Source organism: Heterocephalus glaber, unplaced genomic scaffold (assembly GCF_053883595.1).
Source record: "Heterocephalus glaber isolate CG9 unplaced genomic scaffold, H.glaber_assembly_v1.0 deba00000331, whole genome shotgun sequence".
Classification (NCBI taxonomy): Eukaryota; Metazoa; Chordata; class Mammalia; order Rodentia; family Bathyergidae; genus Heterocephalus; species Heterocephalus glaber.
In genome coordinates, this window is record NW_028258142.1 from 39,636,187 (window position 1) to 39,708,275 (window position 72,089).

A 72,089-nucleotide genomic window follows, 5' to 3' on the forward strand; every position below is an offset into this window, starting at 1 on the left:
TGTGGAGTAGGGGGATGGGATTGGTTTGGATGTTTGAACCGATTCCCCCTTGCTAGTTAAGAAATCACTGTGGCATAGCTGTTTGCCGCGGTATTTTTCACACTTTATCTAGCATCCCGTGTCTCTGTTGCCTGAGAACTGTATTTATATTTACACTGCGAAGCGTGAATATGCTGCTGTCCTTTGGGGAAAGGGATTCATCAAATAATCCTTTTGCTTGAGTATTATTAAGTGGACCATGGCACTTCCTCTGCTTGTTTTTGCTTGGAGCCCTTGGGACAATGTTAGGTGGCCTTGTCCACTTCAGTGGGTTTCAGCAGGGTGAGTCAGATTTAAAGAAACATAAATTCAGTTGAAAGAGAAGGTAACATGGCATAGCTGAATAATGGCCTTTAATAGGCAAACCAAATAGTTAAATGCAAGATGCTCACTGCATGGTAAAACTTAAGGAATGCATATTCAATGCAATGCATTATTAAATATAACATTGAGCATATGGGTACCCACAATTAATGTATATAAATAGCTGATAAAATTGCTCAGTATTAGAAAGCTAGCGGCAAAAATGACCTCATATGTCAAGCAGACAAGTAGGCAGCTACCATTTTCTTTGTACACCTTACAGATGATAAATTAGTTTTATGGTCTGCATGGGGCTCTTATCACACTACAGCACCAAGTGCATGATAAAGAAAAAAAATGCCTCAGCTCAAAAATCGAACTGGAATTTGGAGTCCCAGCGGAGCTCATTTTTTAAATGTAAAGAATTTTAGCCCGCTTCCTTTGGGGAAGATTTATTGAGACCAAGAGAAATGTAGATCTTGGTTATGTGTTTTGATTAAAACTTGATTTTTGTTTTTATTGACACTGGGTAGAACGTGAATCCGTCATAACTGGCTGCCTATTGATTGAGAGCATTTTGGCCCAATGGGCACAGGACAGGAAGAAGCAGAGGAGTCCTGGCTTTGATTTCTAGTTCTACTGCTAACAGGCAAAGCTGACCTTGGATGAAACTTTGTAACTCTCTGCTAGCTTTGCTTGCTCTATTTAATTCCTCTAGGGTGGTGAGAAAACACTTTGTCTTAACTTAGGTCCATAGGATATGGGAGAATAATCTAGCTCATATAGAAGTACATGAAAGGGACTAATTTGTCCTAGCATTTTATGGGGCAAGCATTACCTAGATAATGATCTTACTGTGTAGTGTGCATGTGTATGTGTCTGTGTGTGTGCACACATGCATGCAGCCGCTGATATCCATTTAAAAGTCCTCCATGGCAAGAAACCCAGAAAGATCCCAGGCTTTGTAGCTTGTTTTGCGTGTGGTTTCTCAGCCTTTGTAAGATTATCTGTTTTTCTTTTATAAGCATACAAATCCACATGCACTTCTTTCCCACACTTTGAAATTCAAAATAAGAAGTATTGTGACTAAACACAGTTATTGTAATGGGACAGAGGTGGCTTTGCTATCAAGAGGTGTGATAGCTGTCCTCACTGCTGTGCCCCCCAAGGGCCTCATTAGCATGATTTTCATACCAGACCATATCAAAGATTTATTGTTTCATATCCAAGTCATGCACATCAGTGATAGGTTACATCTCTCTGCTTCGGGTTATTCCTTGTTTTAGGACTAGCAGCATGATTCAGAGAGCTGTGGTGGGAGAAGTGGTTAGTTAAGAGGTACAAAGAGGACTAGATTGAAGAAGGGAATGAATCTTCTCCCTTTCTTTCTTATATTTTTCTACTCTTGTGTCTTTTTCTTCACTTCAAGACTCCTGGGGAGAATAGTATTTTCTTTTAAAACTCATTTTTAAAAACTTACTTGTTTTCTGCAGATATTTAGGTAGGATTTTGGTCTGTTTTAATTTCCCTTGTGCTAACCATAAAAGATCTTTGCTTATCCCTGAGCATGTGGCCTGGGAGTCACTAGGAGGAGCTTCACTCTGTGGTGTACTAAGCGCAAATCAGAGGCACAGCCTGTGGGCCCCGTTCCACTGGGCACTGACTCTAGGGCCAGCCAAACCTCGTTGTGCCCTTGGATGTCTGATTTCCACTGATTTCTTTGGTATAAACATACATTTTACTTCACAGGTTTTGTTTTCGTCCCTTTTTCAGGGTTATGGGAATAGTATGTGGAGGAACCGGTGATCTTATACTCTGGGCAAAGTACATTCCTTTCTGGTCTACATAATATTGCCAGGCTTCTGTATATTTCCTGATATTGTATTCATTGATGCACTTATTAATTCGACTTGTATTTGTTGAACAATCACTTTGTGCCAAGAGCCAGAAATGCAACATCCTTCGTGAACCCGCCTTCCAGCTTTCCAGACCCAGCTTCCTTCCTGCTCACCAGCTCCTTGTTTCTTTCTCTCCTATGGGAGCCTCTGCCATGATGTTTCTCTGCTAAAATCATCTTGACTTTCCTTTCCTTTCAACTTCCACTTGGTGATTCTTCGGTGTCCAGCTAATGGACAGGTTCTTCAGGAAGTCTTACCTAGATTACCTAGACCTTGAGACTAGGTTAGATATTCTTGTTATGCTTTACTGCTAGAGTTGTCCAGTTCATTTCCTCCAAAGAGAAGCTGTCATCACCAAATAGAGGCTGTCTCCCACCGTTCTGTCCCAGAACCTACAAACACCTTGGCACATAGAAGACACTAAAAAAATACTTTTAAATAAATGAGTGATACCTCAGTGGTCTCTATCTTACAATCTGAAGTTTTAAAATCTTAGAAAAGTAGGCTTTTACCCTCTCCTCACTCATGAAGCTTTGAAGTGCCTAGATGTGTTGTTAAGATGACAAAGAGACTCAGAGAACTAAGGAGCATGGTGAGGCTTTTAATTTACTGTTTAAAACACTGTTACTATTTCTAAAGTGCTTGCTGGAATTGATTCCAATGTATATTTATACCATACATAATTTTATGCCAATATCAGTTGCTATATAAATGATGTTCAACACAGGTTTGTTAGTTGATCCACACACTATGAAATTCCTGGAAATGATGATGAAAAAATTGTCTTGCTACTCTGTCCTTGAATTCAGGTCTGAGAAATGGAACATGACACCCCATAGGAGCTCTTATCTGTATTGTTTACATAACTGCCCATGTAGTTCCATATGGGAGTTGTTATTCCCCTTGGCTGGTGATAAACTTATTGTCACTTAGAACAAACTAATCTGGATAGGTAATGACAAGGATAAATAAAGTAATTTTGTAGATTTGCAAATGTAGTCATTAAAAATAAAGTAAAATCCTCCTCAGGAGGCTGCTGACCTTGCCAACTAGTTGTCATTTTTTAGATCAGAGGGTACTCAGGACTGTCTGATTGGAGAAAAAATAGCAGGATTTCCAAACAAATGCTCTTGCAATTTAGTTTGTTTGTTTTTGATTTTAAGCTTTACTTGAGTTCATTAGTAGGAGTGAAGCTGATTCAAAATGAAAATGAAGTGGTGCTCAAAAGTGGGGTCCAGCCAAGCAATTGTTCTCAGTATAGCATGGGACGATCATCAGATACAGGCACTGAGATGACCTTCAGCTCAGCTTAGCTCATGACTATCCTGCCCATACTCACCAAATATCTGGGTCTAGAGACCTAAAAAGGGACAAAATGCTTTGTCCTTTTTTGCTGCTAAAGTCACTCCAGAAAATACTACTGACAAAGGGTTAGGGATTGGTTTCTTTTCACAGAGATTCTAAATGAGTACATAGACACACATGCACAAAGAAGGATTTATTCCTCTGAATATGGCTTGCAAAGAGGGAGTAAACCTCCTGAATTTAGCAATCAAATTTGTTAAGGCTTCTCTAAAGCCTAAACTTCCAATTAACAAGCAAATCATCATCAGACAGCCAGTGAATGGCAAATTCATTCCATTCAACATCTTTTCAAAAGTGGATTTTGTGCACTTATCTCCATGAAAACCCAGCAGGAAGATTTTCCCTGGGAGTGCTCCTACATCTGCCTGTTTTTAATGATGGTAATGGCAAGCAATATTCTACAATTACTTTGGCGATCTCATTTCAAGCATGCAAATCATATTATTGAAGAGCCCAGCAAAACACATTTGTTCCTCGGAACCACCACATAAGTTTTGTGGGGTGAGCAACTGCTACTTAGAGAAGGCCAGGCCCCCGTCTCAGAACCTCGACTGCACATTGGTAGAATTTGCGAACAAGGTCACACAAGACAACCAGTATCTAGACAACCAAAGAGAAATGAAACAGAATTTCACTCCTTTCTCTTAGTTTCCTTCATGCAAGATTAGTTTTGTGATTCATTTACTAATTAGGAATAACATCATAAAAAGAAAATGAACATGCACACATACACACACACACACACACACAAACACACATGCACACGTGATATAATTTAGAAAGTTAAAGCTAAGGCCTGGTCAGGAGTGAGAACTTAGGAACCACAATAGTCCTAATGCCTTTTCCATTTTCCCTACTTAGATCTATCTTACTCATTTGAGCTATAATGTAGTCAGGAATCTCAGCTATATTATACATGTATTTAGAAGCAGTGTAAATGGTGTAATCCCATAGTTCTTCTCCATAAAAGCCTTTCTATCTGCTTGTTCGCACACTACCTACCTTACCTACATTACTTGTTCACATCCTGCATTTGCTAGACAGGATCCTGCTCAGATCCTCCTTCAAGAACAAAAGATTGTTGACCCTGGCTGGTGAGAGCAGTGCAGGAAGATAGTATTCAGTTGTCAGTCCCTGTTAGGATCCCCCGCCCTGCCTTTTTTGCATCAGTGACTAATCAGTGGGAGATATAAAGGCTAGCCTTTTTGCTCCAACTCACACCGGCCTCTGGGAGGCCATCTCACTTTCTGAACTCCCAGAAGGGTAGGCTGAAACTGTATCGAGACTTTGTCAAGAGTCAGTTTCTCTCTCCAGCCAAGTCTGCTTCTCATCTCTTTAGTCAGCGCCTCTCCCAAGGGGATTCTTTACTAAATCTCAGGCATATAGACACTTATCTCAGATCACCCCAACATGAGCTCTGGGGTGAGTCTGCCACTGCATCATTAACACTTTTTTCATTTACTGTAAGACATGTTCTGTTAAAATGCCATTATATGGTGCTGTTTGTAAGCCATTTATATTTTAGCGTAAATGAGTTTCAGATATTTTCTATGGCACATTTTCTGAATATGGAGAATAGGAAACCATAGACATAGGAGGCAGTGAACAAAGGCAAAGAAACAGAATCTGGCTATTCCATGAACAATCTCTAAAGCTTGTAGTTTTCTCCAGGAATTTGAGTCAAGTTGAGAGTGTAACAAATGAGGCCCTCTCTCAGGGATGGTGAGGAAATTCTGCCATGCTAAGCAGACTTTTGGGGGCTCAAAGGGATATGCAATTTCATATACATCCAAGAAAATCCACATAGGTAGCACCTTTCTGAGTTTGAAGCTTGTAGATAGTCATAGAAATTTACTAGCAGTATTCAGATTGCTATGTTATCGCTTTGTCCTTCATGTGATGCATGTAGGTCCTGTTTGTGTGATAGCTCTGTTCTCCTCTCACTATCAGTTGAGCTCACTTTTATAGCATCTGCTCTCCCAGTTTCTATTCTTTATAACTTCAACTTGTTCAAAACTTTACATGACCCTATTTTACTTTACAGATTCTCTAGGCAAACTTTCAGTTTGGATTTTGCCTGTTAAGTACTCAATTCTCTCTTCAGCAGCTTCTACAAACGAGACTCTAAACTCTGACTAAGGAATTCTTCTGTTGGTTACTGGTAAGATCATAAATTGATTCCTCTATGGTTTAGTTCTCATCCGAGAACAGCCAATTGTTTATAACTTAAGGGGTTGGGGAGTAGTGATGAATCACTTGATGTTAGATATACCAACTTCAGGTTATTTAATTCATGGGTTTAGGGGCTGAATTTCCCTTTAGGTAAGGCTACAGGTGAGGCAGGTACCACAGTCTGCCCATATAGTATATCATCACTGACATTGCCCTTGGAAATTTAGGCCAAAGGAAATGTTTCTTTTATAAACCTATAAGCTTTATTACCTTTGTGATGGGGTGACTTGCTTTAGGCTGCTCTATTTTGGCTCAAGCATTTCAGTAGAAATTCCAACAAATTAATCTAATGAGAACCCAACTGTTCTTAGCTGGATTGTTGCAAAAAAATCTTAAGTAATGGTTCTTGTTCCCAAAGATATTACATCTTTCTGGCGAAATTAAATATATATATATATTCTCAAAGAATATGATCAAAATGTAGTAGCAGCAGCTATAAGTGATAAAAGGCTTTTAATAAACATGTTATACAAGGTTTGGTGGAAGGGGAAAATATAAAACAACAAAGCCAACAGGGTGAATTCTTTTAACTGGTCCACAGTAGTAAGAGGAGAGATTGGCCCTTTAGGTTAGAATGACCGGGGAAGATATGTAAATGTAGGCACTGTGTACTCATGGGGAGGTATAATTTCAATGACCAATGAAGACTATAGGAAGATGTTCCTGAGGATCTTTGACCTAGACCACAGAGGAGTATAACTCAGTTTATTTTATTGACTTGATGAGGAATGTGGAGTGGAATAATGACAGAGAATTCTACAGACAAGAAATAAAAACTTGTGTTCTAGTCTGTTGTTTGTGTTGCCACATTCTGTAGGTAACCTTTTGCAGTAGGTGCTCCTATCTGCGTATCTTAGCTACAGTCCTAGGAAGCATCTTATTATTTCAGGTAGCTCCTTCCTCTTGAGAAAGTTCTTTAGGGAATTCCTAAGATTACACATAAATTAGCCTAAGACTAACAGAATATATACCATGATAATGTAAGCGCTCTTTCTCTCTTTGCAGTGCTGAAGATCAAACCCAGGGCCTTGCGTATATGAGGTAAATGCTTTTCTGTCGACCTACTCCTCATCTCTATATAGGAGCTCTCTTAATGTGCTATTTATTTAAGTAGGGAAAAATCACAATCTATGCATTGGATATAATGTGGCTCTGATATTCATTTCTTAGTACCTTTTCTAGAATGAATTAATGAAAAGCCTTAACCTATTGATGTAGATTCAGCCTTAATCTTTTAATATTCAATTTTGCTGATTCTTTTTCTGTGTCCTTTTCCCATGATAAAATTACACTGGGTATAAATTTCTTTATATTGAGGTCCTTGTTCCATAGACAAGAAATATCAATTGCAGAATATGGAAAAATTCTCAAAGTTGCCCTCAGGCAAAACAAAGCTTAGGGGGTTTTGGGTCTTTCATGGCATGCTCTACAAATGTTCAACACCATCGTTCGTCTCTTTTTGTTTTTGAGGTGCCACAGTTCACTGTTGATCCTGCTACTCTGAGTGCCCTGGATTCCCTAGGCATTCTCTCCTCTACCTGGTCTCTGTGTGCAAATGAAAGGGAAGGGGTTTGTGGTTTTCAAATTATGATAATAATAATAACTTCAAGATTGAGGTCTAAGCTGCTAACACATTGCAAGTGTGAACAGCATCTTCTTCTTGTGAAACTCTGCTAGAAACTTTCTTGACTGTTGCAACTCAAAACCATTTGTATTCAAATCTTTCCATCTCTCTTCCTTACACAAAAGAACCTTTCACTAAATGTTAATTTGAATGTGAATTTTCATCTAAGGAGTTGGAGAGTTTTCTGGAAGGCAATGGCAGGGTTGGTTAAGCATCTTGAGCTGTGTTTCATAAGGATTTATCTAGAAGCACCCAAATGAATGTGATGATGATGATGATGATGATGATGATGATGATGATGATGATGATGATGATAATAATAATATAGTTAACACTTAATAGCACTTACCATTTTCCAGGCCATATTCTGAACATTTTATCTTTATTATCTCATTTAAGGTACACCTTTTAATAGGCAAAGGACAGGATAGAAGCCATTAAAATAGTAATGATATGAGGTGATAATGGATCAAGTATTTTATTTTTCCTTGAGAGTTCACTTGTTTTGTAGCAAAATAGCCCAGTAATGGGTGGTGGAGACTTTGGTTTTAGGAGGCAGAAGCTGTTGGTATTATTATGTAAAGGCACCATGGTAGCATATTAACCTTGCTGATAACCTTGACACTATAGCTGTTCCCCTTGCACATTAGGATTGCTTACCAGATGTGTCTGCTTGGGCTTTGAACACTTCGCTTACATTCTGAGTGGTCATAAGAGAGTGAAAGAGGAAGTCCTTCAGTTATCACCCATAATTGAGCTGCTTCCATTTCTTAAGATGTGGGGCTCAAGAGGGTTCATTGATTCCATTCTCCTGAAAGCAAATTCAAACAACCCACTGGCTTTCCCTACCCTGCCCTTCCACCCCTTCTTCTGTGAATTCCCATGGCAATTTTCAAAAGTTTGTGATGATTAGGAATTAAAGAATTTGATCATAGAAGGAAAGAAAAGATGAAGATAAATCTTCTTGTTTCATGCTACTTTCTTCTCAAGACTTAGAACCCATAATACAAAACCTTTCTTTGAAGCTGTATTCCAGCAGAGAGGACCAGTGTGTCTGCAGTGCTAAGAACTATACAAAATTCTTTCTGTCTTAAGTGGGAGTCAATAAAACTTCTAAGTCAAAATGACAAAGGCAGACAATGAAGCAGGCTGATGCCCGTAGACACTCTTCATTGATTCAGGTATGGATTACCTGGCCATAGATCAAGTGAGGCAGAGGTGGGTGGCTGAGTGACCAAGTCCTAAGCACTAACTCAACAAATCTTCAGTAACCAGCTTTCAAGAGCTTTAAAAATAGGTTTTTTCTAACAGCTAGAGGTTCTTGGAAATCATTACATTGCTTGAATACTATCATCTCTACTTCTCACTCTGAATTTTTAGTGGCTTAACGTTGACTTTAATTTGACCATCTTGTGCCCTGTGCATATTAATTTTGCTCTTTTTCTTTATTCTAACACTACCTTTGTTTGTCGGGGGTGGTCAGGAGCTGACTTGGCATTTAGACTCCCTTAAGCAGGGAAATGATAGTTTCTTACCTGAAGCTATAAAAGATATGGAACACAGGGGAGGGAGAAGAGTAGAAAGTCAAGAAGGAAACAATTTCACTATCCCAGAGAAGAGAATTTGAACAAGCTCACAAACCAAGGAGGTAGAAATAGATATTGAGAGCCAGCTTATAGGGCTAAGAAGGCAAGTAACCTGAGAACAAACTTGGACAATAACAAGCAAATGGATTTCTGTCTACATCTGGCCCTTTTCTGAGTGCTGTGCAAGGAAGGAGATGAAATGGAGATGAAACGTGCTGGCGATTTTAAAGATAAGAAAAAGGTAACTATATTTGCCAACTGGTCTCCTCCCCTCATCTTACCTTGTGTGTGCATTCACTCGGCCTTTATTATTTACTATGTTGTTTGTAATTAGTTATCTTCTGTCTGAACACATCTCACTTCTCTAGTCTATTGTAAGCTCCGGGAGGGCAGGCTCTAGTCTGAATCATCTTTGGATTCTGTACAACTCATGAAGATTTTCTTGTCCATTTCAAGGTGAATGGCTGTGATAGATTGATTGAGACAGGTTATTAGCCTCACTGCTGTGAGCGTTCTCTTGCTGCAGTGAACAGATGGCAGTGGTTTTACCCGTTTCATGTAGACAACTTATGAGAACAGGAATTATCTCAGGCATGGCTATGAGGTGAGCCAGTGGCTCTTGGACTCTACTTTATGATCGCCTCAGACCATGTAGTCCATTCCCAAAAGGATCTGCATCTATTACTGGTGTAGTACTGAGACAACAGACTAATAAGAGACTAATTTTGCCCATTATCATTATAATACAGTGAAATACCTGCAAATTAAGCCTATTTAGGACATAGTGAGCCCATGACTATCCAAAATCTATTGGCAAATATTTCATTTTTCTGATCAAATCATCATCATAAAGTAGACAATTCAGGCCTAAAAATTTACTATTTAGAGTAAGTTTTTCACTTTATTTATTATTATGCTATTAATTAGATATCTGTTTTATGTCCATGGAGTTTTTGAGTTCCTTACTTAGTATTTCAGCTCACACTGATATCTTTGCTCTGATCTCATATAACTTATATTACTTAAACTTCTCTTTTTGGTATTCGATTTTATGTCTGTAGAAAATTTTTCTCTTATATATTATAGGAGCTAACAAGTACTATATTTTGTATCTATTTTATATATCCCAGAATCATGTAGCACAGATATTAAATATAGTAAATATCATATGTATAGTGTTTGGACTGAAATAAATTGTAAAGGTGGGGTGAGTTGCATGCATCTCTACATCTATTTTGAAGCCTATGCTAAATTCATTTCTTCCTCCTACTTAAAATTCCTCAAGGGCCTGCCATCTGTCAGAATATAGTTTTCCTTAATTCCAAAACAATGTTATATCATCCATGCATTGTTTATTTAATAAATATTCATGATTTTTTTACATGAGAAAGTTTGTGTAGGGATAGCACTTTGAATGATATAAGTAAACAAACAAATAAACAATCTCCTCCAAGTACGATATCTTTAGCTGATTGCTCTTTAACATTAACTAAAAAAAATGGCAGCTTCAATGCTTAGGAAAATGCAGTGGGTTAGGCAGAGCTTTTATCAGTTGGTTGTCAATTCACGAGTATCCAGTCATTACCTTCTTGAAATCACCATACTTCTCATTGTTTTTATGAATTAGACTTTATTAGAATTGGAAGAAATGGAGAAATGTCGATCGAAGGGTAAAAATTTCTAGTTACAAGACAATTCTGGGGATTGAATTTATATAACAAATTAATTAATTTGATTGTAATTACCATAACAAAATATATAACTAATCAGCATATTGTATTCCTTGGATATATTATAAATCTTTTTTCTAAAGACGCTAAATCTAATAACACAGTAAATCCCATGAAAGGAGTTTTATAGATCATTTCCATGTATCTTGAGTGGTTCTTGTCTGATATCAAATGGATTTTCTGTTTTTAAATAATAAAATTAGATTAATCTTCTAGTCTCTTAATACAATTTTTGGCATCTGTTTTAGCTCTCTGTCACTGTGATAAAATGCCTAAGAATAACAACTTAAAGAAAGTTTTATTTTTGTTCATGATTTCATGGGTTTTAATGCTTGTCACCTGCTTCATTGTTTCTGGGTCCAAGGCGAAGTATAGCATCACAGAAGAAGGGTGTGATACAGTCGAGATGCTAACTTCGCAGTTGCTCAGAAGAGGGAGTGGGAGGGACCCTGCCAAGGGAAAGGTGTGGCCTTCCAGGCTATTCACCCAGTTTCCCACTTCCTCCAACCAGATGCTACCTCTGTTAATAGCCTGTGTCAGTTAAATTTAATTGTCAACTGGACTGGAGAAAGAGGAGGCAATTGGATCATGGGCATACTATGCGCATTAGTAGATTCAGCCACTGGTGTTCACAGTTGAAGGTGGTGCTAGGAGGTGTGGTTATTGGCAGTGTGTGCCTGTGGAAGGTTTGTCACTCCCTGGCACTCTTCTCCTGTGCTCTGCTTCCCAGCTGCAGTTTTTCTCCTCCACCATGATGCTTCCACCTCATGGCAAGCCACACATGGACTGAAACCCTTGAAACTGTGAGCTGCAATTAAACCTCTCCTCCCTTAAGTTGTGGGTGTCAGATGTTTTATCCCAGTGAGGAGAAATCTGATCAGCACACAGTTCATTCTTCTATGAACTTAGCAATAGGTTAATCCATGGATGAGCTGAGCATCTTTATGATCTAATCACGTTCCAAAAAATCCTATCTCTGAACACATCAGCCTTAAGCAGATGTTTTAAATTCAACCCATATCAGAGCATAATAAAACAGTCATCAAAAACCAAAATAACAAGACAAAAATATTTCCCTTCTGATGGTTTCCCCAAGGACTAAAAATATTCTTGTCCAGCTCTTAGTTAGGGTGCTTGTATGAAAGGTGGGGATGGATTACACTGAAGCCATCTTTTAAAGCAACCCTTTAAATACCACTATCACATTGGTCAACATTGCTCTGAACTCAGCTTTTCTATGAAGATGTAACACAACTATATATGCCATACATTTCCTCCTATTGACAAGTTGTTGTTCAATTACATATGTGAAACCCTTGAGGAAAATCATTACTTAGGATGAAGTTTGTGCTCAATAAATGTTAATACCTTACTGATTGCTTTCACTATTATGGACTTTTTTCACCAGAGATCACTGGTGGTGTGTGAAAGAGTCAATAGAGAAACTGAATATTAATACAATTGAAACTCTTGTTTTAATTTTTTTACTTAGTTTTCTCAAGCAGTTGTAGATTCCTTGTCTAGTGTTCTCTCTCTCTCTCTCTCTCTCTCTCTCTCTCTCTCTCTCTCTCTCTCTCTCTGTTTTGAGGCAAATATAACACAAACAATTATTTTGGAATCCAAGCTTTTATACAACTAGAGGTGATGGTGTAAGGTTAGTTCTAGGGCATCAGAGTCCAGCTCTTCTTCCATACAACCATTGTGTCTCACTGTTTCCCTAGAGTGAGAACCTTCAACTTCTTAAAGCTGTCAACCTGATACTTTTAACAGCATTGATGAGAACCACCAAACAACAATGACAAGCCACTAAAATAGATTCACATGGTTTGTGGTGGCTAAGAGCTGGGTTTGCTAAAAATAAAGCTGCTTCTGCTCTCTCCATCATCTTTTTTTTTTTCTGCTTGACTATAATTAAGGTCCACATCTGAAATTCTTATCAAATAGAAAAGTCCCATGAGTGATTGGCATCTGGCATCCAAAAATATTCTCCAGAGAACAGTGTTCTCAGAGGCACATCTGACAGGCTTGGCTCGCTGTCAGTGCTCCTGGCAAACCAATGGATGAACAGGAAGACTGCCTCAGCCCAATATCAATCAATCAGTTCGTTCTCCCATCAATGACTCGGAGCAATTTCTTATGCCTACCCTCACTTAACCCTACACTGGCACACTAGAAGAGAAGAGTGATAAGGGAACAATCAGCCTCTCACTAATTGGAGTACCTTTTGCCTCTGCCAGTGCTAGGAAAGAAGGACCCAGCATGGTTGAGAAAATGTGGGTTCCCTGGTGAGATGGAGAATTGCACTTGTCTGCTGGTCCAGATAGCATTAGATTTTGCATAGAAATTTCACCCAATTAAAGGATTTTTATTTGAACCCTAGATTTGTGGTCTTCCTGGAATGGAGAGATTAATTTTAGAGAAGAGAAGAAATACTTTTTCCCATCATTTGTTTTTCATGGTTGTGTCATTTGCATGAGAACTAGGGAATGTGTGTTTGCACATGGGCTACTTCGCATAGGATCCTAAATAAGAATATATTGGACAATGAGAGGCACTTTTTCTTCTGAGCAGTCAAATAAACCTAATCATATGAATATACAATGAGATAAAAACACCAATCTTTCACCGAAAGGTTTTATGATTTTAAGTAGATTTGTGCTAAACTCTTATCATAATTGTAATTAGAAAGAGCAGGCCAGTTTCCTGCTGCTCATGCTCACATTTGACATGTGAACAGTATGAGGTTAGATGCCTGAGCTGAATTCTTGATTTGCATTAGGTTACAGTTGCTGTGTGTTTTGTGGTAAAAAGAGGTCCTATAAATGTATGGTAATGCTATTAAAACAAGTATATGATCTTTCAGTAATTGCTAGAGGCAGTGAGCATTTCAACTTTGTATGGCATAAAACTGCTACTATATATTATATTAAATAATAAAATGGCATAACAAAGGAGACACAAGTATATAAGAATAATAAACAAGATACAGGTGATGATACCATCTTTTGATATAGATATGATTCATCTCATGGGCGGGGGCTGATGGCTTGAACTTCTGCAACTGATTAAACCCATTGCCCAGATCTTGCTTTACCATGGCGTGTCAGAGGGGGAAGAAACAGAATGACAGTTCTGATGGGGAATGAAGTGTGAAGATGATTGCAGATGGGAACAGAGAGAAGAATGCTACTTTGAGATGTTTTCTGGATAAGGGGCTGATGAGTGAATTCATATTGACACCTTATCCTTCAATTAACTCTTTTGGAGAGTTTCAAATATTTTTGAATATATTATAGATGGCAAAGACAGTTACTTGCCTGCTATGTCAAAGTCTGTTTCTCCATCTTTATACTACTGGAAAGATGAACACTAGACCTGGAAGAGCATCTCCGATATGTTGTGGTCCTTTTTGCTCGATGGAGAAGTTTTGATCAAAGAATATTCGGGGTGAAAATAAAGTTCCATAGCTAATTATAGAAGATCCAGACTAGAATTTTGGAGCATAAAACACGATTCAAGTAGATTTCCTGAGTTGCTTATGCCTCAGAAATCTTTGTTTGATTGGACTATGACCAATGAGGCAAAACTTTCCTTACTCAAGATTAGCATCATGAGTTAGCAACATAGATTCAATTGAGGTTAGTAATGTGTGATTTTAATCAGTAGGTTTCAGGCTAGTTTCTGTTTTAGAAACTTATGAAAGGCAACTAGTAAATTTTTAGGAATGTTATCTGGTTCATGTCCTGTGGAAAGCTCGAAATCAGCCAAAGTGGAAAAATTATAAGTAATTATGAATGATGCATGGGATGAAAAGTGCAGTGTTTGCTTGTGGAAGTGTACAAGGGTAATACTATATGCCAAATGCTAGTTCACAAGGAAAGAAACAATCAGTGAATTCCACTTTAATGCATCCTCCTAAAAATGGCACCATCTACTAGGGACCTAACAGAAAAATGTCAGTGTTGGAGAAATGCGCTCTTTCTGGAGATAAAGAAAGATGATTTCTGTTCTTCATGCTGAAGGAGGAATGGGCTAGTCACAGAGCAACCCAGGAAGAAATTCTAGAGACAGATTTCCTAAAGTGGAAAGTTCAAATCCATCTCTAGATGGCTCTCGGTTTCTCTGTCAATTACAATGATATTTACAGAAGGAATCTATTTTAAGACTGCCTGGAGATACAAGATCATAAGGTATCCAAAATCCGAGAAAATAGCCGTATTAAAGATAGAATGGTATTGAGCAGAGAGCTGGGCTTCATATGACTGACAGAAGAGATTGAATATGCACATTTCTTCCCAACTTTGAACCTTACTATATCAGTTCTGAAGCTTGAAATTAGCCATAATGGAGCTGTACAGCAAGGACATTGAAAAACACTACAAATCAGGCTTTGACCGGTCCCCCTAGCCAGAAAGATTACTGTTAAACATTTATCAGCACAACATTAAGTTTTATAATATGTTAAAAAGCAGCAGACAATGTCAAACACTTTATTCAAAAGAATTTTTGAAAAATTCTCTTTTAAAATCATTTTAGCTGAGGTGCAAATTCCCTATGATGAGTGTTATCATTATATATGCCAAAAATGTACCAATAAATGTTCTGCTATTAAAAAAATAATTTCAGCTAAATAGACAATTATGAACTAATGACATGACAATGCTAGACCTATGAAATGAAGGCTTTATAGGAAAATTGGAAAATCCCCCCATCTCAAAATATAAAGGGAGCTACTGAAACAAAGAATGAGAACCAAAGTGCAAAGAATTAGACCAATATTAGTCATTGATCATTTAACATATTTTATTTAAGGCCTATCCTGTGTCTACAAATATGATAGGTATCTTAGGGAAATGAAAAAGATACACAAGCTTGTTAGAAAACTAAGAATATAACTGTTCTCATAACTCAGAATATAAGTAGATCAATTCCAAAGAAAATATTAAAGATACAGTACTTAGAGTAAAAAAGTGAATTGAAAGTACAAGTGAGTCCTGGTAGAAGGATCAGGCAAGGATCGGTGGTGAAGTGAGACTCGGCCAGCATCCTGAAGGCAGAACAGTATTTGAATAACAGTCAGTAATGGATAATTTTGGATAATGGATAATTTGGGCATGGAGAGGCAATTGCAGACATGTTCAAGGGGTATGAAAGCAAAATGTATGAAAGCAAAGGACAGGGCATTGCACATAGTCTGTTAGTAGACCTTTCTGGCAAGAATGGAGGGAGCAGCTGGGAATGGTAGCAAATAAACTGAGAAAAGGAAGAAAGAAAGGGAAGAAATGAGGGAAGTAGACAGGTTACATAAGAAGTGAAACAACAGAAGGGAAGCAGAAAAGGATTAATCACTCAACACAGGGAAGGATGTGAAGTAGCTCTCAGGAGGATCATGGCAGATAATTATCAAAACATTGCTGAGGGCAGACATTGTCCTCATTTCACAAATGGGGAAACCAAGGATGAGCCAAGCAAACTCTCTAAAAATCACAAGGTAATCACAAAGTAAGTGGAGCTTTGTTCAATCTATGTCATTTGGTTCAAGTTCCAAAGCTTTTGCCACAATACCTCATACCCTGGCACATGGATTCTTGAAGACTCCAGCAGTTTCCCCAGCCATTGTTTTAGTTAAATATGGGTAGGAGAGGGAAAGACATCATTTTCAGGAACATGGAGAGTGAGGGAAAATTTGACTAGATGTACTTCATATAAATAAACATTTAGCAAAAGGCTTGGTTGAGGATGGAAAGAACTCTCCATGTTTAGGTGCAGGTCAAGGTTGTCAAAAGAGCAAGATTTAATGTTTAACAGAAAAGACACCAAAGAGAAAATAGCAAGTGTTATGAAAGAAAAAAAGGTTAAAATCAAAATGGAAAGATACAGAAGAGTTAATCTTGAACATTTATTATGAGCTGTACCTCTGAATCTTTCCCAAACTATACAACTACTACAAGTTAGTTCACTAGGGACCAAAGGATACTGTTGACAGAACTACAGACTTCTCTGGTAAAGATAAATGAGATGTAATTTAAGTAGTTCCAAACTTTTCTGCAAGCTTCAAGATCATTGCACATTGTTGGATCTGTTCATAATGGTCTGGACTGTTTCCCAAAAAACACCAGTGGGAGAGACTCAAGCAGACTGGCCAGGATAGAAAAGGAAAATGAAGCCATTTGGACTTGGCTAAGGCTGTAGATGGTCTGACAGTTTGCAATTTATAATTTTTTTTAGTCCTTTTAACATTCTTTATCTGCTTTTATTTGCTCAACAGCCTTTTGCTCAAGTTCACGCTCAGCTTACCACATTCGGTGAAGCACACAGGAGTGGACAGGGGAAATTAATCTAGAAATCAGCCTGACTTGTCTTTACAATGTATTTTAGCTTCCAGGGCTATGCTAGGAGGATGTGTAAGCAACAGCCCTGTCTAGGTCAGGTGGCCTGAGAGCCCTGCCAGAATCCTTAACAATGCCTTTTAGGCAATGCTGTCAAACAGACTCCCATCTTCTTAAGTGACAGCGATGAGCATTTTAATAAAATGAGGCTCTGATTGTTTTGAAGCATGAAGTCTAATGGAAAGGAGAATCTGATCAGCTTTTTCTATAGGTTTCGTAATTTTGAATCTCTCAATCTGACTGCCAGTAATTCCTCTTCCCGGACATTCAGAATAGATCATCCTCACTTCAAACTGTCTCAGATGCATTGCTTGGGATTCGTTCAACCTGCCTTGTAGCTTTCAGGTGGTAAGATGGCAGGCATCCAGTCTCTCTGAAGAAAAAGCCTTCATTGTTCATTGTGCCACTGTATCTTGCAGCCCTTTTTGTTATATCCTGGAAGCCTATTTGCTTTTTAACTGCTGCCACATACTGGGAAACATCTTTATCGAGCACTCCTCAATGCTATGGCTTGAGTCCTTTTCATCAGGGGGCCTGTAAGTCCCTAGCTGAGATGAAAAGTCAGAATGTTTCTGTCTACCTGGTTACCTTTGTGTCAAATAATTTGAATGCCATTGGTCCCTGTGCTGCTTCCATGCTGAAATCATCACTATCTTCTCAGAAGGCACAACTCAAAATCATTGGCAAATATTCCCAGATTCAAATTCCACTTGTTTCTGAATATGCATAGGACATCAAGAGTATTCCACACAGGAACTTTTCCAATATAACAAGAAAGGTTTGTGTCAAACATGACACAAGAATACATACTTGCCACATTGCCAGAAAACCGTGCACTCTATCTGTCTCGCCTATTGCCTGAAATTCCTAGCCATTCAATAAAAGAGCTTGGTTTCCACTGACTAGGATTTAATTTAGATTCTAAATATAGCCTGTGATTCAAAATACTGTGTATATTTTAAGCACACTTTTAAAAAGTAATAGTCATGGTAAAAGGAAGAAGATACTCTTTATTCACACCTCAGATAAATTTATTTAATTACCCTGCTTTCTTCCGGATGTACAAACACCAGCAACATGGAAGAATATATTTAAAAATGTGGATGATTTCTTAGCCTTTGACTGACATCTTCCTGCAAATGCACTCACTACACACACATACACACACACACACACACACACACACACAGCACACAATGGTAACCATGTGGTCATAGACATGATTAATTTGGTCATGACAATTATTACACAGTAGAATCAATATAGCTGAAAAAGTCATGTGAGACAAGGGAAAAAGGAAGTTAGGAATAAAGCAAAAGTAATGTTTTTAAATTTATATATATATTTATTGGTACATTTTAGGTATAAAATACATTTACATTTATCATTGGGTGTTTGTACCAGAACATGATGTATCTTAGTTCTTATTTTTTCCTCCCATTACCTGTGCACCCTTCACCCCCTCCACTCTTCCCTATTTACACAGACTTTGATTCCATTTTTTTTTCTTTCTCATAATTTTTCCTTTCCCGTCTTCCCTTTCCCCTTCCCCTCCTGCCATCCCCAAACCCTTGGACCTTTTCCTATTTCAAATTATGAATTATTCATTTTAATCATTTTCATTCTTATTTACACTTTTAATTTCTCACACTAGAGAAACTATTCGGTATTTACACGTGTGTACCATTTATTTCACTTAAGAGTATGGCCTTGATATACTTCCATTTAGCTATAAATGTCTCTAGTTTCTCATTCTTTATGGCTGAGTAGAACTCCATTTTATAAAAAACCACATCTTTATCCAGTTTCCAGTCGATGGGCACTTGGGCTGTTTCCAAGCTTTAGCTATTACAAATTGTGCCACTATAAACATAGGTGCACATATATCACTGTGGTATGATTCTTTTGATTCTTTGGGGAAGATTCCCAGTAGGGGAATAGCTGGGTCAAATGGGACCTGTAGTCCTAGTTCTCTGAGGTATCTCCGTACGGATTTCCACAGTGGTTGCACCAGTCTGCATTCCCTCCAACAATGGAGAAGGGTTCCTTTCTTTCCACACCTCTGCCAGCATTTGTGATTGGTTGATTTCATGCTAGCAGCCATTCTTTGTGGGGTGAGGTGGAATCTCAGAGTTGTTTTCATCTGCGTCTCTCAAATGACCAGTGATGTTGAACATTTTTTCATATGTTTATTTGCTGTTACTTCTTTGTCTGAGAAATGTCGGTTCCCTTTGGATGCCCATTTTTGAATTGGGTCTTTGAATTTGGGGGATCTGATTTTTTTCAGTTCTTTATATATTCTCAATATTAGACCTTTGTCTGAGGTATAGCTGCTAAAAATTTCTTCCCACAGTGTAGGTTGTCTCTTAGCTCTGTTAGTAGTTTCTCTTGCAGTGCAGAAGCTTTTTAATATGATGAGATTCCAGTTGTTGATTCTTTGTGCTAGCTCCTGTGCTACTGAAGATTTGTTCATAAAGTCTTTTCCTATGCCAATGTCATCAAGAGTTCTACCTAACTTATCTTGCAGCAAGATTAGTGTTTCTGTCTTTATACTTAGATCTTTAATCCACTTAGATCTTAGTTTAGTGCATGGTGATAGCTAAGGGTCTAGTTTTAATCTTTGGCAGGTTGAAATCCAGTTTTTCCAACACCTTTTATTAAATAGGCTATCTTCCCTCCAATGAGGGTGGTTGGCTCCTTTGTCAAAGATGAGGTGGCTGAGTACGTCTGGAGTTGTTTCTGCATCTTCTAATCTATTCCACTGATCTTTGTGTCTGTTTCTTTGCCAGTACCATGCTGTTTTTATCACAATAGCTTTGTAGTATAGTTTCAAGTTGGGGATTGTGATACCCCCAACCATGTTTGTGTTGCCTAGAATTGCTTTTGCTATTCTAGGTTTCTTCTGCTTCCAAATGAATTTTTGGATTGTTTTATCTAGTTCTGTGAAGTATATTGTCGGAATTTCAATCAACATTGCATTAAATCTATGTAGTAGTTTTGGAAGTATGGCCATTTTCACTATATTGGTTCTTCCTACCCAGGAACAAGGAATGTCATTCCATTTTCTTATATCCTCTTTGATCTCCTTTTTCAGAGAGCTGTAGTTTTCAATGTAGAGATCTTTTGCTTCCTTTGTTAGGTTGATTCCTAGATATTTCATTTTTTTAGTTGCTATTGTAAAAGGAATTATTTCCCGAATTTCTCTCTCAGTGGGTCTGCTATTTGCGTATAAGAAGGCTATTGTTTTTTGAATGTTAACCTTGTATCCAGCTACTCTACTGAATCTATCAATTAGGTTTAGAAGACTTTTGACTGAGGTTTTTGGATCTTCTATGTAAAGTATTATATCATCAGCAAATAATGACAGTTTCACTTCTTCCTTTCCTATCTTTATTCCTTTTATTTCATTCCCTTTTTCAATTGCTATGGCTAATGTTTCCAGAACAATATTGAATAGGAGTGGTGATAGTGGGCATCCTTGTCTTGTTCTTGATTTTAGCATGAAATTTTTCAGTTTTTGACCATTCAGTATGATGTTGGCTGTTGGTTTTTCAGAGATTGCCTTAATCAAATTGAGATAAAGACCTTCTATTCCAATTTTCTGTAGCGTTTTTATCATGAGTGGGTGTTGGATTTTGTCAAATGCTTTTTTTGCATCTATTGAGATGATCATGTCATTTTTGTCCTTGACTCTGTTAATATAGTGTATTACATTTATTGATTTATGAACGTTGAAGCATGCTTGCATCCCTGGGATAAATCCAGCTTGGTCAGGGTGTATGATCTTCTTGATGACACTCTGTATTCTGTTTGCCAGTATCTTGTTGAGGATTTTTGCATCTATGTTCATTAGGTAGATTGGTCTGTGGTTCTCTTTTTGGGTTGGGTCTTTCCCTGGTTTTGGGATCAAAGTAACAGTTGCTTCCAGGAATGAATTTGGTTTTTTTGGGGTTTTTTTTGGTACCAGGGATCAAACTCGGGTCTTTGTGCTTGTGAGGCAAATGGCAGAACCACTAAGCCAAATCCCTGGGCCTCCAGGAATGAATTTGGAAGCCTTGCTTCCCTTTCAATTTCCTTGATGAGTTTAAAGAGTAATGGCAATGTTTCTTTAAATGTCTTGTAGAATTCATCAGTGAAGCCATCACGACCTGGGCTTATCTTTGTTGGTAAGTTTTTTATTAAATTTTCAATTTCACTCATTGTTATTGGGGTATTTAGAATTTCTATATCTTCTTCATTCAATTTTGGCAATTTGTATGTATCTAGGAATCTGTCCGTTTCTTCTGTGTCTTCCATTTTATTAGAGTACAGATTCTCAAAGTAGGTATTGATGATTCTCTGGATTTCTGCTGGATTTGTTGTGGCTTCACCTTTTTTTCATTCTTAATTGCATGGATTTGAGCCTTTTCTTTCCTTTTTTTGATAAGGTTGGCTAAAGTTTTATTGATTTTATTTATTTTTTTCGAAAAACCAACTCTTTGATTCATTGATTTTTTGTATTGTTCTCTTAGTCTCCATTGCATTGATTTCTGCTTGGATCTTTATAATTTCCTTTCTTGTACAGGCTTTGGGTTTGTTATGCTCTTCTTTTTCTAGGAGCTTGAGGTTCTGCATCAGGTTATTTAACTGAGTTCTCTCTGTTGTCCTAACATGGGCATTCACTGCTATGAATTTCCCTCATAGAACTGCTTTCATTGTGTCCCACAGATTCCTATATGTTGTACTGGCATTATCATTTACTTGTAGAAACTGTCTAATTTCTTCTTTAATTTCCTCTGTCACCCATTGGTTGTTCAGGAAGGTTTTGTTCAATTTCCATGTGTTTGTGGGAGCTTTGCAGTTTCTCATGTTATTGATCTCCAATTGTATCACACTATGGTCTGATAATGTGCAGGGGATAACTTCAATTCTTTTACATTTACTTAGATATGTCCTATGAGCTAGCATGTGATCTATTTTGGAGAACGACCATGTGCAGCTGAAAAGAATGTGTATTCTGATTTTGTGGGGTGGAACACTCTGTAAACATCTATTAAGTCCATTTGTTCAATAGCCTGGTTCAGTTCTAGAAGTTCATTGTTATTTTTTTTTCTAGTTGATCTGTCTATTTGTGATAGAGGGGTGTTGAGGTCCTCCACTACAATTGTATTAGTGCTTATTTGGTTTTTTGTGTCCATTAATATTTGTTTTGTATAGTTGTGGGCATTCATATTTGGTGCATATATATTTAGGATTGTCATCTCTTCCTCTTGGATTGTTCCCTTCACAAGTATGTAGTGACCACCTTTGTCTCTCTTAATTAGTTTTGGTTTGAAATCTACTTTGTCTGCAAATAAGATTGCTTTGCCTGTTTTTTTCTGGGTTCCTGTCCTATGGAGAATTGTTTTCCATCCTTTTACTTTCAGTCTATGGATTTCCTTTTCAGTTAGGTGTGTTTCTTGTATACAGCACATTGCTGGGTTTTGCTTCTTAATCCTTTCTGTCAGTCTACTTCTTTTGATTGGTGAATTGAGGCCATTAACATTGATAGTTATAATTGAGAGATATTGACTCATCCTTGTCATGATGTTTTACTGTTGTTGGCTCTTTTATTTCTTATTTTTCCCCCTTCCACTTTAGTGTCTTACCTTGCGTGGTGCCTTCTCTCTGCTGGGCTTCATGGAGTTGTGACCTTCATTGTCTTTTTCTAGAATATTGCTTAAAATTATTTGGAGTGCTTGTTTGGTGTTCATGAAATTTCTCAGGTGTTCTTTGTTGTGAAAGTATCTAATTTCCCCATCAATTAATTTTGCAGGATACAACAGTCTAGGTTGGAAGTTATTTTCTTTTAGGGCTTGAAATACTTCACTCCAGGCTCTCCTTGATTTGAGGGTTTGTGTTGAGAAATCTGCTGTGATTCTGATGGGCTTTCCTTTGTAGGTGATTGGTTTCTTTTCTCTAACTGCCTGTAGAATTTTGTTCTTCTGTTGGGTTTCTGGGATCTTGACTATTATATGTCTCGGTGTAGATTTTTTTTGTTCATGGCTCGTTGGAGTTCTATATGCCTCACTTACCTGTATGTCCAATTCTTTACCTCTGTCTGGGAAGTTTTCTACTATTACTTCTGTGAACAGTTTTTTATGTCAATTGTAGTTTCTCCTGTTTTTTCATGGACTCCTATGAGTCTTATGTTTTTCTTCTTTGAATCATCTAGCAGATGTTGGATTGATTTCTCATGGTCCCTTACTATCTTTAAGAAATCTCTATTTTCATGGTCCTTAACTGCAATCCTATCTTCTATATCTGATATTCTGTCTTCAGATTCTCTTAGTCTGCTCTGCATGCTTTCAACGGAGTTTTTAATCTCCCGAATATCTGTTTGAATCTGTTTCATGGATTCCATTTCTTTCTTATGTTAGGCGATCATGTTTTCCATTTCTTTCTTATGCTGGGCATTCATGGCTTCCAGCATGTTTCTGATCTCATCTATTTTCTTAACTGTTTCTGCTCTAGAGCTTCTTATCATGTCTTTCACTCTGCTCACCATGTCTGTATTTATCTGGAAGATTATTTCTTTTTAAGCAAAAGTAATTTTGAGCAAGTACCTCCCAGAGCAAGGCAAACCCAGTTAAATAGAGAAGGACTCTGTGCTATGGACTGTGAAGGTATTAAGTGTCTGAGAAGAATGAAAGGGAGTTCATCTAAGGAAAGGAGGGATGTATGGAAATGGAGGAGGACTCACTGCAAGCTCGCTTTCAAGACTGCTTTATTTGATAAGTATGGGCATAAAATATATCCTAATTTAATTGAGACAATTAAATTGGTGCAACTCTATCCTTTCTCCCTTGGGCACTTCTCATGTTGGAATCTACCAGCTTGGTATACACGATGCCCACATCATCTCATTTCCCATCACTCCCTGAATACCACAGTCTCCAGCATCAAACCTGCCTCTTCTTTCGTATGCCATCCTTTCTACTTTCATTAGTTACCCCTGCAGGCTTAATTACTGCAGAATATCTATTAGTTTGCATATATAACATGTCAGCATGTTTGGTACAACTGAGTGCTATGAAGAGCAAAGCAATCCTCACTGGACTGAAATTACTGGAAGGACTTAAGCAAAAGGTGAGCTAAGCCTTCTATGTCATATCTGTAAAGAAGCAACCACATCTTTATTCTTCTGAATTTTAAATAATTTAAGTGCTGACACTCATAACTTATTTATTTGTTTATTTTTGATTCTTTAAAGAGTGACTTGCACAGTTTAGTGATAAGAACAAACATTTATCAAGTGATTGGTGTATGTCAGACATCACAGTTAGTTACACTGTACAAATTATTCCATTTAGTCTTCATTGTAGCCATAACTTGTGGTTATTATTCCCACTTGACAGATGAAGATACTGAGGCTTGGACTACTTAAATAGTCTGTCAAAGGTCTTATTCCTCATGCATAGAGGCTAAAACTAATTTCAAGTTTATCTGGACATGAGTTAACAGCCAGACTGGTAAAGAAAGTGGTTATATCAACTTCTTGGGCTGATTCTATGAAGAGACCAGAAATCCATGAACTTCTGCATGTATGGAGCTATGCAGAAATCTCCTTCTGGAATCTCACCTCATCCTACTTGTTCAATGCACCTCCTTAGGTCAATGTCCATGTGCTCTGAATCTTGCCTTATTCTCCACCAGCTTAATTACTTGCCCTACTTGTTTATCATTCAGAATCTTGCTGAGGATCTCTAAGAAGGTTTAGTTTGATGGTCTGGCCATTCTGGGTTATGGTGTCTGTAATACTACTTACTACCTGCATAACTTCATGTAACATCTTCTAACCCATCATTCTGATATGTTAGTAAAGTACATGATGTGAGAATTATGTGATACAAAGTATTTCGTTCAAAGTGTGCCATGTAGAAAGTGTTTAGGACATATTATTATATCAGGAAATAGTATCATTATTGTTGATATTGTATTTATATCAGACCACCAGTCACTTTCTTCTCTGAACTTTAGTAACTTTACACTTTACATGTGTGCTATTTTATGTCACCAAGCATGACATAAATTGCCTTGATGACAAGGAGTAGTTATATAAAAAATTTCTGGTGATACAAAACTTCTGTCATCACTTTTCTGTAATCAGAATGTTTCTGGACAACAATGTCATCATCCTTATGGAGGCGTGTGCTTTTTCCATGTCCTGAGGCAACTGTAACTAGGCAGAATGCCTGTAAGACAGCATCAGATGCCACTGGGGAAATCAGTTTTATCTGAGAATTAAACTACTTCTTCCTTGTGGTGATTGGTGTCAGTGTCTTCTTGCATGATCTCCTGGATTCAAAGTATGCATTTACTACTTTAACTCCCACTGAGTCTTTCATACCTTTGAAGATTTGAACTCTGCCTTCCAGACTTTCTCCTGGTTTGTGATAATGTATAGCAGATGCCTGACTAAAAACTGGCCCATGGTTCTATTCACTTTGAGAAAATGCAAGGGCATGAAGTAGAAGAATTTAGCAAGCTCTGTTTAAGTGTTTTTTTGTGGTTGTTGTTTTCAGCAGCATGTGTCTGCTTTCAAGGTATTTCTAGTTAGATTATGTAAAAACATGTCTTTGTGCTATAAATTTAATCTCTTCTTTAGCCTCTTGCCTCTGACAACTTGAAATAAATACTCTGACTTAATGCTGTGCCCTGAGAGTCTGGTAAACTATATCATCTCAGCTTAAAAGGAGGAGAGGGAGCAGAAATTACATCTATTGAACAACTTCCTCCTCCTATTCCTCAGGGTTTATATCCCCAAACCCCAAAATAGGACAATTTTCATGGAATTTATAGGTGGTGTTTGCAAGGGACCTAACGAGAACCTATAACTCATCTGACACTCCAATAAATGTGGCAAGATATGAGAACAATTGCAGGAATGTGCAAAGCATCTATTTAGGATATCTGTTTTACCCCAAGTTTCATACCAGTTTCATCTGCTACTGGTAAGCTTATGCCTTCTGTTAAGAAATATTAAAAGGGCTTGGAGACTACCTTTCTGCATTGTGGTGTAACACAGAGACTAAAGTATCATTAAACTAAATTGTCAAAAGTCACTGATGAAGGAAACCAGAGATAAACTTGAGTCAATGTAAAGAATTCAAAGTAAAGAAATTACTTTGGATGGAAGAGAGTGAAGATGATATTTAAAACACATGCACACAACACACAATTGCTAAAGTATCTCTTGAGACTTAGCACAGCAATATATATGAATAAAAAGCCATCTTTTGGATTGGTATAGAACAAAAGAAGTTTTGTGGCTTCAAAACAGGTAACTGGAAAAATCAAAGAGAAGTGAAGTGGAGGGTATGGTGTGACATATTTGAACTAAAAACTGAAAGGGAATTAGACACAGAATTTGTGATATAGCTAATCCTGGCCACCTAGAAGGCTGGGGCAGGAGGATCACAACTTGAAGTCCAGTTTGGGCAACTCAGTGAGACCTTATTTCAAATTATAAAATAAAAAGTGCTGAAGATGTAGTTCTGTGGTAGATAATCCCTAGTAATGCAAAAACAGAAACAAAAACAAAATTAAAAAAACAGGAATTAGGAGTCTAGCAGGAATATGCTGCAAAACTTATATAGATGGAAGAAGGAGACAATACATTTTACATATATTTTACAGAATTTATATATTAGGGATGGGCTGCACATATATGTGGTAGAATTATTTGCTAAAAGTAGAAGCTTTAAGTTCAAAATAGGATGCTAATCATTTACTCTAGATTATTTTTATAAGAAATAATAATAACCTTGGGACGAAGTGACTACACCCTCCTGAAATTCATAATAAATAGGATTGAAACACAATACTAAACTTGAAGCGCCCAGTGGGTCAGGCCAAGGAGAAGGTAAGAGGACATCAGAACCATCTGGAGTCATGTAGAAACCACATAAAATTTTTCATTATTAACTGACATTCACTTGAATCTCTGGGGTTATAAAGCATTGAAAGAAAATTCTTAGACAGGGTCATTTTCTTGTAGACATTCCACAGTGCCAGATCTTTTTTCTGTAACTGAATGGATTGATAGCACTTGTTGAACAGATGCAGATTATAAGCTCCTTGTACAACCAAAGCCAGCCAACCAACCAAACAAACAAAAAGAAAGAAAGGGGAAAGAGAGGGCAATAATATCACAAGAGGTCCTAGAAGCCTCAGATTGGGACCGTAAGTTGGATGGTCTACTTTTGGACTGTGAATAACCCTGGAGTTTTTGTTTTACCATTCAGCTGGAGAGGGGAAACTCAAAGCAGAAATGCTAGATTCTTTGCTCTAAAAGTATGTTAGGCTATAGCCAGTGTGAAAAAAAAATATGTTTCACCATATTTGTAGCCTGATTTTGAGGAACCATTGGTGCTCATAACAAAAGAAAACTGACCCTGTAGAAGGGAAGTTTGTTACTTAGGTTTTGTACAGTTGGATTTTGAGTGGCAAATGGGACATTCAATCAAAAAGAGCTTTGTTTAAAATTGCCAAAAGGGAGAGTCAAGGACAAGGGTAGATCCAAGAAAAACAGGTGTGGCCATTGTAGCTGGTGGCGGAGCATTGAGAACAGGAGGAAGCAGAGTCAGAGAAAGGGGTGGAAAAAAGATAAAATCAAGAAGAAAGTAGAAGTGTCCCATATTACTACGAACTACAAACATAATTAGATTGGTATTGAAGAGATCATTGTCTAAAAAAGAGATGGGACAGTCTGAAAAATAAAGTTAAGATTATATAATCCTAGAGAAATTTAGAGAAAGTATGACCATACTGGTATCAAAACCTGTTGAAGGCTAAGATTAAGGGGATAGAAGAAATAAGGAACACATGATTAAGAACATAAGCTAATAAGACTCATGAGATCATATTTAAATAAAAGTATTTCAAGAAAGCTGAATTTCATCCTGAACTGAAGCTCACATAAAATATTTTAAAAACTAGTATAAAGGATTTTAAGGCTATATACAAATAGGGAAATATCTGATATAATGCTTGGGAAAACAAAAAGGTATTAGATAGCAAGGAGAAGATTAACTTTCTCTCTAGCTTCCATTTTGCTTTTAAATCTTCTGATCACCAGTATGGATCTTCGTCCTTAGACTAAGTTCTTCAGTGTAGACACTGTACTTATTTCATTGTGATAAACACCTTTATCCTTTTATGATGAAGAGATTTTTAATTAATAAAAATGTATAGATGTATTATTATATTTGCAAGTATTTCAGTATCTTTGATGTAAATTTTTTTAGCTCCTTTGCAAATCATTCAGCAAGTTGATACAGCTCAAGGTCACCAACACTGCAATGACTTTAGTATTGCTTTGGCCTTTGTGAGTATGCATCACACTCATTTTGGCTTAATTTTTCCTTCTTTTCATTCTTGCACTTAAGAACTAAAACTGAAGGAAAAAATCCCAAATTCCTTATTTTATTCTGAATGTGATCTGAAGGTAGTTAACCTTGGAAAGATGGTAGAAATGAAGACAAACTTTCTTTCTGGCCTCCTGATGCTTCCGTGTGAATTGATGGGTCCCTCAAGGATGAATACGACACCATGACAAGTGCAGAGGGAAAAGTTATGCTGAGGCTGACATTCACAGGGTGTATTAATTATAAGTATCCATCTCCCTGGTGATCATGAACTTTTTTCCCCAGGAAGCAAACCGACCAAGAATTTTACTTTTGATGGAAATGAAGAATGTTTGGAGTTCTTGATAAGTTTCAGTACCTTTAACTTAAATTCATCTTCACATTAACTTTAGAGAACTGCAGCTCTCAAGCTTATATATAAAAAGTGTAAAGAAGGAATGCATATTTTCTTTTCTTTTGTTTTTTCAGAGAACTGCACAAAACTTGAAGTGAACCCAAAATTCAATTATTTTAGAAGGGGTAAAAGTTGAGTTTTATTTCAGTGGATGAAAGGAACAGAATTTCTTGGGATATGATTAAGACTTTTCCTTTTATTAAGATGCTAGAAGGATGTTCCTTTATTGAAATCATGGATGCTGAATGTATTCATGATTGTGATTCTAAAAAGAGAAATGAAAGTTAACTGGAAGTGGTCATTATCACTTCTATAAAGTGAAGCCTCTGAAAGAGAGAATAGGTTTGGGAACCCTTCCCAATTCTGGCGGCCACCTTCTTGCAGACCTTGCAATGTTGGTGAGGTACCTTCTGAAGCAAAACCATTCAATTTGGCTGACTGTCATGTTTTGAGCCAAGATGTAAAAAGAAAATGGTGTTGACAGTATGTTCACAAGAAAGTTCTGTGGCAACAAACTACATATGTATTTATGTAATTTTCTCATGCCATTTTGTGATATGCAGACACAGCCTTAGACAGCCTGTCTGGCTAATTCAGGTCAAACTTGATGCATTTTCTCAGCAGGTTCTTTTGCATGAGTTAAGTGCAGCCAACATTTCTCTTGCACACAAGCATTTTAGCTTTTCTGATTTCCATATCCACTGGGAGCTCTGCAATTATGTCATTTTATGAAGTTGATCCTTTATTTCCTAAGTGAACTTTTGTTGCTGCTCCTGTTGCTGTTACTGTTATTTGTTTGTTTCCCTCCAGGTAGCTTCCCAAGAGCAAAAAAGCCTATTTTTCTTAATTTGGACATGGAACTTTTTCCTATCTGAAACTTCTTTATATACTTTTTGTTTGATTTTTAATGAAAGCAATTATCTTAAGTGAACAAACATATGCAAAAGTATTGCAAGACAGGCCAGAAATATATTTTCATTTTTAAGTAGCAATTTTTCTAGTTATTGAAATGAAAATAAAAAATAGCATGAATTTTCTAGAAGCATTAAGTCATCATTTTAATTTGCACAATTCTATTGTCCAACATTTTATCTAACTGTCCTCATCATTTACTGATAGCATTTAATATTGTTGCTTTTGCAATGTAGAGTTTTATAATATTCAAAAGTTCTGGAGCTATTTTCTTTTATTCAAATGTTTTCCTACTGGAAAATGTCACCATGTAGATAAGTCACAATAAGATAAACTCATGAATATTCACAGGGTATATTTTGAGTACTGTATCACCCACTTGATGCTCTTTTACTGGCTAGATCACCCATATTCCTGATTACTTTCCCCCATTAAATCCTTAATTGCTACTTAAACTAGGCAGTTTTTTATAGTAATTCTTGCCCCATCTACTGTCCTGGTATTGCCACTTGATATTACATATGACATGTAATTCCCTCTCATTTTAGAAATTTATGTGCTACTCATTTCTTATTTTGGTTTTTAAATAGGGATGTTTAAAATTTTTTAGAATGCATTGTCCATATTTCACAAAAGGAGAGAACTTCTGGGCTGCTGGAAAGCAGACTTTAACATAGAAATAATATAACATTCCAGTCCTCATGAAAAGTTCTGTGTTAGTGTAAGCAATCCAAATTCTTCAATTCTCAATTTAGAGCAAAGTATTTGACACTTTCAAAATTGTACTTGGTGCTAGACATACATATACACCATTTTCAGTGGAGTTTACTGGGAAGTCATAAAAATCAGTAAACTTCTTTTTCAGAATTAATATATGTTCCTAACCACTTTTGCCCTAGTTTCATTATATAATTCTTTAATTACCAGTTGAAAACACAAAAATTCTTTTTTTTTTTTTTGTACCGGGGATCGAACTTGGGACCTTGCACTTGTGAGACAGGCAACAGAACCACTTAGCTAAATCCTTGGCCCACAAAAATTCTTCATTAAATATCTACAGAAATAAAACACCAAGTTTTGTATCTTTTACTGTACATTTTGCCTAATATTTTGTAAGAATATGCAAACTTTGAAAAATACTGACTTTGTGGATGGAAGCAATATCCATTAGAGTTAAACTTGTTTGAAAACTGCCTTTTGAATGGAAACATAAATTTCCCTTGAATTTAAGGTTTAATTATACAGAATTTCCTGTGTTCAATCTCTTACTACTTAGGAAAATATGATTAAATTTATATTTTGATCTGTTTGAAATACTTGAATTAGTATGAGCACATTTAAAAAATCTGATTAATGCAGGTAATTGATATCTTCTTCAAGAAATGAAACATATTTTGAATTATCTTTTTCTGGTTTTAACTCTTAGTTATTATTTTGAGTTTGGAAGATAAGTCTCTGCTACACTGGTAGATTCAGCCATTATGGTCCAATAGGCCAGTCATGACTGGAAATATTCCATGATATAATTAGGGGAATGCCTATTATACTGGACTAACCTTATGTTTTAAAGCATATGACTGTGTGAAAACACCCTCAAGACATGAAATAAATTTAAAGTTCATTTTCACTTCATGGGAATAAGATTTTAGGGGTCTGTTGAGGTCATTAGAATACAACAATTTTGGAGTCAAACAGTCATGGGGGTTGTTGGCCTTGGATCTACCAGATCTTTGATATGCCTTTGAGCTGGCTACTCATTCTATATCTGTTTTCTCATCCATCAGACATACACAGTAATGCTGGTAGATAAATGGATAACCTGTCTATGCCTGATGACTTGTAAAGCAGTTAGCTGCCTTCCAAGCTTCATAGAAACCAGTGCCACATGGCATGGCTTATATCTAACAACTGCTATCCTCATTCCCTCCCATCCTGCCATCACAAGGGTTGATGCTTCCCCAAGGAAGAATGCTGATATTTTACACTGTATCCTGGCAATGACAAAACTTGGACACCCGATCACATTAGGGAAGGAGAAGGTCTGGTTTTCTCAAATCATGACATTAAAATTGCAGAAAAAGGTTGACACTTAAGATTTTGCTATGTCTTGTTTCTATTCATGTCCTGAGGGCAGCAGAAGGACATTCTTAATCATGTGTTTATAGCCAACTGCACAAAGGCTATGTCCTTTCACAGGCCCTTCCTGCTAATTAAGATGCACTGGATAAAGAAAAATCCACACACCTACTTCTACTACCATCTCCAAACTTTTCCCCAAAGAAAGATGCTCCAGCAGCTTAGAACTAAATCTTAATTATCCAACGTCACTTTCTTTAGTGTTTAAATTCATCAGATAATTGCTCAATTATCCACTTTGTTTTGTCTGTGTAGATATCCTGGCTCAAGTCCATTAACCAACTAATGTACGCAAAAGATGAGAAAATTAGGAGATTGTGCCTATGTTGATATTTCTGTTCTCAACCCAATGGTTTGTCTCTATCACTGATGTCTGCTGTCATTATGAGTTATCAAATCAAAATAATGTTTATTGCACCCACTAAATGAATTAAAGTATGTTTGTATATCTTTTTATGCCAGGTTGAATAGGCATTGCTTATATATTGGAGGAAGAAAAGTAGATATTCCTTTTAGTACTGAAAGACATTTCAGGGAAAAAATATCTCAATTTTTGGTGAGAATATAAGGATATGTTATATATACCCAGCATAAATTTTATGTCAGGCTTTGTTTCTAGGGAGCCACCTTATCAACGTCTCTCAGCTGGAATCAATGATGCTCTTATGTCATTAAGATCACTTCTGTAAGCTGAGCATGGTGGTGCTCTCCTGTGAACACCAGCTAACTGTGAGGCTCAGGTGAAAGAATTGCAAGTTCAAGGAGAGCTTAGGCATCATCACAAGACCTTGTTTAAAAAAAAAAAGGAATCACATTTACTTACCCTCACCTAGTTCCAAAAAACATCTGGACATACAGATGCCAGAATAGCCTTTAGCTGAACAACGGTGGGGAGCTGATCTCTAGTGTGCTTCTGTGCTAGGTAACTCATGGGTTGATGGCCTCATCTTGTCTCACTGCCTTTCTTTTCTCTTCTGAGACTATAACGCTGTGTTGTACTCTAGCTTGTTCGGGATTCCATGCTCTGCTAAGAATTTTGTGCCTATCATGAAATAGTAAGATAGTTATTAGAGTTTGAATTTATATTCTGTCTCTTACAAATTGATTCTCCATGGGCAATTTACTTAATTTCTTTAATTATCATATTCCTTATATGCAAAATATAATGTCCATCTCACATTCTGTGAAAGTTAACTGAGTTAATGTACAAAAAGAATTATTGACATGGTCTTGTAGTAATTTATTTTTGAATTTTCAACTGCCTAGCTTTAAGTCTGCATAGACCAATTTTATAACATTTACTTTTATTTCCTCAAGTCTTGACTTTTTACTGAATGTGCTTTCCTTGTGAGTGGCTACATATTAATGAAACACTAAATGGAGAGTTGGTTGGATGGATAGATAGGTAGATGGAAAAATAGAAAGGTCCCTGTCAAAATCAAGTTGAGTTTCTTTTTCTTTTAGAACACAACTTGCTGAGCTTCTGTCTGTCCTCAGAGAGACCAACACTTCTGTTGACAAATACTGTTAGAGGGATTAGATAGGAGTCTGCCTTACGCCTTTCTTGCCTTGTTTCTGGTATTCATTGTCCTGATACAATTGGATTATAACACACTATGAGGATTTTCCGAGTATTATGGCAGTCCTCTATCTTCAACTCCAAAAAGACTATCAAAATAGACAATTCATGATTATCTTGATTAGAGGAAATTTTAAATAATTAACCATTATTGAAACTCATTTGGTGCTTTTGACAAACTCAAGTGTGGAACTTGAGAAGAACGTGAACTACAGTATATATAAAAATTATTTTTAAATGAATGGCTTAAAAGGCAGTAGGTGCTGTTCCTTGCTTAGTATATAATAAGTGGAAACTTTCCTTCTCATTGAATCATTGTAAGCCAACCTTTTCATCATGAAGAAAAGGACAGCAGCTAAAACTCCTCTCTAGGACAGTGGTAGAAAACTTATGCCACAGTGGGCTGATTATATCATTGAAAACTCTAAAGTGTTTGCCATCACTGCTAGGCTATTTGACAAAGCAGGTCTGAAGAGAAATATCATATGTTTCTGGGGAGTATATTACCCATGTTATCTTTCAATAATATCTGTTTTTCTCCTTGAAATTGAGTTGGCAACATAACTTGATTCAACCATGGAACTTGGGCAGAAATGTCCTTTGTCATTATTTGTGAAATATTTTAACAATCAGTACAGGCTTTACATTTTTTTTAACGGCTCCTGAGATTAATCATAAGAGCATGGTTGAGATGGTGTTCTTCTCGGTCTATATCTCTGAATGACTACAATGATCAGAGACTCCTGATAATCCTTAATAGACAGGTAGCATACATGAGAAATATATCTTGTTTTAAAAGCCTCTGAGATTTTAAGGTTGTCCCATATTACAGTATAAACTGGTATGTCCTAAGTGATATATAGCTTGACTCCTTTGTTTTGAGTCCAAAGCCTCCAGCAATAAGCAATAAAAAACTTTGTCTAGAAGTCTTAAAGAGCAGGGAGAGCAGGATTGAGTTAAGCATGAAGGATGAGAGGAATAACCATTGCACCTTAACTAGGTTGAGAGATTCAGTTTGTCTAAAAGATATTTGGGGTTAACTGTGACTTTTGGCCTCTTTCATTACCCATTCTATTCAAAAGCTATCTATTGCTAGTCACTGTGCAAGGTATCCTAGGACAATCCTAGAAAGAAGGCCACAGGAACAACTTTATTTTAATATATGAGCAAATGGATTTGAAGAGCCACACTATGCCAGCTTAGAAAAACACAATATGGACCTTCACTTCCTTTGAGCACTTAAAATTTATTAGAAGGAAAGAGAATGTTGGTGTAATATGTTCTAAAATCTTCATGACTTAATGCATGCCATGTTTTAAAATTAATTATTTTGCAATCAGTAATAGAGGAATTTTATCATTTATTGTCTCTAATGTAAAACAAATTGCTCCATTTAGGTGTTATTGTTGTCACTCTTTATGGTTATAATGACTGTGGCAGACATCTCAAGAGACAGGAGCTGTCAGAGAGCTTGACCTTTAATAAGACTCTTTTCTCCCAGTTGCTTAAAAGAGGTGGTAGTAACAAATAATCTGAAAGAAGTCCCAGTTCTGGTTGTACCCATGAATGAATAAATTTTGGAAGCCAGTAGTTATGGTTTGGATTGCAAATGTCCCCTATATGTAGGGCTCATAGGCAGGGCTTTTGGGAGGTGACTGAACCATGGGGCCCATATAGTTGACTTCTTGTTAAGAGGTTGGGTCTGGTTGGAAGAAGTGGGTCACTGGGGGTGTGACCTGGAAGGGGTTATCTCACCTCCTGGCTTCTCTTTCTCTCCCTGCTTCCTGGTCACCTTGATACGACCAACTATTCTTCTGCTATATCCCTCTGTCATGCCATTTCTGCCCTAGAACAAGCCACACATGTACTGTAACCATGAACCAAAAGAAACCTCACTTCCTTTAAGTTGTGAGTGTCATGTACAGTGTCCTATTGTGAAAGTGGCCAAAACACTGGTGTAAGTAATGTGCAACTTTTAAAAAAATTGAAATACAGAGGAGCAGATCTGCCCCCAGCAAAGAGGAGGTGAGCTGTCAGGGCACCAGGAGCACACATCCCCCCCCCCCCCCGCCAAATAAAATGAGAAGAGACTTAAACAAGTCTCAAAACCAGACTCACAGATCACCTAAAGCAACCCCAAAGGGAAACAAGATGGAACAATCTGATAAATAACCACGTAGACTACCTGAACTGGCAACAAAAGAGGATCTGGAAAAAATTAAATCAGAAATAATTTCTCAGATAACAACAGAGATTGTGCCCATAGTGCAAGACATGATTCATAAATCTAGAGAGGACACAGATAAAAAATAGAGAGGCTGAGGAACTTGATGGAATCCCAGCACAGGAAACAAATGGAATCCATAAAAAAGATGCAAACAGATTTCCAGGAGATTAAAAACTCCATTGAAAGTTTATGCAGCAAAATGAGCCAATGTGAGTACAGAATTTCAGATATAGAAGATAAGACTGCAATTAGTGACCAGGAAAAGAAAAATTTCTTTAAAATAGTAAAGGCCATGAGAAATCAATCCAGCAGCTGAGAGACAATGCAAAGAAGAATTACATAAGACTGATCAGAGTCAAAGAAGAAACAGGAGAGAGTGCAGATGACGTAAAAAAAACTGTTTACAGAAGTGATAGCACAAAACTTCCCAAGGAGGGGAAAAGAACTTGACATACAGATAAGTGAGGCATATAGGACTCCAAGTAGCCTTGATCAAAAAAAAATCTACACATAGGCATATAATAGTTAAGATTCCAGAAACTCAACGGACGAACAAAATTCTACAAGGAGTTAGAGAAAAGAAACAAATCGTATAGAAAGGAAAGCCCAGCAGAATCACAGCAGACTTCTCAATGCAAAACATCAAGGCAAGAAGAGATTGGAGTGACTGATTTCAAGCCCTAAAGGAAAACAGCCTCCAACCTAGATTAATGTACCCTTCAAAACTATCTTTCAAAATTGATGGAGAAATAAGATGCTTTCATGACAAAGAGCACCTTAGGAACTTCATGAATACCAAACTAGCACTCCAAAAGATTATAGACAATATCCTAGGAAAAGACAATGAGGATCACAACCCTGGGAAACACAGCAGAATGAATCCACTGGGCAAGACAAGAAATTGAATGCAAAGGAGGAGAATCCAACAAACAAAAAGTCATGACAATGAAAAGTCAATATGTATGAGTTATAACCATCAGTGTTAATCATCTCAATTCACCAATCAAAAGAAATAGACTGGTAGAATGGATTAAGAAGCAAGATCCAACAATATTCTGCATACAAGAAACAAACTTAATTCAAAAAGACAGTCATTGCCTGAAAGATAAAGGATGGAAAACAATACTCCGTGTGACAGGAACATGAAAAAAAGCAGGAGTAGCTATGCTCCATGCAGATCAAGTGGATATCAAACCAACACTGGTTAAAAGAGACAAAGAAGGACACTACATCCTTGTACAGGGAACAATCCAAGAGGAAGAGATGACACTCTTAAATACATATGGACCAAACACTAGTGCGCCAAACTATATAAAACAAATACTAATGGACATGAAAAACCAAATAAGCACTAATACAATAGTAGTGGGGGACCTCAATACTGCACTCTCACAAATAGATAGATCAACTAGACAAAAAATATGCAACAAAATACTAGAAATCAAACAAACTCTTGAACAAATGAACTTAACAGATGTTTATAGAGTGTTCTACCCAACAAAATCAGAATGCACATTCTTTTCCATTGCACATGGGTTATTCACCAAAATAGGCCACATACTCGCTCATAGAACATGTTTAAGTAAGTTCAAAGGAATTGAAGTTATCCTTTTTATATTATCAGATCATAGTGCAATGAAATTGGTGAACAATAGGAAAAGAAACCTCAAGAATTTCATAAACACCTGGAAATTGAACAAAACACTTCTGAAGAACCAATAGGTCTCAGACAAAATTAAGTAAATCAGACAGTTCCTACAATTAAATGACATTGACAATAAAACATATTGGAATCTATGGGACACAATGAAAGCAGCCTCACGAGGGAAAAACATAGCAGTGAATACTCACCTTAGGAAAACAGAGAAAGCCCAGTTAAACAACCTGATACTGGACCTCAAGATTCTAGAAAAAGGAGAGCAGGACAAACCCAAAGCTCATACCAGGAGGAAATTATAAAGATCAGAATAGAAATCAATGCAATGCAGACTAAGATAATGGTACAAAAAAATCAATGAAGCCAAGAGCTGGTTCTTTGAAAGAATAAACCAAATTGACAAATCCTTAGCCAACCTTATCAGAAAAAGGAAAGAAAAGGCCCAAATCCATGCAATTTGGGGTGAAAAACATAAAATTAAAATGCACCCTACAGATATCCAGAGGATCATCAGTACCTACATCGAGAACCTATATGCCAACAAGATGGAAAACACAGAAGAAATGGACATATTCCTAGATATGTATGAATTATCAAAGTTGAATTAAGATGACCTAAAAGTTCTAAACAACCCAGTATCAATCAACGAAATTGAAAACATAATTAAAAACTTACCAACTAAGAAAAGCCCAGGTCCTGATGGCTTCACCACTGAATTCTACAAGACATTTAGAGAGGAACTACTGCTACTACTGTTTAAACTCTTCAGTGATTTGAAAGGGAAGCAATTTTCCTGAATTCAGTCCTGGAAGCAAGCATCACCTTGATCCCCAAATCAGAGAAAGACACAACCAAAAAAGAGCGCTAGAGGCCAATCTCACTAGTGAACATGGATGCAAAATTCCTAAATAGGATATTGGCAAATGGAATGCAGAAGATCATCAAGAAGATCATACACCCTGACCAAGTGGGATTCATCCCAGGGATGCAGGGATAGTTCAACATATGCAAGTCAATCAATGTAATACACTGTATCAACAGAGCCAAGGACAAAAACCATATGATCATCTCCATAGCTGCAGAAAAAGCATTTGACAAAATCCAAAACACATTTATGATAAAAGCCCTACAAAAACCTGGAATAGTTGGTGTCTACCTCAATCTGACAAAAGCCTTCTATGAAAAACCAACAGCCAATATCATACTAAATAGTCAAAAACTGAAATCCTTCACACTAAAATCAGGAACAAGACAAGGGTGTCCACTATCACCACTTCTATTCAAAATAGTCTTGGAAACATTAGCCAGAGCAATTAGACAAGAGAAAGAAATAAAAGGAATAAAGATAGGTAATGAAGAAGTCAAATTGTCATTATGTGCAGATGACATGATTCTCTATATAGAAGACCCCAAGAACTCCACCAAAAGTCTTCTAGACTTAATAACCAAATTCAGTAAAGTCGCTGGCAACAAGATCAAAACACAAAAATCAACAGCTTTCCTCTACACAAACAACACACTCACTGACAGAGTAATAGGGGAAACAATTCCTTTCACAATAGTATCCAAAAAACTGAAATACCTAGGAATCAACCTAGCAAAAGTAATCAAAGACTTCTTCTCTGAAAACTATAGCATTCTGAAAAGAGGGATTGAAGATGATATCAGAAAGTGGAAAGGTAGTCCCTGCTCCTGGGTAGGAACAATCAACATAGTGAAAATGGCCCTATATCCAAAACTGCTATATAGATTCAATGCAGTCCCAATTGAAATTCCATTAGCATATTTCATGGACCTTGAGAAAACAATCCAAAAATTCATTTGGAACAAGAAGAGATTTAGAATAGGAAGAGGAATTCTAGGCAACAGCGACATGGCAGGGGGTATCACAACCCCCAAGTTGAAACTATACTGCAAAACTACTGTGATAAAAGCAGCATAGTACTGGCAAAGAAACAGATTTGAGGACCAGTGGAAAAGATTAGAAGATGCAGAAACAACTCCAGACATCATCAGCCACCTCATCTTCAAAAAAGAGCCAAATACTATCACTGGAGGAAAGATAGCCTCTTTAATAAATGGTGCTGGAAAAATTGGATTTCAACTTGCCAAAGATTAAAAGTAGCCCTATATCTCTCATCATGCACTAAACTAAAATCAAAATGGATTAAAGATATAAAATTAAAATTAAATGGATTAAAGATATAAATATTAAAACAGAAATGCTGAAGTGGGTGGAATAGAGGTTAGGTAGAAGTCTTGAAGACATTGTTGTAGGAAAAGATTTTATGAACAAAACCTCAGTTGCCCATGAACTAACACAAATAATCAACAAGTGGGATCTCTTCTTATTAAAAAGCTTCTGCACAGCGAGAGAAACCACCAGCAGTGTGAAGAGACAACCCACAATGTGGGAAAAAATTGTCACCTGCTCTTCCTCAGAGAAAGGTCTACTATCTAGAACCTATAAAGAACTTAAAAAAAAATCAGACCTCCCAAATTTAAAGACTCAATCCAAAAATGGGCATCTGAAATGAACAGACATTTCTCAAAGAAGTAGAAATAGCAACCAAAAACATGAAAAAATTTTCAACATCACTGCTCATTCATGAGATGCAAATGAAAACAACACTGAGATTCCACCTCACCCCAGAAAGCATGGCTGCTATCATGAAATCAACCAGTAACAAATGCTGATGGGGCTGTGGGGAAAGAGGAACATTGCTCCACTGCTGGTGGGAGCATAGACTGGTGCAACCACTGTGGAAATTAGTATGAAGATACCTCAAAGAACTAGGACTGCAAGTCCCACTTGACCCAGATATTCCCCTGCTGGGTATTTTCTCCAAAGAATTAAAAGAATCATACCACAGTGATATATGTGCACCCATGTTCACAACAGCACAATTATCAATAGCTAAAACTTGTAAGACACCCAATTGCCCTTAATAAAAGGGAGTGCTACTCAGCCATAAAAAATGAGAAATTAGAGACATTTATAGCTAAATGGATGATCATTGAGGCAATACTGTTAAGTGAAATAAATAGGACACACGTGTAAATACTGAATAGTTTCCCTGGTGTGAGAAACTGAAAGTGTTAATAAGGACTAAGTGATATAATAGATAATGTGAAATAGGGAGAAAAGGGGCAAAGGGGAACGGGAAGTGAGAGGGGTAGGGGAAAGGAAAGAAGGGAATGGAATTAATATGAGAAAATGGAAAAATGGAAACAAAGTCTTTGTAAATAGGGAAGGATGGGGGGGTGAAGGGAGGGCAGGGGAAGGGGGAAAAATAAGAGCCAAGAGAGATTATGTAAAGGTGCAGATTTCTAATGATAAATGCCATTATATTGTATACCTAAAATGTACCAGTAAAATTAATAAAAACATTGAAATATAATTCACATTCCATAAAATCCACTGTTTAAAGTGTATAATTCAGTGGTTTTTGGGCATTAGCATTATTGTGGAACTATCACCACAATATTTTTAGAAATCCTTTTCACTCCCCACACCCCAGTAACCCTTTATTTTGTTGTAGCCACCAATCTTGCCCTTTTTCTATGGCCTTTGCTGATGGTTTCACTATTTTCTGTCTCTATAGATTTGCCTACTGTGGACATTTCATGAAAGGAGAGCTATCCATTATGTGAATTTTTGTCTTGACTTCTACTTATTTTGTTTAACAGCACAGTTCTTCCAAGGTTCATCCATATTGTAGCATGTCTCAAAACTTTATTTGTTTTTACTGACAAATATATTACATTGCATAGATATATCACATTTTGTTTATTTATTCATTTATTCAGAAACAGTTCAATTATTTCCACTTTTGGCTGTTATGAATATTGCTATTAAGAATTTTATGTGCATATTTTTGTATGAAAATACTTTTAATTCTTTTTGATATGTAACCAGGAGTGGAGTTGCTGGGCTGATGATAACTCTTAAATTTACTTTCTTGACTAACTGCCAAACCATTTTTTAAAGTGGCCACACCCTTGTTCATTCCCACTGCCAGTGAATGAGGGTATTTGTCTACATTTACATTGGTACTAATTTTGTTTTAATCTTTTTGTTTTGTTTAGTTTTGGTTATAGCCATTCTAGTGAAGAAATATTTTATTGTGGTTTGGGTTGATATTTTCCTAATGACTACTGATGTTTAGCATTTTTTCTACGTGCTTATTGATCATTTGTACAACTTCTTTGAAAAAAATGTCTTTTAGAATATGTTGCCAAATTTTTAATTCATTTGGTTATTTATTGTTGAGTTTAAGGCATTATTTATGTATTCTGGATATTAGGCAATTATCAGGTATAGGATTAGCAAATATTTTCTCTGAATCTTTGAGTTATCTCTTTCACATTCTTTTTCTTTTTGGTACCGAGGTCGAACTCGGGTCCTTGTGCTTGCGAGGCAGGCGGTGGAACCACTGAGCTAAATCCCCGGCCCCTTTTTTTCACATTCTTAATAGTGTCCAGTGAAGCACAGACATTTTGCATATTGATGAAGTGCAATTCATCTATATTTGTTTCCTTTTATTTTGTTTTATTACTCATGCTTTTGGTGTCATGTCAAAGAAACAGTTGCCTGGGCCATGATGACAAAGGTTTACTCCTGTGTTTTTTTCTAACTTTTTTGCAATATAGCTCTTATACTTTTGTATATGATCCATTTTACAACAAATTTTGCATATGATGTATATAAGGATCCAGCTTCATTTTGTTTTTGTTGCTGAAAAAACTATTCTTCCTGAAAATAATTGACCATAAATTTCAGGGTTTATCTCTGGATTCTATATTCTTTCAAGACGACCTAAATAAATGTCAACCTTATGCAAGTACCAAAGTGAATTGATTACTTTAGTTTTATATTTATCCAAAAAGTCAGATTTAAAATATAGAAGTGTGAGTTCAAATGTTTATTCTTTATCAAAAATTGTTTTGACTGTTCTTCATCAAAATTGTTTTGGTTCTCTTTATGAAAGGGTACTGGATTTTGCCAAATCCTTTTTCTACATCTATGGCGATTATCCTGTAGGGTTTTTTCTTTATTAGTATGGAAATTTACATTAATTAATTTTCACATGGTGCACTAATCTTGCATTCCAGGGATAAATAATACTTCTTAATGGTGTACAAGCTTCTTATACATTAATGGATTTAGTTTGATATTATTTCATTGAAAAATTTTGTATCTATGTGTATTGATATTGATCTGTAGTTTGTTTTTCATAAAATGTCTTTGTTTGATTTAGGCATTGGGATAACTCTGACCTCATAGAATGAATCTGTATATTTTCCCTTCTATCTTATTTTTGAAGTATTTTTGTTTAATGTCCTTAAATGTTTTATAGAATTTACCAGTGAAAATATAACAATGGGCTTTTCTTTATTGGAAGTGTTTCATTATTATCAATTCAATATCTTTTTTTCCCATTAAGTTTATTGGCACATTTTAGGTATAAAACAGAGTTACACTCATCATTGGGATCTTGTGCTTTTACATGATGTATCTTGGTTCCTATTTTTTCCCCCTTCCCCTGCCCTCTCTTCACCCCCTCACCCTTCCCTATCAGTTCAATCTCTTATCTAGTTGTAGGTCTGTTAAGGCTTTCTGTTTCTTCTTAAATCTGTTGTGGTAGTTTGTTTCCATGAATTTGTCCATTTTATTTAGGTTATCAATTTATTGGTATAAAATTGTAAAATATATCATTTTATCCTTTTATGGATATTGAGTGCTTTTTATAAGATGGTGCAATATCTCTCCTCTCTTCTTGATTTTACCAATTAGAGTCTTCTCATTTTTATTGGTTAGTCTAGCTAAAGTTTTCTAATTTTACTATGATTGGTAAGACTTTTGTTAGTAAGAAATATGGGGACATTATTTGAGTTTTCTTACTATTGACTGTTGAAATCTAACATGTTCAATTATTTGTCATAAATGTAAATTTTTCATTATCTTCAGCCTATTTTCCTAAAATAGCTCATAACTTATTACACATATATTCTCTGAGAATTAAGAAAAAAATTCTGAAAATATCTTTTCGTTTATATTCTTTCGTGAGTTATGAAGATGAGTAAGTTCTGTAACATAGACTTTCTTTAATATGTCCCCAGTCTGCTTTTTAAGCTATAAAATGTTATGTCCAGCTCAAAGGGTAAAAAAACAAACTCTTCTTGATTATTTGTGTTTTTGACATATGAAATTTGTTCATTTAATATGAATTCTACTGATACATGATGTTTAATATTAAACACTTTTTTGTGTTTCTCTTGTCTTTCTTTGTAGACAGAAAGGTCCTCTTCTTCCAGTCTGTATTCACACAGAAGGTCCCTAATCGGTCCTCTTGATTATTTGAAACTTTTCCACTACCGTTATGTCTCCCTTGAGGTGGAGTGCCCAGAATTACATGTTGCATTCCAGATGTGAAAAACACCATGGTTTTGTAAGAGCAGAGGATAATTTCACTTGTGCTGTGGAAAGGCAGTTGCACGCTATGTGCAAATGGTGATTCTATAAAGGGAGAGGTTATAGGAGGTTGTTTGGAAGTATTTGGAGAGAGGGAAGAAAATAATGTCCTATATTTTCCCAGGGACAGATGCTTCAAATAAAGACAGCAAAATGCATCTTCTTCAAAATTGATTTGTGGCAAAAGTATACACATTTTTGGTGAGAAGTTCTTCGTGCCTACCAAAATGTCCTTCTGCTGTCTGAAATCAGTATATGATTTGAAGCCTGCATGTGCCATCATTCATCTTAGCACTCTTTGTTGTATCACTTCTGTTGCTCAGTAGCCAAATGGAAGATTAATCACAGAATTAGCATTTTCAAATCGCCAACAATCTCTTTTGCAGATGTGCAGTTATATTACTGAAGTCTGTTGTTTTGCCCTACATTTATTGTTAATAATTAATGTACATTTTTGGGTAAAATTATGCATTATCACCATCTGGTTAATTTAATAGAAATAGTCAAATCTAAAGCACTTTATTAAATATGTTGGGAATAATCATCATCATTACTATAATGTACCAAGCATCATGTTATTTCAATAAAAATGCCAGAAAATAGAACAATTCACCATATGTTAACTTCCTGTTACTAGAAATCATTTTTTGAAAAACTCTTTTGTGGTATTATGTAGCCAGTGTGGGAATTAGCAAAATGCAAAGTTCATGGATTAAAAGGCAAACTATAAGTAGTCTATTGAATTTCTACTAAATGGATAATGAAAGTAAACTGTAACACATAGGTGAAGGAAAACTATTTTCTGTCTCCTCATATTAGTCTTCATATTGAATACCAAATTAAAATTTTGGATTCTAATAAAAATATAATTATTTGGCATTTTTCTTCTTGGAACCGTCTAAGGAAAACAAATGGTATGAAGTAAACGTTCTTTTTGAATTTGTAAAGTGCCAATATAATGACGAAAGCACCATTTAGCCATTGTACACCATATCCTCCTTGATAAGTTTTTCCCTGAAGATTGAAGCATAGATTGTGACTGATTTTTATATCACCTTGTTAACCCTCTATGTAATAGAAAGTTCACTTTGTATGTCAAGGAGGTCACAGTAAGTTGTTCGGGTTTCCTGACCCCACAGTTGATATTTCTCTCATCTTGAACACTGAAGTTTCTCCAAACTTGTACTTTTCATAATTTAAATATGTAAAAGCACATTCTGTATTTCCCTTCCCACTTGCTCTCCACTAAGGGCAGCCAAAGGGAAAATCTTAGGCTGCGTGTTAGCTCATTTCCTTGTGTGCTATTACTGCCTCTCCAGCCAGTGCACATGTTACCCTAAATGATTCCCAACTGATTTTTTCCAGTCTGTAAGTGAATATTGGTTTATGCTGAGAGTCCATTCTTTGTGTTTTTGCATGGTAACATAGTTGAAAGAGGCCTTAATAGACCTATCAGCATGAATGAAGGTAATCACTGGTCTCATTCTGTGATAAGAAATGGACAAGAGACACAGATCCTGACATTGAGGATGAAGCAGATTTGATTTTTTACTAATAAGCTTATCTCTCATTTACTGAGCTGTATGTCTTAAATGGTATTTATGTGCTTCCCATAGATTATCTGTTTGAATTCTCATAACAATGGGAGGAACCATTACAAACCCATTTTATAAACTGAGAGACTGAAACTAAGAGGGATTAATTTACTTACTGAAAGTTACATAGCAGGTAAGTAGTATATCTGGGTTCTGAACTTAGGTAAACACTCCAGGGTGTGATTCTCACCCATTTTTGTACACTGGAATCATCTGGATAGCTTCGTAAAATCATCTATGACCAAATTTTGTTTTTCTCTAGAGGAAAATTAATCTGGGATGAGGACTGAGGATCACTGATTTTCAAGTCTTTTCAAGGTGATTTTATCACAGGTAGGGTTGGAAACTCTGGGTCCGGAGGCACCATTCTTAAGAAAAGATTAATTCAGGTTCCACTAACAACAGAGACATCTGCAGTGTACAAGATACGGGTCCCTTGAATGACCTGTTTTACTCCTCACAACAGCCTTGTACATGGATATAGATGTTAGAATTTTTCACTGGCAGAGACTCAATGTAAAGAAATCAAACTGCCTGACTACAGTTTTCTAGCTAATAAGCAACAGACTAGATATGAATAGAATTCTTTTAGTTTCCAATCCAGAATTTTATTTTATTGTGATGCATGTAAAATAACAAATATTTATTATGTATCTAATATGTGAAAGGCAATATGCTGTTGTAAAGTAAATACACGGAATTGCAATAAACAGTGTCAAAGAGTTATATTATTGGGTGCTATGTTATGTGCTGATGGTTTCAGAGGACAATAAGGATATCACTGTAAGGGAAAACTTAGTCATAAGTTGACTCAGAAAAGAGAAGTGTTTACAACCAAACAGAGTCTTCAGAAGTAGCTCACCAAATTAAAAAAAAGTTTTTTTTTTAAAGGGAAGAAAAAGTAAAACAAGAAACATGTAATATTAACCAAGATCACTACAAAACTAATCAGGATCACCACATTTACATTGGAATCATGGAAAAGAATGAGCAATTGCTTGTTCATTTGTTAATTCATTCAAATATGATTTTTTTTTATTGTACAGCTACAATGTAGTAGATACAATTCAGTCAGCATTAAAAGTGGATCAAATATATGACTTGCTTATATGGAGCTTACCTTCTAGTGGGGCTAATGATGAAAGACAAATAACAATATTGTAGATGCTGACAAGTTCTATGGATAAAAATATTCCAGAAAAATGAGAATTGGAGGGGGAAGATTAGTGAAAATATTAAGTAAATAAGGAATTAACTATTTATGTACATGGGGAGGAATTTTCTTGGACAGAAAACTAGCAAAGGAAAGATTTTGAAGCAGGAGTGGACTTAGCATATTTTTAAAATGACAGCAGAGTGAAGAGGGAGAGGTCAGGCCGTGCTTGCCATGAGAGAGTGAGAAGTTAAATTTCATAAAACTTTGTAGGTCATGTGAGACTTGCCTTGTACCTTGAGAATGGGAATCAAGAATTTGAGTACAGGAGAGTTATGATCAAATTTAAGCTTTACCGTATTGAGACTTTCTAATGATAAAATTAATGAAACCAATTAAAAGGGATTGCAGTGTTTTTGCTGAGAAATGGTGGTAGCTTGCACTAGAATGTAGTAGAGGCAGAAAATGGGTTATGGTCTGATATTATTTTGAATGTAGAATTTTCTCTGGAAATGGAAGTAAGTTTTGAGTTCAGTAGAAGAAACAAGGTTGATTTCAAGCTTTTAGACTGAAAAGTAGACAGAAAAGTGGACGACCCTTTACTAAGATGGAGAAGACAGTAGAAAAAACAGATTTTGGGTAAAATCAAGAGAGTTATATATGTTAAAATCTAGTGTCTATTAGATATCCAGTTGTACATGTTGAAAAGGCAGTTGATTATATGATTGTGAATTTTAGTTTAAAAGTTCAGGGATGGAAGCCAACAGCATTTGGCTGAAACCACTCAAGACTGGTAGGAAGACAACAAAGAAATCCAAAGTTTCAGCCCAAGAGTAGCCCAGTGTTTTATTTAGTAAAATGAAGAGAAATTAGAAGAGGAATATGAGAAACAGCAACTGGTATGTTAGGACATGAAATAAGAATGATGTGCCAAAGGCCAAAAGAGAAAAGGACTTCAAGAAAGAGGAAGTGATTAGTTGTGTCAAATGCAGCTGGTGGGAAGGTTCAGATGATGGCATAAAGTTTGTTCATTGACTTTACCAATATGTAGGTCACTGCTAACTTTAACAAGAATCTTTATTTGTAGTGGATTCATGAAGAAGATGCCAAAAATCTTACTTGTAAAGATAAACAAGTGAATGAAGCAGACGTCTTTATGGCTCTTTCATTTCATTAGTTTTATTGATGAATTTTTCTATACACTGGTACCTCAGTTGACAAACATAATTCATTTTCTGATTCTGGAAAAGATGGCCATGTTCATGTTTGTGTGGGAAGGATGGCCACAGTTGTGTTTGCTGTCCAATGCGGAGTTTACAAACAGAAACAAAATTTTGCCAAATGCTTCTGTTTGCAAACCAAATTCTTTGCAAACAAAAGTGTTCATGAACCAAGGTACCACTGTACTGTACTTTGTTCTGGAATTTGGTTTTCTGAGTGTAGTTAAGACATGAACTAAATTTTTGCCCATGGAATCTTTTCAAATGGACATGGTTAAGAGCAACATGTAGAAAATATAAGAGATAGTGAATCTATTGTTTGATCTATGTAACTTCAAACAACCAATTGAACTGCACTCACTGGCCCACAATGAGCCTGGTAGACATCATTACAAATTGAAAGCCTGAGAGATAAAGTTTTGCATCTGTAGATTTGAAATGACTCAAAATTGATCTTAAATCTTAGATAAGAAGGGGAGGAAGTTTGTAAAAAGCTACCATTTGAATAGAGATTGCCCTCAGGTGTAATTAAGTTAATACTTTGATCATGAGAATGGATACAATTGCTAAAGTTGGCCAAACACAGTGTTGGTGTGCATAATAAGGAATTGGACCATCCACTAAAATGCTCTAATGCTGGAGTTGGGATGCATTTAGAGTAATAGGTAAATCGATGTGATTCCAAATTCTGTTCTCCTGAGGTTAGGATATTTTCCCTTTCTGTGCATTCAGGGAATACCTGTCAAATACATGGTTTATCTAAAACCATCTGAGACAGAAAAGCAAAGTTTTGCAATTTATTTTAGTCCATGTTTGCTTCCACATCTGTCTCAATTTTATTGTCTCTTTCTGCACCTAAAGGTGACCCTTTATTTCATAAAACAGTAGTAGGCAGCCACTACTGTTCACTCAGTGTAAGTTTCTCTTACTCCAGAATTTTCATGTCAGAAGGGATATTTATTCTTGACCTTAATTTCAACTTTTAAAATAGAATTTTGGATTTGCTGATCTGTATGATCTCTTCAGGTGCTGTAAAAAACTTGTAAATTTTAGGAGTACATGTTAATAAACATGAAACCATGCTATTAGATATGAAGAGTGGCTTGAAGTGCTTTTTTTTCCTTGATAAGGGCAGGAATTACACTTTGATGGCACTCAGTCACATTAGAAAAGAAGGAGAAAAGGTTACACAGTATCTCATAATCCTGAGATGTGGCGTGTAATTATCCATTGGCAAAAGGCTTTCTTTATGTTCTGTTTCACTGGCAAAGTTAGAGTAAAGTGAAAATAAAGTTCCGTAATTATGAAATCTGCTCACTTGGCTCTTTCTGCTCTTCAAAGTAAATTCTGTGTTAATAGAGAAAAGTTAGTTAGTGTAACAGAACCCTAATTTGTTACCATTGTAATTATTTTTTTCAGTCACACTAACAATTGTGGATGAATTTAATGCTCAGGAAAATGACGATATCAGCCATGGTCTGATCCAGTCATGGTATGAGCCTGCTGGGACAAAGCTCTTCTAAATTGTTTCCAATGTAGTTAATTTTTACTTAAAAAGCTTCCTTTTTTCCATCTTAGGAGACTTGTTTACCTGAGATTAAATGCTATGTATATAATCAAGCATTCATTTACTCATTCATTCAATATTTATTAAGTACCAGATAACATGCTTTGTGCTAAACACTAGTGATAAAGCAGAGCAAAAGTTAGATCTTCTTGTCCTCCTATGTTTGTATTTAAGGAAATAACTGTCAAATGTGGTACATATTATGACAGAACAAATATGATGCAATGGAGACAGAATCTGTATTTAGTTATATTGGGAGGTCAGGGAAATTGGAAGAATTGAGATTTAAGGTGAAATCTTAAGAAGAATTGGAAGTAACCACATGAATGTGTGTATACTTCTGAATTTTATTTGTGTGTATGCCTGTTTACTTTGTGTGGAGCAATATAAAAGTGTTTCTGAGAGGAAAACAATATGAGGAGGAGAAAACATGGCAATATCAAGGAATCCAGCAGAGCTCAAGATTAATGATATAAACGGGAAGATGTAAAGGTGGAGAAAATTAGTGGGAGATAAAGTTGGAAAACTGAGTAGGGAAAATATAGGGGAAAACTTTGTAACATGTAAACAGCTTTGCAGTTAATCCTAAGAGCAGAAATAAGAAGAAAGATAAAATTAGATGTGAATTAAAGAATATATATTTAAGTTCTAGTGAAAACATTTGATTGAAATGGGAGAGGCCAGAAAGCAGGAAGACCTATTAGTATATGCCACAGCATTTATGCCATGCTCCAGGAGAGAGATGATGGCATCTTAAACAAGGTCATGATTCTAAAAGCCATTTAAGATATGAAACCAAACCATAAGAATTGGTCAGATATAAGGAGTAAAAGACGGGAAGAATCAAGGACAATTCCCAGGTTTCTAGCTTAAGTAACTGGGTAGATGATGCAGGCTATGGTTTCTCCACTTAGTAAGATGGGCAACTGGGGAGTGTTGCTGAGATGGGGCACCTAAGAGGAGGATAAAGGATCTGACATCCAGGGAAAGAGAGTAATGAATGCAGAGTTTGATTTTTAGAATCGAGGACAGTTAAGATGTCCAGATAAACATGTCAAAACAAGGTAGATATATGGGTCTGGAACACAGAAGCTAAGTCTGGCTTTTAACACAGTTTCTCTCAGTCTTTGAAACATGATTTTCCTTCTATTATGGAGCTCACCTTACCTTGAGTCATAGACTCCTCTCGGTACTTCTCATCTCCTTAGTGAAGAATGGGTACTTGAAGAGAAGAAGCTGCCCTCTCTACTTTTTTCTTTTTTTTTTGTCACCTTCACAGCACCTAGCAGTGCCCTGCATTGAGACCTTGCTCAATGACTAGTCACTAGTGGAGTTGCTTTCTGTGGTATTCCTTAACACCTGTCTGGCCCGGGGACCACTGATCCCTGTGATGTATTTCTTCCTCTTTCCTTTCTTTGTTTAAATCCTGCTTTCTTCATAGGGTCTGTTCTTCATAGTGTAAAGAAAACAATATACAACGCAAAAAAAAAAACAAAAAAAAACCCCGCCAAAACCCTAAAGTGAAGGTGAATAGAGTGTGGAACAGTGTCAATTAGGTCTTTTCTGAGTCGAGCAATCGTTGTCAAGTTATATTATTTCACTGATCTTCAGTTTACTGGTCTGCTAAAGAAATTTTATTTTCTCTCTTTCATCTAATTTATTTTTTAAATTCTCCAATGTTCTGATCTGTGCATACTGATTTACATTCTTAAATGTATAGTTATTTATGTATTTTATAAATTTGCTTCATATAAATGTACAGGCTCATAGAGTTTATAGTTTTGGTTTCCAGCTTAGCCTTTAAATTAGTGCAATGATAAGCACAAGGTTCTCAATATACACTTTTATGAAATCACATAGAAACAAAAGCATCAGCAATATACATATGGTTGCTACACTGACTTGTCATACCTTTGCCTTGCACAGCCCCAACTCAATAAGGTGCTGTGGAGTGGGAATTAAATTGTGCTATTTTATTCACACTTGCTCAGTATTTAATGACAATCTCCCTAGGATGCTATGTGAAGGTTTCTTTTAGGGTTTTTTTCCTAAGCAATGGAAATTTTTTCTTCAAACTATAAACTCATATAATATTTCAAAAATATTGAAAATCAAATGAGAATGGATCTCATTAAAATAGTAACGAAAATATGGAGTCCTCTTCCATAATTTCCTTTTTGTGCTCCTCCCTTCTGGAAATGTAGACAGAGATCTTAGATTTCTGGAGAGATTAGATGATCTTTAAGTTTCTAACAGCTCAATGCTATAATTCTAACTGCTGGTGTAAGGTATGGCTTTGTATCTTGTGCTGGGCTTGCATGATGCTGCGGGGGTTTTTAGAGTTGAAGAAAACATACCCCTGCTATCATTCAGAAGGTAATCTACCCTATGTGAGCAAAGCAAGTAAAGGAACTTACAAAATAGCTTGACATATTTTTCTGTCTATGGAAGAGTTGAAGCAGGTGATCCACAGTCTCTTCTAGTTTCCACATTCTGTGATTCTAAGTGTTAATGATGTGGCCATGTGCATTAAGTGCTCTGAGCTCAGGAGTAACACACTATATAAATTCAAGGACCATTACATGCATAATCACAGATGGTAAGCAGGGACAAATTCTCTATTTGCATGATATCCTCAAGAAATCCCAAGGGGGACACTATTTAGGGCATAAACACTATTACCTTTTTCATTCTTAAACAAAGAAAAAAGAAAGATAGAGAAAGGAGGGAAGGAAGGAAAAAAGGAAGGAAGGAAGGAAGAAAAGAATGAAGGAAGGAAAGAAGGAAGGAGGGAAGGAAGGAAGGAAGGGAGGGAGAAAAGCAAGCTTCCTTTGCTTCACAGCTCTTTCTCAGCACATTGGTGCAGGTAAATCATTTATGTGTCATTTAGGGAAATATCCCAAATAATATTCTCCCCTGATTCAAATAAAATTTCCAATGCCAAGCATGCTGGTTTCCAGAAGTGTGTCTGGGTTAATTGCACACCTGCATTTTATTTCAAGTAAATCGCATAGTTCCCCCCTCTTTGTGCCTCTCACAAAGCAGAAGCCCACCTGTCTGGAGGCTCTTCGGGCATTGAAGGGCTGCAAGAAAAAATTAGTCATCCTCTTTTCTTTCCTGTGACTTCTTTGACCTTGAGACTTCTAATGGCATCTCAGACAAAATGAACATAATCTAATGGACAGCGGGGAAGAGGGAATGGCTGGGTACATCTGTCGTATTACTGGGCTGTCTGAACAGTCAATGAAGCAGGGCCAAACCATAAGAGGCCTGTTCAGTTTAGCTCCAGGGTCTGCAGAGAAGGAGCACAATCATTTATCTTTATTTACTGAACTCTGCTTTCTGTTTAAGAAAAAAAAATTGACAGGTTGACAAAAACCTGCATTGGCGCTGCCCGCTGCCCAGAGATAAATGCTATTTGTGCTCTGGAGAGTCAAGGACAGCTCACAATGCCCTTTAGCTGGTTGCAGTAGGTGCCTATTATATAGAAACAAAAATGCCAAGGTATGTGGATCCTCTTCCCTCAAGCACCTCACCTTTTCCTGTAGAAAGATTCCTGCAAATGGATCCATAAGAAGGAAGTCTTACAAGGAAGAGGAGGAAGAATTCCCCAAGAGTGCAATATGAATTGAAAGAATTCAGGCACAAGAACCAAGAAACAAAGATAAGTGAGAAATGTTATCTATTCCACAGGTTTCTCTATGTGGAGATGGTGAGCATCTACTCACAGCATCTACGATAGCAATATATATACCAGCTTATACAAAAAAGGGGAGACACAAGTGATGCACGTTATAGCTGCAGAAAGAACTTTTCCTTTGTGAAATAGAGCAGGAATTAAGAAATAGAAATTTCTGAATCTCTTCCTAACTGAATCACATGACTCTTCACTTTAGTGTCACACTTATAACTTATCACACTTTTCTTAGAACATTCATCACCAAAGTGGGATTCCCACCCCTAGCAGTGTGGATGAAATTCTCAACTGGGAAGGAGGAAAATACAAGACTCTTTTCTTCTCGTTCTCGTCCTTTAAAATTTATATTTGGTGTGGGTGCTTTATTATGTATATATCTATAAAATACTACCTATATATTTTTGAAAATATAAAAAGATGTAGTACACAAAAACATCTTTTTACAGGTAGGAATCGAAGGAAATTGGAGACCATAGGAGCTTTAGAAATGTGCTGTGCCCATTCATTGAGGTTAATCATATAGGTTTATTACCTAGGTACAAAGCACCCATCATTTATGAATATAGCTTTCAAAAATTCTAGGAAAGAGCTATTTCTTTATCTCATCTAATTATTGAATAATAGCACACAATGAAATTGGTATAACACCACTCTTTCTTTCTGTTCAGATAAATCATGTGTATTTTAATATTGCCAACAATTAACATTGGAGATGGTCTCTGCACTTTTCACTTATATTATTTACACGAGAATATGATGTCATTGATGGGCAGGGGTTGAGGTTGAGAATTGAGTGGGGAAAAGTAGGAAAGACTTTAAGACTTGGGTCTCCTGCATTTGGGTGTAGGAGAGTGATTTAGAGCAGCAGAGACCCTTCATGCCATATTGAACCTATTTTGAAGAACTACACTGAGGAAGACAAAAGTTCCATCAGTTCAAAAGTACATCCATCAGTTTTCAACTTTTCAACTAATTTTGACAGGTACCTGTTTTAAATAATTCAAAAAAGAAGTAGGTGTGAGGTATAAGTGTGAAAATATTCCACTTTAAAAGACTAAGTGGGCATCTGAATAGTTCTAGAGCTGAAGTTGGTGCTGGACAGCTCCCTGCAGGGATTGCTGAAGCACCCTTCTGAGCAGTGCACTGCTGGGGGGCCTGGGTTGAGTGGACGAGAAGGAGGGTGGATTTATGAGTGCCAGAGCAGAAAGACATGAAAAGAAGCTAAAAGGGATCTTACTGACACAAAGCCATGATCTTATTAGATGGCTGTTATTGAACCAGATCTCTGGTTCTGATGTCATTGATGGGCTTCTACGTAGAAGTTAAATGATGGTGCCCCAGCGTGTTAAATTAGGCTTACTACAACTGATCCTCAAGTTCTCAGCAATGGGATTTGGAGAGGAGGCTGCTCCATTCTGCTGAGACAGATCTGGCAGCTCTGGAAGCCACTAGGGTGGGGAAGGTGATGTTTCTGAAAGTCATTTTGAAAGTTTGTGATCCATGGTTTCTGCTGGATTGTAACACTGTCACCATGTCAGGTTTTGTCACGTTTAGGGAACTCACTTTGACTGATACAGCAGATGGGGCTACAAGAACTGACACTGCAGCGATGAGCCACTGAAAAAGTAATTTTATGAACATAATCTTGAGTGTTGTAGATGACACAAACACCAGTGTGTCTGACTTCACTCGCTCTGAGCTATTTGCTAAAATTGTTGACTAATAATTTTTACCCCCTGAGGAAATAAAAAATCACCAGAATATTATTATTACATTAACTAAGAAAACTGGATTTATTTAAAAGAATATAGCTATATGTTTATCTATTTACTTAATGATTTACATAAATAAAAAAAACAATTTGGGAGTATTATGATGAGTATTTTTCTGAAAAATGTCAAAACTAATTATTGTTTTCTATTCACTTTATTATAATTGAATAATTCAATTTGTAGCTATTAAGAATAATTATTTTGAGATAATAAACATAATCACCATTTTCTTCCTTGATGTTTATTTCTAGTATTATTTATAGTCATTGTGCACTAGTATCCATGAATGATTGTATACTTTTTATTCATTGAAATCCGTTCATTATGGGTTTTTGTTTATGGTAGATTTAATAAGCATTGAACATTTATTTATATGGACAGTGCTGTGCTAGGAGCTAGAATGCAAAGTGTAGGGATTATGGACTATCAAGCATGACATTGTAGGGAATATTTGATATAAAAAAACCCCAGTGTCTCGGGGTGAACACACTAACAGATTATTTCCCTTTTAATTTGAGTCAGTGTGGATTCTGGCACTTTTTCTTAGAAGCTGGTTTCAGCACTGCTTCTGAGGACTAAGACCCTTTTATTTCAAAGTTCTAACATATCTGTAACCAGAGCACCTGAATCTCCATAGAGGGAAAAACCTGGAGAATTGGATAGAATAGATTTTAGTCTCAGAACTAGTGCTGGCTGCATCACTTCTGTGGACAGTTTACTGACTATAGTCTAATCACTTTTCCAACACATACTACTAAGTTTAAGTTTTCCTTCCTCTAGTGCAATAATCTCATTAGGCATGAAATCTGACTTCAAGTTATGGTAGATGACAGTTCTATCATGAGCTTTTCCACTGCATAGCATGCATGATCATCTCTCCAACCTCATGAGTTCTATTAACTCTCATTGCTGAGGTGCTATGTTAATGGAACACATACTAGGTGCTTGCTACAGTACCCCTGACCACAGGATACCCATTTCTGTACTATTCAGTAAAGCTATGCCACAACTCAATAACAAATAAACCCTAGAATAAAACAGTAAGGATGAGCAAGGGTTAAGAATTAGAAATATCTGTAAGATCCAGATCATGAAGTGAGAAAAAGATGTAATTTAGCAGGGATGTTCAGGCATGAAACAAAGAGAAATAGAGGCAAAAAACAATTTAGAAGTCAATTTCTATACCTCAGAAAGGAAAGAAGGTTTTAAATCAAGGTTATATAGGAGAAACAGGAAAAAAAGAAGGCATCTGAACGATATGCTGAAAGTACATCTGGCTTTGTAGGAAAGTAGTCAATCAAAGTCAAAGGTATACATTCCAATTATTTAATTAATTTGTTGTTTAATTTTCTTTGTCCTTTGAAGCTTATTCTAAGACTGAGATGGTCAAGTTTGACCTACAGATTTCTAGGGTTTAGTTTGAGTAGTAAATAATATTAAATAAATAAAAATATTTTATATGTAAAGTAAATATTACAGGTCATCAGGCAGAAAAGGAAACCTTTAAAGAATAGTGCTAAATATTTGAGCTTGGGTACCTATGGGAATTCTGCATTTCTAAAAGAAAAGGGCAAATGATAGTTGGGACATGAAGATGCATTTTGGATTGGCCACAATAAATTGGAGTTTTCATCCAGATCTTTAGGGGGATATAGTCAGCAACAGTATTTCTTAGTTTAGTTCCCCAGAAGAAGACTCTGAAATCATGAATTCTGTGCAAGTGACTTGTTAAGGGGAATATAATAAGGAAATGCAGAAGCAGGTCAGAAAAAGGAAAGAAACCAACCAACCAAACAAACAAACAAAAAGAAAAAACAAGGGTGAATTTCAGGCAAGGAACTAGAGCGGTCCCTTTAACCTGATTCTAGAAAACTAGATTTTAAGTTGTACCACTGTGTTCAATCAATGTGAAGCAAGGGAGCAGGAATTTCATACACTGTAGCTCAATAGTCACTTGTTGGCTAAGATTCTGAGGAACACAAACTGTAGGGATTTCTTGACTTTTCTTGACTTGGCAAATTGGCCCCAGAAACCAGTGATAAAATTCCAGGCAAAGAAGAGCTGCAGGTGTGGTCAGTTGGAATAAAAAGTGTGGAGGCAAGACACAGTAAAAGGAATCCAATGAGATACATGGGAAGCTTCAAAAACACAGTTTGATTTCAGAGGCAGGGTGAACTGAGTAATCTGCTTTCTGTAAAGCATCTGATAAGTAATTAAAGTTAAGAGTTCGATATGTTAATGGGATTTTTAAGTATCTCTGAGATTTTTAATTATTATCTTCTTTTCATAAGTTTCCAATTTACAGACTCTAATATTATCCCTTCCCATTTTTCTCCTGCTGTCCTTGGAGATCTGAAATGACAGAGCTGTGACTTAGACAAGGTTATTTTCCTTGGTCTACCGAACATTTGAAAAGTTCCTCCACTATCTTCTCAAACACTATTGTGTACCTCATGAGTCTATGTTCTTCTAAACACACTTAACACACTATCATCGCCCCCAGTGATACAAATTTACCTGAAGTTAAATGTGACTCATGGAAATTAAGGGCTTTTTAAAATCCCCTCAGACTCTCCTGCACTTCCCTTGATCCTCTATGATATTATAATTTAATAACAAATTCATTTCTCATGGTAGAATTTTTGTAATATCAGATAATCATCAAGTAGAGTTTCTTATTAAAATTCTTATTTTTATTAGTTCATAATACTTTACAAAATATTAGGATTAGAATAGGTTTAGCACATCTCATCCTTCATCTCATTTGATATTTTTTGAAACATTGAATAAGTTAAATAAATAGGAGACACATGTGTAAATACCAAATAGTTTCTCTGGTGTGAAAAACTAAAAGTATAAATAAGGATCAAAATGTGTAATTGATATTGTGAAATAGGAAAAAAAGGTTTAACAATATAGGGGAAGTGGGAGGGATAGGGGAAAGGAAAGAAGGGAAAAGAAAAAATAAGAGAAAAGGAAAAAATGGAAACAAATTATTTGTAAATAGGGAAGGGTGGAGGGGGTGAAGGGAGGGCCAGGAATGGGGAAAAATAAGAACCAAGATAAAAGATCACAATGATGAATGTAACTATATTGTATGCCTAAAATGTACCAATAAATAAAACTTACTTTGGGGGGACGTGTTATTATTCCTCTCCATAGTTCAGTACCATGGAGCACTAAGCGAAGAGTGCAGTTATTTTTGAGAGAAAATATAAAGATGCTGAGAAAAAATATGGAGGGTTTATGCAGGAGGAAGGAAGGAACCTCCACTTTGCAGGGAATTATGGTTTTCTCATTTATACACAGACTTCTTAGATGTGTCTTGAAGGCAAATCTTTCACACGATGTTCTCTGAGTCTTTAAATGAAGTTAAAAACTTCTTTTCCCTCACTGGGAAGTGAGGATTTATGTGGCAGAATTTTTACTTAGTAATTAATTTGGACCCCAACAGCGTGGAGATGGTGAGAAAAGGACCCTATTAAGACTTGATATTAAGTTAATAGCAGGTGACAGTGACTTCATCAAAACCCCTGTGCAAAACATCAAGTAGATGGAAATTTCAGTTCTGGTACATTACTCAGCTGAGTATCATCAGACCTGCTTACAAGGGTCATAAAGATTATTTGTACATTAAAGAAGGGCCTGTCCATCAAGCTCAGTATGAAAAGAGAAGCAAGAAAATTACCATCTCATCAAATGCAGAGTATCAGTGCAATTCCACTAATGAAACACCCAATACTAAGGAAAATCTTACAGGCCATTTTTCAGTATACATACAAATGCACACTCACTCACAACACATACGCTTGCATACACTCATAGACACATATACGTATACATTCTCGCTAGAAGGGTGAGGGAGGGAGAGTTAGAGCAAGTATCATTATCATTTCTGTATCTTCCATGAAAAGCTACAACAAAGAGGAAAAGATGGAAGGGATAAGAGAGAAGATTGTCATTTTGATGTAGACAAAACATGCTTGCAAAATAGGTGGCAAATGTCACATCCTAAAATGGAAACTTGGTAAGGCTGGGACAAGGATAAAAAGCAGTAACAGAAAATGTCTGAATACAATTTCTACCAGTGACATTTTCTACTGTATAAAATGATAACATAAAAGGATGATACAATGAAGTATTCAGGATATATAGAGATTTGGGAGGTCACGAGGTGCCCATTTTCTTTTGAGTGCTTTGAATGATTAGTTAACAGGGAGCCTGGACCATCTTCTGTGCACATGGATTGAGCCTATGAGTGAGCAACACTTCTGTCTCATCTGAGTAGGAGGCTTCAAAGTTGTGAGCAAGTGGTTTGCAATGGGATTATCTTTGTTTCTTACCTCTGTCCCTTGTGCCTTCTATAAGCCAAAAGGACATTTCTGATTAATATTGTAATTAGGTGGTTATTAAAAACAGTAATCATCCAGAAATTATTTGGTGTCATAAACATCCCATACAGAGAAGATATTTGAACATTTAAAAGTTGAACGTTACAATTGGCTTCATATGGAAGAAGCCAAAGGGGATATAAAAAATTTTTAAGCTCCCAGGAAAGCACTCACATTAAGAACAAGTTGTCTTCTTGATCAGGTTGGAAGTTAGTGCCACACATCCAGCAGATTCCCCTTGTGGCCAGTAGCAATGAACCAATTTCTATTAATGAAGAGCTCATGTTTATGGCTAATACAAAAGAAAATGTACTAAAGGAGGGAGCTCAGTCATTCATTGGAGATAGCTTAATTCTGGTAATTTCCAATTTCCAAGCTTGTTTTAATTTGTTATCAAAGTAATTATTCATTCTGGCTGGAGTCAGAAATAACTTTTTGTCATCTATATCTTGACAGATTATTCAAATGGAACCCCATTTTTTAAAGCTCACCTGCTTAGCATCTGTGATGTGCTCACAAGTTCCAAAAGGTATAGTTTTCAGTATCAGAGCCAAGAGGAAAGGAGCTCAGGCTGCCTTCCTTCAGTCTTCTGAGCCAAGGAACATATTTCATGACTCTAAATCCTAATTGAAACACACAAAGAGCAGAAGATGATAGGGAGCAGAGATGGGAGGATGCACTATCCACTGGATGTCATCTCTGGGCCACCTAACCTTGCACATGTCCTTATCCACTCTTGCCACAGGCAAAGTTTATCTGGATTTTACTACAAACATAGGACTACTTTCACAGAACTGTCCTTGGCTTTTCAAGGACTGGCTCATATTTTCTTTGATACATGGTATTCATTTATCCACAATGTCCAGGAGAATGGTCAGCTCAGTGTGTTTGGCCAGCTGCATAAAAGCTCAGCAAATGATGCTGTGCAAATATTAAACACTATTTAGAAACTGAACTTCGAGGTCCATGCTGAATTATGCAATTTACAAAGATGATTTTACCACCAGAAACTTGGACATTATTTTGCATTGTTTTATCAGGGTTGGAGCAATGAAACAATGGTTCCTATTCAGTGCTCTATTTGATTTTACAGCCATGGAGCAAAGGACACACAGGAAGCATGTGGAATTTTATTTAGTGTGCAGAGAAACTACAATGACATCAGGACCACTTTCACAGGAGAGGATACCATGGCTTGCATGATTGACTTAGCCACATTTGAACAACTTGGTAAGGTTACAGTAAGGGTTAGAGGCTGATTCGGCCAGTTTTCTTTACATCTGAGCAAAAATTAGTTGCGGCAGAGATGGCAGGAGAAAAGGAGCCAAAGGGTATAAAGTTATGGAGCTGTGGTAAATTAAAAAAGAAAAGAGAATTAAGCAATGAGATCTTCGTCTCACTCTTTATTCCTCCAAATTTTTCATTTGAGTTGATCTCCTAGAAGCCCTAGTTTTCAAAGCAAAGCAGGAGAGAGGGTTGGTAAGAATAGATAAAACTGATTGTCACTAAAACCACAACTTCAGAATGTGCTTTCTGAATATGTATAATAACACCCACAGACCAACCCACAGTTCCCTCATTGTCACTGAGTAGCTTCCAGGGATGGTAATGAAGAATTGTCTCCTCTTTATTGCTTTGGCTGATGCTTGAATCTGTGGTGCCAAGAATCTGGATCTCTCAGAGCCAGGCAGTGGGAAAACAATACATTAGCATTAAATAATGCGATCTCTGGCTCCCGGATTGCAATGGAGGAAGGGTTAACAGAGCAGGAGCTTTGTATGGAGCCTCCATCTATAATCTCTTGTTTTCCCAGGCTGAGAGGAGAAGAAAGGAGCCTTGGGGGTGGAGTGCCCTAATCTTATGATAAAAATAATACAATTCCCATACCTGCTATCTTTCTCCACCAGGTTTCTGCTCCCTCCACAGAATACTAGTAATGCTCATAAATATTGGTTAAAATAAAATTTCTGTTCCATGAAATCTATGAAAAATATATTGCACTTAGTACAATTGGCTTAGGAATACATTTTTATCACTTCTAACCCTTCTATCTCTGTCCATATTCACTGCAGCTTCCACAAGTGGCTGTAGGTAGGCTGGGGCTGGACTCACACAGGGTCATTCTTCCAATATCCAGGGTCCAGTGTGAGCCCGGTGATCTGCACACCAGCTCAGCCCTGCTCAGTTTGTTAGGGACACAATCTTGCTGACCTTAGTGTGGGTTGATGCCCTCCAGGAACATGTGCTCTGGTCTTGTTTGTATTTGAAGAAGCTTAAACCACAGTGGCACACTCTAATCTAGGTTGGGACTTTCACCAGATCAATCTCTGATTGGCTCTTAATCCTCCTGGCAACCCAATTTGCTATGATAATTTACTTGAGTTTGGGAAGTGATATGGGAACGTTAGTCCCTCAACCATTTAAGAAATACTTCTTACCGACTCACTGCCTGCCAAGCACCCTCCTGAGGATGCCAGTTAGTTACTGAGCATTTTTCAGGTGCCAGGAGCTTGGTCCATGTGATCTATTTCATAAGACAGTTATTATTTTCCCCTATTTTTATGCTAAAGTAAGTGGGAAACAATATTTGATTATGGACATGCCCTTTTGTATATGGGCAGCCTAATTACCTTCCCCCTCTCTGTACTAACATACTCTTCAGGCTCTCAGCTCAAGATTTGTATGAGGTGCTTTCTTCCAATGAAACTTTTCTATATGCCCCATCTTCTCTCCCTACCTGAAATGCACTCTTCAAGATGTGTTTCTCAAGAACAAACACCAAACAAATAAGGAAACTGATTTTCATGGTATTGCAAAAGGGACAGAATTCCAGATCCAAAGGTCAGAATGTCTTGTCATGGTAGTTTTGCTTACGTGTTTTTTGCACCCAGAACCTCAGCACTGAACTACATTCTAAGCTCTCCCCCTCCTTTTAAAAATTTTGAATCAGAGACTTGCTAAACCACTAAGTTTCCCAGACTGGGCTCAAACTTGTGATCTTCCTGCCTCAGCCTCCTAGACTGTTAGGAGCTCAGATTTACCTTAAACTTTTGCAGAAAGGAGTGGACCAGAATGGGCGGTATGATTTGCAAGCAGAAATCTCAGCCAACAAAGAGGAAATGTAGCAGTTTCTGGGGGACAACTTCCTATCTCAGCTACTAATTCATAAAACAAAAAATAGAATGTTGGAGGGTCAGGCACAAGGGGAAAGGTCTCTGTTTGGGTTTGTCATAGGTAAATCAAGATGTCATCTTTGAGTCCCATGGGAAGTTGTGAGAAGAGTAGATGGCAAGGCTTTTTTAAAAACAATTATGTAGGGGAAGGGTGATTCATTTCCCTGAACATAAGAGGTGGTGGATTTCTTACCTATTGCCATTTTCATGGTTCGGCTTGAAGTCGGGTAGAAGAAATAAAGAAAAGTACAAAAGAGAGAATATCATAGTTCTAAAGCTTGAAATTTCTGCCTTCAATGTGTTGTCTTCTTTATTACCTTAAAATTTTGGGTCAGATCCTTGCTCAGCTCTGCACATAGGTATGTTACTCTCTTAAGCAGCATCTGTATTAGTCTAGAACAGCTCAGCTAATCCATAAAGGCTGAACTGGTTCTTTGGGGAGGGGCCTAGTCTGAACCTCTTCAATACAGAATTCCCCTTCCAACTCTTCATGTTCAGTCTGCTCCTCTTCTCCATTACTTTCTGACTCTGTTTAATAAATCAGTCTGTGCCTCACACTGTGTCCTATGATAACAGTCAAGAACCTACTAGGTAGGGTGAGTTGAGCTTCCCATCTCCTCTTTGGGGGACCTCCTCAAGAGTGATCCAGTGACACTTATTCCCTGTGTCATCTGGGCTTGGATCTATCATCATATCCATGACCCTGTGTTTCCTAGACTGACTTGCCAGTGAGCCATCAGCTTGGATATGGTTATCTCCTTTCCTTTATATTCACACCCCTAACTCAGGACTTTGCCTAAGGGTGACATCATTAGCTGTGAATGTAGAATGGGCAGATTCAGAAGGGAAGATTTCAAACTAAGGGAAAAGTTGGACCAGAGGTACAGTGAATTTAACTGAAAATTGCAAAGGGGACAGAAGAAAAGAAAGGTTAGGGCATGAAGAGCATGGACTCCACCAGGGATCTACTTGGGCCTCTCCATTCCATTCCTGAGTCCAGAAGGGATGCCCTTCAGTACCCTTCATGGTTTTGTTGGAGCTCAGTCTCATGTGATCCTGGGCTGTCACTTTCATCCTTTCTCTGGTGGCTGAGTTTTCTGTGATTCTGATGACACTGCTGTCAGAAAGTTTTTCCTGGCAGTTCAGGAAAGGGAAGTGGAGGGTATTGTATCTCTTCGGCAGCACATGAATCCCTTCTCTTCTCACGGCTTCTGGCCTACAAATATTTGTAGATATCATTATGCCTCCCTTAGCCATCATTTATCCAAGCAGTAACAGCACCAGTCCTGCAATCTTGCCTCATCAATCAACCCCTCCAGCCCCTGTAATCATCTCCCTGCTCCTCTCTGAGCTCTCCAGGGTCTGAAAACATTTAATAAGGTACCCAAAACTGAAGACTCCTCTTCAGCAGGGTACCAAAGGAATCACCTACCTATTAGGGGGACAGCATATGCTAAGAGGACCCCATGGCCTTGTGGATGTCACTGTGGAGTTCAAGCTCATTTCTTACCTGTAGCCACTTTTCTCATCCAGAATGTTTTTTTGTGCAATTGCTACCAGCATGTCCCTTCTTTTTCCACTGCCTGAAGCCAGACAAGGACAAGAAGTTGGCAGGGTTTGCTCTGTGCCTCTCCCCATCCTCATCTAGATTTTAACTTCTAGATCAAGTTTTCCCATTTTCTGGGTCCTTATGGTGACCTATAATGGGTCATGAGGTTTTCCCTCTTTCTATCTCAAACTCCAGGCTTCCCCCCCCACCCCGCCCCGATCCTCTATAAAAATATATCAATTTGGCCTTAAAATTGGGCAGACCTCTATTCAAACCCTAGTCCATGACACCGAACTGTGGATGACTTTGGGTGTTATTTAACTTCGCTGAGTCTGTTATCCTACTTGCAAAATGGGGATAATATTTATATCCAACTCATGGAATATAGGAATTAAAGAAAAAGCATATTAAGAGCACTCAGTTAATTATAGTTATTACTATCCTTTTCCTCTTCCTTTCCTCTTTTCCTTGTTTCTCCTCTTCTTTCTCTCATTTATATCTGAGATGAAGATTTAGACCAGTAATTCACAAGTCAAAGAGGAATAAACACATTTGCTTAGCTATCTAGATTTTCTAGAACAAAAGCTTTCTTTAATGGAGACTTTATTCCTTTCTTGAGCATGTGGAGGTGCTCTGCGGGTATGCAGAGTTTCATGAAGAAACCCTGGTTGGCTTTATTATTTATTCATTTTCATTATCATAGCTAAAAAGAACCAGGAAGAAGAAGAGAAACTAACAGGAAGAATTAAGTCACGTTCTTTTCTGAAGCAGCCATGGTACTACCTAGGAAAATTAAGTGAGAAATAAAAAATATTCGACAGTATTAGAGAACATTTAAAAACATGAATTGATAAAGGCTATGTGAGAAGTATTTCTGCAGATATATCGTTCAGAATCCAATTAGAAAAATAGCCTCTACCAGGTAGTTCAATAGTAGGAATGTGTTTTAGACTACTACTTAACATGCTGTTGATAAAACTGTAGTCAGATGCTAGTGATAATAGTGAGATTCTCCTACACCTAGAATTGGAGGGACAAAAGGAAAAAGTGATGGGACCAGAGTCTAAGGATGCACAGAAGGCATTTGAAATACCCTGAGAGCTTCTAAAAAGTAGAACAGGCAGCAGTGAGTGAGAGAGAGAGAACTCTACATTTCTCCCATTTTCCTCTCCTACAATTTCTACCATTGATTAAATTAGCCATAAACTAGTTGGCAAAGGAAGTGAATCAGCCTCTGTAATACATAGCAGAGTGGGGAGGAAAAGGAATGGTTCTGAGATCAAACAGGTGAGTGATGGGATAGCAATAATCATCAACATGGAATGTGTAACAACAGTCAGTTGGATGTCCAGTGAGTGTACACTAAAGCTATAGATGGTTCTCATTTTTTTCCTCTCTCTCTACCTCTAGCACTACCTCTATATTTATTTTTATTTCATAGGTTAAAGGAAAGGGCTTGTGCCTAGGAAAAAGCAAGTTGTGCTTATTGGCCAAAGTCCAAACAGGGAACAGAAATCACATCTGTAACTTGAGGAGGGAAATGTAATATGAAGAAATTTGAAGTGGATAAAAAGTGTTTAACACATAAAAGAGAGATCTAGCAATAATAGTGGTAGCAACTACAGAGAGTGGCTAATACTTTGAAGGAAAGGGACCCAGAAAGTACTTGGAAACTAAAGGCTGTCCCTTGATTTTCCTGCCCAAAGTCCTCTGCAATATCACAGCTGCAGTATTACCAAGTAAAACCAACAAAGGTTCACTGCAGCTGAAATGAAATAAGCTAATAATTGGCAGATCTAAAAAATGTATTTTTTAAATCAGACAACTTTATTGAAACAAAAACCTGCATACTGTACAATTCACAAACTTATAATGTAAGATTCGATAGAACCCAGCATGTTGACAGAGTTATACAGCTGCAGCAACAGTCAAACTTAGGTCATTTTTTTGCCATCCCAAATCAAAACACTTTACCTACAAGTTGTCACTAAGATCTGCAAAATCTTAATTTGAATTTTCATTGTCTACGTTTAGGTCTTTCCATTTTATTAGTTAAGCCATTATCTAGGGGTAAAATCTGAGATGAACACAGATCCATACATTTGACTAAGGTGGGATATTCTACATGGGTTGTGAGAGCCTCCGTCAGGTATGATTCATCACATCAAAAGGCTGCTAAATATGGAGTCTATCTTGATTGAATCAACAAGAGAAAATTCCCCTGTCTGTGGGCAGAATGCTCTAGTAGAAAGTTAGGAAATTGCTTCCCTTTCCTCTTTACTTATCTTAAGTCAGATCCTTGCTTTAAGGTATGGTTGAAGCCCTATCCTCCTCCCTAGTCTGACATCATCTCTCTCTCAATGAAAATCTTCTTGTACTGTGTTTTTGTTCCTTATAATCCATTTGAAAAAGCCTCATCTATATGCTCTCGCCTCACAGTCTCTCTTTCTCTGCATCTCTGTCTCTCTAGGTCTCTGCTTCCACCTCCCTCTCCATCTCCCATCCCCCCACTCTGGTTTCCAAGTTCAATGGGACTGGCAGTCTGTGCTCTGTGAATTTAGTGAGCTAGAGAGAGATTTATGCAGAGAGGGTGATATTTAAGCCTGAGTCACATCTTGCAGGTGATTTGAATTTTGACAAGTAGAAAAGCAGTTGGTGCATGTTTCAGTGAATGTGCGTGAGTGTGTGTGAGTGTGTGTGTGTGTGTGTGTACGTGCACCGGTTATAGTACTAAAGTGGGGATTGTTTCTAAACAATGAAAGCGGAGTTCAAGATGGGGAATATAGGGAGCAAACCCACTGACTGGAGATCAGCAGATAGGAAGCAAACTGGATAATACATAGCAAAAGCTAAATATTTGAAAAATATTTTGTTCTCTTTTCCTTTTCAAAATAGTGATCCAGTGTCTTTGCATACTGATGCCCTCAGGAGTTCACAAAACACTCCTTTTGATTAGCAATAATCTTCGTTCAGAAAATTATTTCCCTTCTCCCAGCACCTTGAGAAAATGCTGATTCTCTTTGTACTGTTTGTCCTTGCTGAACAAGTGTTAGAGATGCATCTCTTCACCATCTTTACAGAGTTGCATTGTTCCCAGCATAATACAATCTCTTTCCCTGCCTTTTGTCTGTTCCGTTTTTTTATTTGGGGAACAGAAGCTGCCTGCACTTAGTTGGACAGGTTGTCCCTGACGAATAGATCTCAGCATCAGGACCTGGTTCTTTGTACTCACCCAACATTTTAGGCTTTATTTGTCTGAGACTGGTTATACCAAGATGTACTTTCTTCAGTGGTATTCATTATCTTTCCTATTTTGATTTTGCTCAGGAATATTCTCTGGGAAGGTAGATTGCATTGGGGCAAGGCAATTGCCCCAGGCTCTGTGTTCCAGCACCCAACATTGCTGTAACTTAGGGACAGAGTGTATTTAAAAATAAAATTTTAAAAGCTGAGAAGGAGCCAGTTTAGACACTCCTACTTTACCACTGTAACTTCACAATTGCCATTGTAAAATGAATTGACCCTTTCCTTTGACTTTCTCCTTTCTTACCTCCCCAAATATCTCCAGAGAATGCAGTATGTAACATTTATCTGGGAATCAATTCTAAATAAATTGGGGGAACAAGGACTACTATCTATCAGTTATCCAGGAACTTGATATAAGTTAATGGACTTAATTTTTACAATTGGACCAAGATGATTCCCACCTTACAGATAAAGCTAAGAAAGTACAATGATGGCCTTGTACTCACAAGAACTTTAAAAGGCTGAGATAGATGCAAATTCACATCCTCTTAGAGTATCATCCTCTCCTTTTTGGTCACAGCCCACACACGGACAAGCACACATCACTGTGCAGCAAGCGAAGGGCTCCGGAATAACCTCCTGGGAGAACCCGGAGGAAGGAGGGGAACATGGCTCACTCACGGCTCTTCTCTGTGTTCTGAACTTTCCTTGGGGGAAAAGATGTCTAAGAAGTTTGCACAAAGTAGGGCAAAGTAGCTAATGAAAATGTTCACAGTTATCATTTAGAGCCAGGATAGGTCCTTTTCCTTTATTTTTAGAGGGTCAGACAAGACAAAGTACACCTGTGGGGAGAAGATTGCTATTGACTTAGAATAAGGAAGCTCATTGGCAGAGTCCCTCTGAACGGAACAGGCAGGTGAGGAGCTTGCAGCACCTGCCACCAGGGTGCTCAGCAGAGCCCAGTGGGCCCCTCTACGGTCCCTTCCAGCTCTCACTCTGTGACAGATGAATTCACATCCTCCTTCAGGGTTCACTCTTGATCTCTCAATGGGTAGCAATCACTTCTTTTAGTGATCATTCATTTCTTTTAGCTTGTGTTTGAAACCAAGAGAGTGGGAACCATAGGAGCCTCAATTCCATCACAGATTTTGTATAGCCTCGTTTAAGGAAATCAATACAATAGCATGTGTTCTCGGTAGAGCAAATGTGCAAGGAAAGAGCCACTGACCTCGCATCTGTTAGAGGAGTTGGGAGTGTGCTTCTGGTTGTCTCTGTGTCAAGGTGGATAAAGAAATTACTCAGCGTATGAGCAACTATAAACATTGCAAATAGGCTAAGACTTGAGTCTGACTCCAGAAACAATGTCAGCTATTAAAAAAAGAAATTATTTCTCAGATAATCCCCAACATCCTGAAATTTAATATTGAATTTTTAATAATTAAGAGTATCTTGCATTGTTGTCTCAGCTTGTATTTATTTATTTATTTATTTTTGGTACCAGGGATCAAACTCGGGTCCTTGTGCTTGTGCAGCAGGCGGCGAAACCACTGAGCTAAATCCCCGGCCCTCAGCTTGTATTTAATTCAGTTTAATTAGATTGAAAACACTGAATTAGGATAGCCAACCCAGAACTTCATTCTCTAAGATCAAGCCACATAGAAATAAAACCTTGAAGGAAGATTCCAGAGAGATATTTTTTTCTTATCACTGCTGAGGCAATTCTCTTTTTATTAATGCTATTGGCTTTTGGTCAATTCTGACAGAAATAAATTTAACCAACCTAGGTTTAAAAGACTAAAAAAATGTGCTCATATATTCCTCAAATTAACCCACCACTCTTTGTAGATTCCTTTCAACTCCATTTTCTGGGGAGTAGTCAAGGATTTATTCAAAATCATGCAATGCCTAAAATAATCATTATTTCCTCTATTATAGGGGGTATTATATCCTGGGCCCTTTCACTTACAGGAGTGTCTGTCAAAGGGACCATTTTTCAGGCTCACAGTTCCCAAGACTCTGTCACTTTCTTACTTACAGAGGCCCAAAATGGAAACTATTTTTCTTTTCATTATGAGCTGTCACTTTTTCATCTTGGCACTGCAATGATAGACTTTCATTCATCTTCTATATTACCTTTCCTGAAACCTCTGACATAGACTGACACAATGCAAAATGCAGGAGATCTTGGAGCATACGTTGGCAATTTTGAGGGAAGAAAGCAGCTTGTCTTGCTCCGTTACTTTAAATATATATTGAAAATGCTGAGATTTCGATGTAGCAGACTGGAAATGCTAATGTGCCAGGCTCTGTTTTTCCCCATCTTCTCCCAACTCCAAATCAAAGGGAGGACTTGGCAGAGGCCAGCAAAGTTGCTCAGCCTTTACCTGAGTAAAGGGAAAGAGTAAAAAGTTTGCTCAAAATCTGTGAAGAAAAAAGGCAGATGAGGGAAAGAGGGTTCTATTTTCTGTTTCTTCTGAGCACGTTGAGGAGAGCAGTGATTCCTTTGTGTATATTGGGCTTCTCCAGGTCCAAAATAAGTCTCTAGGCTAATCCACCTCATCTCACCAGTCCACACTTTAGGTAGAAATGCAGTGACATTTCACCAGCCAACATCAGGGTCCAGGCACATTTCTGTGGAGCAGTTCTCAGTGTGGCTGGTCTAAAACATTCCACATGACACTGGAGAACAAAGGAAGAGAATAAGACAAGATAAATCCAATTTACGCGCATTGCTTTGAAACCATACTGAGTTTCTTCTCTGCTTATTCATAGATAGAAATATCAGCGTATCAACAACTTCTGTCTGGCTTGGATTGTGGAGGCTGTCAAAGGAAAAACATCTTGCATCCTTTATATTCATGTTTCTAAGAGGACACTGGGCTAGCTATAATAGAAATTGTGTAAAAGATAAAGTTTGGTATTCATTGCTATACTTCCAGTTGAAGCCTAGATTATTTATTGGATCAGAACTTTCGTTGCCTAGCACATCTGTAGCAAAACAAGCAAGGCAGGGACCTTAACCAGAAATAGGATGATGTTATCACAGCCTATTGTCTATAAAGCAGGTCTTGTGCTTGCTCTTAAATTCTAAAATCTGATTCATCAAGTCCCAGGTATATAAAACTTTATCAAGTGTCGTCTCATCTCAGAGTCTTACTTTATTTTCTCAAATGGCTGTTTTGTCCTAGAAGTATATTATAAGCTATTTATAGTTAAGCACTGGCTTTTTTTTTTTTTTTTTTGGTACCGGGGATTGAACTCGGATCCTTGCAGTTGCGAGGCAGGAGGCGGAACCACTGAGCTAAATCCCAGGCCCGCTTTGGCTTTTATTTAACATTATATCCTTAGTTCTTAACATGCTTCTTAAAAAATGGCTGGTGATTGAAAGAATGAATGACAAAAGGTTCTGACCAGATTCACTGCCTACTTGTTTCCAATTCTGACCTTAAATATGACCAATAGAGTTGTTTTCACTAGAATTATACTTTAAAATCAAATTGGAATGGTTTTAGGCTCAGTATGCCCTTTGTCTCTTCTTCATGACCTGCAGTATTCTCTTTCCATGTGTACAGTATCATCTATCTGACTCAGTTAAGCTTGACGTTTTGGATTCTTCCATTCCATTTTATACCAGGTCTCTAACACTATACATTTCATGACGAATTTAATCTCTCCTTGTTACTTTTACCTTACATGACTTTGTTCGGAGCCTAAAAAGACCAGGAACATTCTCCCATTCCTATGAAGTCAGGGTCATTGTAGAGTTCCTTTTAGTTAGCTGTCACTAAAGCATGTATGCAGAACACAGCTAATTCCATACCTGAATGCGCAGTCATCGACTCTGCATTATAGAAGGATGAGAAGGTAAGAGAGATAAACAGATGGAAAAGTTAAAATTCATGTGAACAAAATGACACGTGCAAAGCTCAGGATGAAAGGGATAAGCTGAAGGTACAGTGTAAGGTGTCTGGAGAAGGTCTGTTCCTGAGGGGAAAGAGTGATGATGATCAGTCTGGAAAAATTATAAATGAGCAGAGATATGACAAAGAATAGAAAGTTTCAAATATGGAAGGGGCTGTCTAGGGCAAACACAAATAGTGACCATGAACATAGTAAGTGTAGATAAGGATTCAGATTAGATTCTCTTCCTGCATTGAAATAAAAATATTTTTCACCCACCCTATCCAGCATGAGTTCTTCCTCTGACCTTTGACAATAATTATAGCACTACTTTCATTCTGACAGTAAGTCATATTTTGCCACTTTGCATCTCTTTATGTATTGTTCAAGATGGCTACTTAAATTCTCTCTCTCTCTCTCTCTCTCTCTCTCTGTCTTTGTGTGTGTGTGTGTTTCAAGTTTTCTGTGTAACAGCAATCATGCAGCAGGACTATTCTATATAGTTTGCGTATAGAATAGAGCTCTATTCTATATGCCTTTGCATTCACTAAATCATTTCTGTAGAACACTTTTCTATTCTAGACAACATATGTCTAAACTTTCTACTTTTTGTTTCCATAGACTGGATTTATGGTTTCTCCTTTTACTACCTCTCAAATTATCTTTTCTACCCAGCTTAATATTTCCAACTCACTAAAAAGATTCATCTAAATTCTTTCCCTATGCCTCCAGGAACAGCAAATCTGTGCTGTATCTGCCTAATGTCCATTGTTTTTGAGGAAAACATCTCACTAGATGAATAAGGCATGTATGGTCACAAAACCTTTCTGAAATGCTGCTAGATAGATCTTTTCCTTCATGAGTTTCAGTGTGCATGAGATGTGATCAATAGA